The 71,139-nt window shown below is 44.0% G+C and overlaps 3 protein-coding genes across 4 annotated transcripts; all 3 read left to right on the forward strand.

The window, feature by feature from the left end:
* Positions 1-5,649: 5,649 nt before the first annotated feature.
* Positions 5,650-13,879, forward strand: LOC121624265 (serine/threonine-protein kinase H1-like). Its single transcript, XM_041961918.1, has 3 exons — positions 5,650-5,915; positions 6,785-7,511; positions 13,505-13,879. Exons 1-3 carry the CDS (start codon positions 5,650-5,652, stop codon positions 13,877-13,879), a joined length of 1,368 nt encoding a protein of 455 aa, XP_041817852.1.
* Positions 13,880-17,182: 3,303 nt separating this feature from the next.
* On the forward strand, positions 17,183-26,567 carry LOC121623707 (integrin beta-1-like). Its single transcript, XM_041961102.1, has 15 exons — positions 17,183-17,246; positions 18,564-18,655; positions 19,889-20,096; positions 20,376-20,546; positions 20,889-21,133; positions 21,555-21,710; positions 22,685-22,780; positions 23,775-23,867; positions 23,973-24,113; positions 24,256-24,461; positions 24,564-24,805; positions 24,911-25,133; positions 25,307-25,542; positions 25,932-26,098; positions 26,502-26,567. The coding sequence occupies exons 1-15, from the start codon at positions 17,183-17,185 to the stop codon at positions 26,565-26,567; spliced, it is 2,406 nt and encodes an 801-aa protein (XP_041817036.1).
* A 1,548-nt stretch (positions 26,568-28,115) lies between these two features.
* On the forward strand, positions 28,116-56,193 carry LOC121623914 (enhancer of polycomb homolog 1-like). 2 transcript variants are annotated; one of them, XM_041961444.1, is made up of 15 exons: positions 28,116-28,384; positions 29,176-29,293; positions 38,652-38,811; positions 41,302-41,447; positions 41,906-42,112; positions 42,481-42,629; positions 44,182-44,335; positions 45,647-45,805; positions 45,991-46,080; positions 46,301-46,449; positions 47,995-48,416; positions 51,917-52,035; positions 52,409-52,550; positions 53,440-53,851; positions 54,558-56,193. In XM_041961444.1, exons 3-15 carry the CDS (start codon positions 38,712-38,714, stop codon positions 54,628-54,630), a joined length of 2,322 nt encoding a protein of 773 aa, XP_041817378.1. In that variant the 5' UTR covers positions 28,116-28,384; positions 29,176-29,293; positions 38,652-38,711; the 3' UTR covers positions 54,631-56,193. The 2 variants fall into 2 exon arrangements, with proteins under 2 accessions (XP_041817378.1, XP_041817377.1); XM_041961443.1 differs by lacking the exons at positions 28,116-28,384; positions 29,176-29,293 and adding an exon at positions 31,374-31,821.
* Positions 56,194-71,139: the final 14,946 nt, after the last annotated feature.

Genomic DNA, 71,139 nt, shown 5'->3' on the forward strand with positions numbered 1-71,139 from the left:
GGCACAGCGCAGTGGCTCTTCAAATCCAGAGTTATTAGACCACTTGACCCTCCTTCAGTTGTTTTCTTTATCTCTCTGTCTGCAAAAGAGTAATTAGGAGAGCTGTTCATTAATTACACATGTGAGTCCATGGCCAGACATCAGAGCCCGGGCAGGTGACTGTATCTGTCAACGGAATCCAATTTTGCCAACTCGCGCAACGTTCGTGATTTGTTCAATCAAGACGTCACGGACAATTTGTCTGGCGTGCCTCGTCCCTCGGCCACCTCCGAGCTCTTCGCAGAAAAGAAAATTAGAGTATCCGTCAGCCGTCCCAAAGGGTCCTGCCTTTGGGAGATGTAGCATCCTCCTCCTCTGTTGACAGACCTGGCGCCTGCCTCACTTGTCACTGTAATTAGTTTTGTTTTGCTACCATTGTGCTCAGCAGTCCTGCTTTATTGCTGCGTAGCTGTGTCGGGGCTCATTCCCCAGTGTTGTATTAAAGTAGGCTGTGTTTAAAAGCCCTGACATGAAGAAAAAAAAACACTCTCCTCAAGCATTGATTTCTCCTGCTCTCAACAGCTTGTAATAAGCAAACATACTTCTTGTGTCCAGCTCTCCTCTTATTTGTGTCTTTCTGCAAAACAACAATTACAGGCCAGTGTTCCATTGATGAATCACGCATGGGTTTAAATAAGGTGGATAATGCTGCTTGTCAGCTCAGTGTGAATGAAAGAGGTCATGAGGGGCCTTGACCCATCATGGATGGGAGAGCTCAGCAGCAGTGTTGTTTTATCAGTCCACACATGGTCTCTCTGGAGGAACTTATCTGTGTGCACAGGACTTTAGGACATGGAATAGAACAAAAAACGAGGTAGTTAGAGCGCTGCACAGGTGAGCAAAGGATATCTAGGGCATCATCTGTGCACTGACATACCTCAAGGACTTATGGACTTAACTCATATTACATGGTTGATTGAGACTGATCTCTCTGAAAAGTGTGTTCAGACGTATTGCTATATTTAGAGGCATATAAAGCAAATCAAGTCAATGCAAAGATGCAAATTTGAAGACATGTGTATTGACATGAGGACGATTGTGTGCATTTTGAGATCGGTCCGAAACACTTTCAGGCAAACACATACACACAGGCAGTCTCCACACACGCACGCACGCACGCACACACACACACACACACACACACACGCACACACACACACACACACACACGCACACACACTCGATTCATAGGTTGCTAACTAGCTGCAGCTAATGTGTGGTTAACACATCACCTGTTTATGGCAAGATAACACAGACTGCACAAGCATATAACGCAAGGCAAACATTTCTGTGTTCAGTCTCAACATGTTGACAAATGATGGTGTTTTTGGGGTTATTACATTCTGGAAATCATGACATTTTACTTCTGCCAGGCCTCTTTGCTGCCTATGAGGATCATTTGATCATCATGCATATTGGCATTCAGGATGGTGTTATGCAGTGGTTTGCCATGTAGCACAAGGACTGATCATCTTTCTGTGGAGTACCACAAGGCTCAAGTTTAGGTTCTCTATCTTTCTGTTCTGTTCTGTTTGTTTTCTCTCTGTACATTAAGATTTGTCAGTTTCAATGCAAGAAAAATCCAGATTCCACATCCAAATAGTCCCAAAAATATAAAAGATGACGTGGATTTGATGTTTCCTTCATGGAACTATATTTCTCTAAAACCTCTGAGGTCCATCAAAGCATTGTAAAACCCATTACTGTTGACATCCTTGAAGGGGGAAGGTAAAAAGTATGAGACCATGTATGATTGTTGAACATCTTGTTGCAAAACCACATACAAGCGTTTCCACTTTCCACTCTTAGAAAGGCTTCCCACCAGATTTTGGAGCCACAAGACCTTTAGTGAAGTCACAGAGGTGTTTGATGGGGTTGTTGTCAGGGCTCTGTGCAGGTTAGTCAGGTAAACCGTGTTTAAACCAGAAAGGGTCTATCCCAAACAGTTGTCACGACGTTGTAAGCATACTATTACCTAAAAGTATTTAAACAAATATAACTGAATGCTGTTGCATTAAGATTTCCCTTAATCAGAACTAAGGGGCCTACCCAAAACCACATGTTTGTGTATACTGAATATCAGGGTCTTGATGAATTACACAACCTCTGGGAGCTACAGCAATCATCCCTCCTGTGATGTCAAGTCCACACCATATAGAGCCTCCATACTGTCTCGCCCACCTAAATCCTACATTTTCAAAGTTCAAGTGTTCGTTGAAACATTTTCCTTTTATTTATTTATTCATTTTTTATCATTTCAACCAGCTCACTCGCAGCCTCTTCACTCAGCCCTGCTTGTGAACCACTTCAATCCACAAGCTTTAGTTTGCTCTGCCTCCAGTCCACTCCTCTGACACGCAGGTATCACATCCTCCGACTGCAATAACAACAGGAATGAACTGACTGGCAAGTGGCAGCTGTGCTCTGGCCGCTCCTCCGGCCTAACCTGATTCACAGCAGCCCATAATGGCTTTTACTCCCAAGGCCCCAGCGTCACCAATACCACACACATGTTGCGGGTTCATTTATAACCGAGGACAGCCTTTTAGTAATCAGATAGTGGTTCGATAAACGCTGAACTGCTGACTCCCTCGAGGAAGGCTTCTGAAGGGCGATTTACCACCTCAGTGCTGATGTGATGTCTATCCTCTGTTGGCTCTTTGTGTCTGTGTTTGGGGGTGTGGGGGTTCTGTGTGTGTGTGTGTGTGTGTGTGTGTGTGTGTGTGTGTGTGTGTGTGTGTGTGTGTGTGTGTGTGTGTGTGTTTCCAGTCCTTTGAAAAGACATAGACAGTGTGTGACGGCAGAACAGACCCAGCATCCCCTTTGGCTTACCCGGAAGAAAAAAAAAGTGCCTGCCTGCTTCTCTGTTCAATGACAACACAATCTACACCTTTGAAAAGACATAGCAAAGTATAATGGCATCTATGACATGTCCATACAAATAAACATTTCCTCACCCTTAACTGCCAACGGAAGCAACACAATAGCGATTATTTCTTGAAAGCGTTTCCATTTGCCGCTTCTAAACACTGCATCTGGTGGGCCTTAGTGGGTATAATCCTCCTGGCACACAGGAGATGGTGCATTTTCCTCACGAGCAGCAGTGGCATATATATCTCAATAAATACAGAAAAATGTGGGGGAGAAAAGGAGTTAGCACGAGCAGCAGTAGCTAGCACCAACTGCAGAAAGTGAAACTTCAACAGCAGAAAATTAGCAAAACAATCAAGAGTGACATAACGGCAGCAAAACCTTGGATGAAAAGACGTCAACGAAACAAAAATGTCGTATAAACCATGACCCATTTAAAGCCTAAGCCTATATTATCACTTTTTCAATATATACCTATAACCTAAAGCTAAGTCTTCCTACGTACACAAACATGCCGTAGACTTTATTCATAAACATGAACTCATTATACAACCACATTACTTCTGTGCTACTCAAGTGAAAAAGAATAATTTAAACTATGCAGCACACTACTTGTGTTAAAAAGGTGCTTCTTCCCTCTCTTTGATCCCTCGCTTCCTCTCTGCAGTCTCGTATGAATAAATATGTGCATGTTTTCGCGGCGTCTTCGGGTTTCTGCAAGGTTTAGCTCTTTCAAACAATGTGCAGGGCAGAGGCAGGCAGGGAGAGGAGGCTGCTCGTTGTTTCTTCCCTTCCCTCCTCCGTTCTGTGAAGATTACGGACACACGATGACAGCAGCACAACATAACGCAAAAAATAGAAAAAGTAGCTTAGCGGCAGTCACGGGCTTGATGGAAATGCTGTGTGACATACTGTGCTCAACAATACAAACAATACAATGAACATGTTCTGCATTAGCTCCTGACACAATGAGACAAAATGTGCAGCGGGGACAAAAGTCAATTATAGAGAGTGGCATGTTGTATTTCAATGTTAGTAAAGTAAAGCGTTTTCTATAATAAGTACAAATGTGACTGTGGTTGTAAGGATGAGTTCTTCATGTTATACTGTCAGCGTGAGTGGATGATTGTATGTGAGTGCTTTGTCTAATGTAGCAGGTATTTATTTGACTTGAATATAAATCTTATTTTAGGGTTACATAAGATGTTGTTGTGTTGACAGTGGTGTAAGAATCGCTTACTTATCAGCAATATCACACAATTTAAAAATTCTCTTGCATGCATTCAAGGACAGACGTTATCTGCAAAACTGTAAAACTTAAAGGGGCACTCCGCCAATTTGACACATGAAGCCTCGTTGAGTACTCCTCAGCCTGTGACAACAGTTGGATAATATCTTCCGACGCTCTGGAGGGGGTTTCTTAAAGTTTTCAAAAACATAAGCTTGATGATGTCTTCAAGACACAATTGAGTTGCATTATGGGAATCCAGTATAGGATCTAGTACTTTCAGGACACTAGGGACAAAAAGTTTGAATATCTTGGCTTCATGAGCATTCAAAACACATTCGCAGTACAATCGTATTATATAACCAAAGTGTTGAAAATATACTTATATATACCTCAAATTAAGTGAAATTAAAGTACACTTGAGTTAAACATCCAAATAGTGCATTACAAAGTACTTCAAAATAAGTAAATAAATAAGTACACTATTACTATACACTTACAATAAAGTGGACACTTTATAAGTACTATGAAATACCACTTTAAATATTGCAAAATTAGTATATTAATTTTAAATACTTGTAAGTAGAACTTATTAACATCTATTTAGAAGTCCACTTTTAAAAGTATGCGTCAAACATACTTTAAATTAAGCACAAAGGGTAAAAGTGGGCTTGTAATCACTTTTTTATACTTCAATTCTATTTGTAATACACTAAAGTATACTGCCCTTTGACCTGGGACCCCTTTAATCTGCAAATGAACTCGTGACTCCAGCTGTCATATGGAGCAAAACCGGTACAATATTTCCCAAAAAAGTAGTAGTAGTAGTAATGTAGTCAAGTATAGCATCAAATAGAAATGCACTCAAATAAAAGTACCTAATACTTCAGTGAAGCAGGTGTCTGTCCACCGCTGGCAGTTTACACCGTACTATCTTGGTCTTCCTCATTGTTGCTGTCTGTGTCATGTTGTTATCAGTTTACTCCGGATGGTGGAAATTACTGGAAACACCTAAACGGAGCATTTTGTCCTGACATGTCTTTAAAGAGAACAGAGCTTCCAAAGCTGGCGGCCATTTTTAGTGCCAATGAAGTTTACCAAACAACGCTTTAAAATCATTTCAGGAATATTTCCGTGTCTACATGCTGCGTTATAGTTTTGCTGCTGTGTGACTGGAATCTTGACTTCCACAGCTGACTTCTCCAGGCTGTGATCATTGTGGCAGTCTACTGTACGAGGAGCAACAATAGCTTCAAACAGCTTCCGTTTGCCTGAAACTTCTGTCACATAAGTGAGTTCACACACCTGCCAAGCTCCAACCGGCTGAGTAGGTGGAGCCTGCTGTTGCTGTTAACACACCCCAAGCAACACCCGCCTGAATACGCGCCTGAAAGCTCCTGCAGAAACAAGCTGCTGCCGTGTAATCTTTCATTATCATTTCCAGGCTGCGTTCAGTTCAGATGTAGGGCTTTTTTGTTCCCTCTGTGGCGATGGCTTGCTGCCTCTGAGTGATGGGCTGTGGGAACAGTAAGGTGCCGCCTGGGGCATCCAAGAGGGGCTACGTGAGTGTAGTGCAGTCGCTCGTGGCCTTTACTAAGGCACATGATGATGACGAGCCGAAGAAGAGTACAGAGAAGCAAAGAGGTCCGTGGTTTTGTACCAGCGTTAAGAACCTTCAACGGGCACCAAACGTCCAGCAGCAGACGCTCAAACATGGACGAAACCAGGACAGAGGTGCCAAGTACAAGGACAAGTTTGATCCACGTGTGACAGCAAGGTAAATAGTAAGGATTAATACTTCGTAGTAAGTATTATATATCGTGTTAACACATGCTGAGATCATTAAAATGAAAATCTACTGTATTACGTGGCTTTTTTGGGGGGGGGAGTTAAACTGTGAACTGTTCCAACATCAATTATGTGAAAATGTGATTTTGCTTTCTGCCAAAAAAAAAAAAGGATTTTTGGAAAAACAACATGTTGCTCTAATCGTACTTGATGAGTGACCTGCTTTTATCTTTCCAATTTCAAGCAATTTACTGTTTTAAAAAAGAAAGAGAGAAAAAAAGAGCGGAAATGCTGAATAACTGAGGCTGCACTGTAAACAAGAGATATCATCTCAACCCTGTGAGCAACAGAACCACTGAGCCTTTCCAGGATGCTCCTTTCACCCCCAATCATGATGCTATCACCTGTTACCAATCAACCTGTTTACCTGTGGAATGATCCAAACAGGTGTTTTTGGAGTGTTCCACAACTTTCCCAGTCTTTTGTTGCTCCTCTCCCAACTTGTCTGAAACATGTTGCTGCATCAAATTCAGAATAAGCAGATATTTACAAAAACCACTGAAGCTGATGAGGTCAAACATTAGATATATCAGCGAATGATCACATTGTTTTCCTTTTTTGGAATCAGGGTTGTATATATTATATATAGTATTGTTTTGTTCGTATCTGATGTAAATCGGAATACTTGCATATATATTATTTGCCTGGATGACTTTGCTGCAGTAGGCTATACAACATGCAGATATCGTCCCATTCATCACAGCTGCAGCTGCAGTGAGAGACGTTGAGTGCTTTGCAACAGTGTATCATGGGATGCTTATGCTGTACAGACTCATCATTTCCCTTCTGCCCTGTCAGATACGACATCAAGGCTCTGATCGGTCGAGGAAGCTTCAGCCGCGTCGTGCGTGTGGAGCACAGGGCGACTCGCCAGCCTTTTGCCATAAAAATGATGGAAGTAGAGGCCCCAGAGGGCCGTGAGGTGTGCGCCTCGGAGCTGGCGGTGCTGCAGCGGGTGAGCCACACTAATGTGATTCAGCTGATTGAGGTGTTTCAGTTCCCGCAGAGGGTTTATATGGTGCTGGAACTGGCCACAGGAGGGGAGCTGTTGGATCGCGTCGTCAGCAGGGGCCATTTCACAGAGAGGGACGCTACCCTGGCCCTCCGGATGGTGCTGGCTGGGGTGGGATACCTGCACAACCTGGGTATCACCCACAGAGACCTGAAGCCTGAGAATCTTCTGTACTACCACCCCGGGGCCGACTCCAGACTGCTTGTTACCGACTTTGGATTGGCTACTTTTGGCGGCACAGGAGCAGGGTCTGAGGTTTCAGGCCGTGAGGGGAGCGATGGCGGAGATGATGCCGGAGCAGACAGAACTTGGTCCCTCAGAACCACGTGTGGAACTCCCGAGTACCTGGCCCCTGAGGTGTTGCTGAGGAGACCCTATTCCTGTGCAGTGGACATGTGGGCCGTGGGGGTGATCGCCTACATTGTGCTGAGTGGATCCATGCCGTTTGAGGACGACAGTCGCACACGGCTCTTCAGATCCATTGTGAGAGGAAAATACAGTTTCCATGGAGATGTAAGTTTACTGGGCTTTTCATTGCAGGTCGGAGTTTAGTTGCATTTCTTCTTTGCAAACGGATCTTCTAGGAGCAAAATAATCATATTACCAGCTCAGTATCCCGAGGAAATACATGCATATTGAATGATTCTGCACCCCACGATTGATATCCAATACCAGTGTTAGTGCACTCTATATGTAGCAAGTCAGAAACCAAGGGTGAGGAGGTTTTGATGGTGGATGGGCATGCATCATGTATATGGCTATGTAGCAGGTGCAGCTCGTGCTACAACTCAATGAGCAATTCCAAGGAACCATGGTATTTCAAGGTGCAAGTTTCTATGCAATAGCAATACAATACTTATAAAATAGATGCATTTTAATATCTTCACACAAGCATTTATTTATAGCTCAAAAACGGAGCAGCAGCCTATGCAGCAGATACTGTTAAAGCTGCTTCTCGGAAATATTCTCTCCTAGAAAAGGTGGAAGTTGCCTTTCTCTGAACGCTTACAGACGCCTTGCGCATAACGTAGACTTGATCTCTGCTTCTAGTGATGCAATTTTGAGAGTGTTTTGACACTCTTCCCAAATATTCCCTCCACTCATAGTCAAAGTGGCAGCTTTTTCTTTTTGTTTTGTGGATGCTAACCAGAAGCTCAGGAACACAGTTTCACTTGAAAAGCTGTAGTTTTGGCCAGTTGTAGCTCTTTGGCCCGCTAAGGTTCAACCCAGTGAATAAGACTATTTGTGCTTCCACTGCCTCAAAAGAAAAAAAAATTCAAATAAACCTGCCATCTGCTGTTTCCATTTTGACATTTGGCCTTTTCCCCAAAACACAGTCTGGTTTGTTGTGTATGATGTGCATGCTTTGTGCAATTATGCATCCCTGGCAACACATCTGTTCACGTACGTCTGTTACATCTACTGACTGCACAAGAATGATGCACACCTAAAGCACCGTTATGCTATTAGAACCACCAGAAATAGCAACATTATTCCATCCTTGCCTGGTATAAGTAGAGCATTTTCAACATGTGACAGTGCAAGTGTGGTAACTTAGGTGAGTTTTTCCTCGTTCTCATCCCTTCCTCTGCAACACCGTAAAGCCCAAAACTGGATATGCGAAAGTTTGTTGTGATGTCTCGAGTTTCCGCTCGCTACGGCTCTTTGAGAATGCTTCGAAATGGGGAAAAGGCGGCCCCGCATTTTTTTTTTTTTTCCTCTGTCACATAACTGAAGTGGGTATTTTTAACAGCCTATTCTGTCAAGCTCAGTGGTGAGTTTGGGCTTGTTCTTTCACGCTGATTACACCCAAGGCTGGATTATTCACTGGGTTTTAAGCCTGGCCCGATTCTCAGGGATGCAGTCTGACATTTTAGTCTGGCATACAAGAGGCTCCCTTACATAGGCCCTGGACTATTATCCCTGTGTTTACCGCTGCACTGACCACCAACTGAACAATAGTGCAAAATCCTTCTAGAGTTTATGCAAGGGCTTATTTCACTTATTTTTACGGTGGCTTTCGACACAGCTCGTATGTCGGCCACACTGGTGGAGAAAAATCCCTGGGAACAAAGCTGGAAACCACATTTCATAGGACGTCAAGTGGCGCATCTTACAGCCCACTGAGATGCAGTGAAGACATCAATCTGCAAATTCATACGATGACAGTATGAAGACATCATACATGGCTGATGGACAAGCCATCAATCACATTTCCGTTTTGACAAGACACTTATTCTCCGTCATGTGCAAACATCCACCCTCTCTGATAGACTGACAACACAGTTAGACACACACACACACACTCTGATAATTATGTTGTAATGTGTGATGAAGGTTCACAAGTGTCCACAAAATGTGGACCTCTGCCGCCACGAGGGTTCTTCATGTCATTCCGAAGGGTGCTCCTCTTTGCTTGAACAGCCTGAGCGAGTCCCTGCACGTATTTAACTTGACCAGAGGAGTTTCATTTGAAAGGAGCTGTCTGCCAATTGAAGTGGAACAGAGTCCTGCAAAATGCACATGATGCCGTTCATAGCAATGGGGTGTAATGATGAGAGTGACTGAAACACCAGGAATGTACTTACAGCAACATAAACACATCCAGCAAGGCTCTCTTAGCAAAGTAAAACATTTGTGAATAAATCACAGGGACTAAGATGCTGCTTTGCCTGCAGTAACAGGGAGTAATGTCTGACTCAGGATGTTACTCCTCTGTGTGATCACATGTCAGTACAATAGGCCTGTTAGCAGTAAAAACGAAGCTGTTACTAACAACATTAACGATGGCTCTCTCCTATTCAAGTGTCCCAGTCAGCCATGACAGTATGACAGGACTGGCAATACGAGGACCCTAAAACTGAAGCAGCTAAATGGAACTCAGCCATCATTAATTTTATTACCTACATGTTTGCTTTTCCTACTGCGATGTTGTCACATGAGAAACTGAAACCATAGAGCCTTTAAAAATGATCAGAGTGTTGAAATGGATCGTGGGCTGCAGGGGTATAACCTTGAATGTAGAAGGGTACAACCTGGCTAAGATAACAGCGCTAACCACTGACCCACAAAGGCTTTAACTGGCTGTCACCTGCATTTGGTGCTAATACACAATCTGCCCCCCCTGGCAGAGATGCGACAATGCACTACAATTTAGCCCAACAAGGACCAATAAATGATGAAGTGGGAGAGGAGAAACCATTTGGTAAATCAAGATGCAAATTAAAACACAACTATTGTCATTTTCTTTTGAGAAATTGCACCACTGCCTTATTAAATCCCTTTTTAATTTATTTTGGTTACCTATGAATCTGCATTTATGAATCTCCTTCAAATACTGTCTAGTTATTGGCAAGAGTGAGTTATTCATTTAAAGTCGGAGAGTCTCATTCCAAACCAGGTCAATAGGTTGCACCGTTATGTAACACACCAGTTTGTTATTCATCGATAGGAGCCGCAGAATGATGTTGTCGTGAATCAGTATTCAACAAAGACGAGTAATGAAAAAGGATTAACTTCAGGTACAATCACTTTCCCAGATGGACACAAAGATTTCGAAAGTTACTCTTCTTCTCTATTATGCAAATTAATACTCAAGGGCTGCAATTACAAACATTCTTCCCAAGTATCAGTAACCTTTTGTGTTTGTTGAAGCAGAATAGGGAGATGCAGTGAGTGAGTGTGTGTGTGTGTGTGTGAGTGTGGGTGGGCTGGGGATTTCAGCAGTAAGATGGACGTGAGACTCACTAAGAAATGCAAATGGCCTCTGGCACCTGCCCACGATTCAGTCTCCCCAGTACCCCCCCCCACCTTCCCTCAACACACAGACACGCTATGCATACATTCCCCCCCACAGGTGCAACAGCCCGTGGCCTAAAGACCTGCGCAGATTCACACTGCTGCGCTTACTCAACAGCAGAGGGGAGGGTGGGGGATGGATGGCAGGGTGGGGGAGATTGGAGGGAAAAGAGAGGAGGGGACGGAGGAAGAGCGGGTGTAGCCTCGGGGGCTTTTCGCACCTTATCACTCAATCCGTTCGCCTCGTGTAGGGCGGAGCGCTTCCCTCGCACGGAATCAGGGCATCTCATCGAACGCGTGCGAGTGTATAAGTGGATTTGTGCATGTGCGTGTGTGTGTGCATGCGTGGCAGCCTTTCGTATGTAAAGCACAAATCCATCATTTGAGGCGCGGCGGCAGCCTCGGTGGCAACCTCCTCTGCATTCTGCTGATTGTTATCACGACCCAGCCCAAACATCTGCACCTCTCAGCAGCAGGGCAGCCTGGGTAACGGCTGGCCCAGCCTGCCCCCTGGTGAGCGCCATGCGAACAAGCCCAGCCTCCGCTTTGCCACGGTGTGTTGTACATGACAGCCCAATCTCTCCTGCATCCGGGTATTGATGTTTTGATTACCGTGGCTTAGCTGCGAGTTTCACCTGAATTAGCAACAGGCCACCTTCCCCATTTGGACTCATTATGATGAGGCATATTTAAACTTGGCTTTGTTTCTCAGGAAATGCTGCCAGGTGAATCAGATATGAGTCAATTGTGAGGTGGAGACTCTCATGTGGAGCGGTTCATTAGTCAAAAGTGCATTATCCTCGTGATCACATTAGCGTAATCCAACCTTCTAGTGTTTTCTTCATTTGTTGCAATTACAGCTTTGTCAGGTAAAGATGTAGCACGCCGAAAACACAGTCAGCAGCGCTCCTCATTCACCCTAACAAGATGTTGCTCAATAAACCGAGCCCCTTAGGTTTCTCCGCTGCTGGTGCCATATCTGCACACCGTTTGTCTCCCTCCTCTTCGGCTAGCTCCCCCCTCAACAGTGATGTATAACACCGGCTCTCACCTCCTCCACCAAACACAATAAAGCCTTTGTGTATTATGACGTGAAAGATGTTCAAAATAAGGGAGAGAGATAAACTTCCTGCAGGTGGCTCCGTTCCAGGAAAACAACACTGTTATGTCTCTTCTTCTTTAAGTCTGCCGTGTTGATAGCAGGAGGGGGGCAAACTTTTGCTACCTCTTCAAAGATCTTTTTTCCTGCATCATTCCCACCTGGTGAGGGCTTCACCAGCTCTCGCACAGGACAAAAAGTGCATCTTCTGGCCACGTCTGCCATCAAACGTGCATTTCAGGGCACTGATCACCACCAGAGCTACACGAGGAGGAAAGCCAGACTTGTTAGACGCGGGAGCCCAATCAGACGCTCTCTCTCCCTCCCAGGGAAATCGGGTGTCACTCTGCCTGCCTCTCAGGTGTGAAATGACAGCACAGTGAGAAGAAAGTTTGAGCGAGAAGCGTTTTTATGACTGGTTCGGCTCTGCGCTGTGCTCGCACACACTCTTCTCTCCAGTCGGTGCTCTGAGAATAAGCGAGTCCCTGCTTCTTTGAATTCCTCTCACCGGCAACAGTCTCGCGATTGTCAATTTCATGCTTGATTAATTGTCATTACTTGGCGAGAGACAAAAAAAGGGGAGAGAAATGCATTTCAGGATTAAAATGGAGAGCGAGACCTCCCTAAAGAGCGAGATTTAGTCTGTGCGAATTTTGCACACACACATTTGACTGTATTTAGCTCTTATTCTCCGCAGCCGGACACGGTAGAGAATATTTGAGCTAATTGGTGGGTGACTGAGGAAATATTTTTGTATGTTAAAGATGAGAGAGTGAGATAGAAGTGATTGAGGAAGCAGCTGACTGCATCCAACAATCCCAGCGAAACGTGATGCGGAGAAAGAGGATGTGTTTGCTTTTTGACACTGATAAAGGTTATTGTGCTATGGCTCAATCTCCGAACCCAGTTGCCTTCTGCCATCTTTCTAATCTGATCAATCTAATTCAGCGTCTGCATCAGTAATATTGTAGTTAAAATCAGATGGAAGCACAAAGGTTATCAATTTCCTGAGGCAAGCCCCCACAATGTTGTCTTCATGACAAAGAACCGAAGTCATGATGAATAATTGAATGATTCTGAATTATGATAATGATTCTGGTGTCTTCTCTCCCACTGGAAAGATGCCATGGCGGATTTCAAAGCATTCTTGAATGTCAGCTTGGGTCATGACAAGGGGAATGATTTGCTATTTGAATTAACAAAGAGCAAAAGATCCCAGGGAGGCTCATCTTTGGTGCCTTTATTGTGAAGCTAATGCAGGCTAAGAATAAACATGCGCCAAAATCCCACACATACGGCACGACTGTCCTACCTCCCAGGCTTCCCAAGACTTCTGCTTCCTTTTGCCCAGTGACATTTAGCTTTTCTTTGAGTTTAGTTCTGCTTGTTAGGCCCGCAGAGCACACGGATCATAGTTTTATTGCTTTGTAAGAATGAAATCTTGCATCCCACTTTGAAGAGGCTTTGAATCTTGTCTGGATACCCAGACGGTGCCTTTGGAGGACTGAGAGTGTCTGTGTGTGGAGGCTGAGCTGACATCTTCTAGGGTGAGTGTTTTTATATGAACGCTGACAGTAATCACTCATGCTCTGCTTCTTCTCCTCCACAGCCTTGGCCCTCCGTGTCCAACCTGGCCAAGGACTTTATCCGGCGCCTGCTGCCATTGGACCCGACCGCCCGCCTGACGGCTGACCAAGCCATCCATCACCCGTGGGTGGTCACCATGGCAGCCAGCTCCTCCGTGAGGAACCTCCATCGATCTATTTCTCAGAACCTCAGGCAGCGGGCGTCGCGCAGCTCCTCCCGGGGCTCCAGCAGAACTGTGAGCTCCGCCGACTCCAGCGGCGTAGGGCCTGGAAAGGCTAACGTGGCTGGAGAAAAACCAAAAGCGGCAGCTAGGCAGAGCATCTGGACTGAGTCAGCCTCAGAGAGCCATGCAACAGCCAGCCAGAGGGCTCCAGGAGCATCATCGCCATCCAACTGATGCAACAGATTCATGAGAAGGCTAATGAGGGGATGGAACCAGCTGCCCCAGCTCAGTGTGTATTGCAATCACAAAGCTGCAAATAGGGAGCCAAAGTGTCTGACACAGGTGTTGTGCCACAAAAAGTTCCCTCTCTTCTCTGGACTTCAGTCAGGAACCCAGGTCCCCCTGAAGGCTGAGTTCCAGCCTCCATTAGTTTCTTATGGTTGGGTTAGCTGTTAGTGAATAGCTTCAGTTTTGAGGTCCAGGTTTGTATTGAGACAGATCTGTTCACCTCCACAAGCCCCTGGCTATTCACAGCTCAGGCTAATGGCTTCAAGATCTCATCTAGATCATCATGAGTCACCACATTACATGCCTGTGAACAGGTTCACTCCAAAAATTAGAAATTCATCATTTGAGATATGGAGGCTAATCTTAGCGAGGAGGATAAAAAAAAAAACTTGCTTCTTCTGCTATGATCCTTTTCTTTTTTTAGAACAGAATTTGAACTCCCCACCACCAAACAGCAGGAAGATTTACATTTTTTAACATTTTTAGGCAGAAAGAAGCAAATATGCTGTAGTCTTTTCTTTTGTTGTCAGTCCTCCTACGTAGCAGCACCCACAGTCCTGTGTAACCACTGAAAGCACAATCCAGATATTTGTTGACAGGCCTCTATCAAGTTAAAATGAAGCTCTGGGTTTTAAGAGCTCTCTTCTCTCCCCCAAACATTATGTAAGCTGTAAACAACACCAAATTCAAAATAACCCCTTTTTTCCAGTGAGAAGTTTTAGATTAAAATGGTAATCCAAGTATCAGGAGTGGGAAAAGTTCTGAAAGTGCATTAAAGTGCAAGTAGGATGCAGTCATAATTCCCAATGAAGTTTGTCTTGTTTAGCAATATGACACATTATATATGGTAGATTTCTTTCGATTAACGCTTTTGGTTGCAGATAAAGTATGTGTTGTATTGCACTGTGGAGACTTAGATTTACACGCAAGGATAAAAAGGACAAATTTCAACAGAAGGGCCAGAAGAAAGATTAGACAAACAAAATGTAAACACTTCATAGAAAATGACAAGAAAATGTCAAAGAACATGCACCATTTTCTTCTGCCCGTTATTGACTTTAGGAATAACTTTAATTTATTGATATTTTGTGCAATCAAGTGTCTGATAAGTGAAGGTAGCACACACACACACACACACACACACATTTTGATACAAATATCTTATCTCAAGGTCCATTTCTTTTCTGCAAAATTTGTTCAAAACCAGCAGAAGAGGTCGTGGTTTTCATGCTTGACCTTGAAAACAATGCAACTTGCAAGACTTTCTGGAGCTTTCAGCTTTCAGTCGATCTCACTGAGTTTGTTTATCTGCTAATAAAGACCATGAGATGCAGGTGAAAGCACCAGGAAAGGCCAGTCAGAAGGCACTGATTTATTATTGTTATTTATTGTCAAACTGATTAATTAGTGTTAATTTGCTGGTAAAACACAGCTGTTTGCCTAATTCAGTCTTGGTTACTACTAAGAGCAAACACTTCAGTCTCACAGAAACAACAAGCCTCTATTTAGTGCCTTACTAAATTGTGAATATGGATGATGTCATTTGGATGAGGCTCATGCATTATTTCTCCAGCAGGGAGCACTGGAGAGTTGTTAATGCCTTTCAATGGCTGCCCATACTCAGTGACCTGAGATCAATGTCCCTTTGGGAAGGAGACGAGAGCCGCTGGTGCATTTTGGAACAAGTGTGTCTGCAAGCAGAAATACAGAGAGAGCGATGTAGTGGAAGTGGGCAAAGAGGAAATCTCTGGAAATTGCTGAAGTTAACGGTGTATGGTTGTGTCCTTGTGCCTTGATTAGAGCTCCATTTGCTGATTAAAATGACTCACGGAAACTTTTTCCACCCAAAATGACATGGCCTGATGTGGCTGTGGAATAACCTTGTATTTTTTACTGAAGTGTTTGAATTGTGTTGCACAATTGAGTCCATATCTGGTGTTATCAAATGATGTTTGACTGCATGGTGGAGGAGGAGGCGATTTGTTCTGCATTTTTATTTGAAACTGTGTCTGCAAACAAAATTCCACTCACAGACTGATAAAGAAATTTGAATTGAATTAAACCAAACAGAAGTCAACAATAATGGAAAGTGGTCTTTTTTTTCCTCTCATAACTATTATCATTCCAGTCTCATTGCTATTATCTTTCTAAAGGGAATAACAAACCAACTGTCGCTTCACCGTATTGTCCGTCTCATTCTGCACACGGACTAATTCCATTGTCTTCAGCGGCTGCAGTTTGTTTAGAGTGGGCAGTGAAAGCTGCTTGATCTCAAAGAAATGCGCCACATACAGTATTTACTTCCAGTCCTTAATACATTACTGCAGATAATCCTTCTATTATTTTAGTCTGTGATGCCATGCCATCACTGTGCAGTTTATTTCCATGCGGGATAAAATTGCAATAACACTAGATAAATGCAAACAAATCAACATTAGCTGTGGATTCACCTTTATACTATTTGTTTGGCTCGTTACCTTGTGCTGCAGGTCAGTCTGAGGTTTAAGGGCTTTTGCAAGAAGGGGAAAACTCCCATGCTTCTGCATAGGTAAGGCAGATTTTGAGCAAAAAACACATCCTCAGAACTCATTTAGCTCGGGTGCAGTTGGGTCACTGTTTTTCTGTACAGGCTTTAGTCTCATACAGCGGTCAGCAAGGCCAAGCAACTAAGAAAGCACAGCATGGCAGAAAAAATGTAGGCGATAGCATTTGCTCTCTAAGGCCAACCCCGTGCTGTATGAGGACAAGTATGACAGAAAGTGTCTTTTTCTTTTCTTCGGCTTTTCTCAGCAGAAAACCGAGGACTTATTCTCTTTATCTTTGGCCTTACTTGAAGAGATCATTTGCTGCTCAGGACCCTGAAACATAAGCTGGCAGATCCACTTCTGGCCACTATAAGAAAGAGGATAACAGAAGGAGGGAGTGGCGGTGGAGTCCCCAAGCTCATGTGCCGTACAGGATGTATAGAGGAACCATCTGGTACCTCCCCCAGAGGATAGATACCCCTTCTTCCCTTCATGTGTGTCTCCACACAGTCGAATGGTTCAAGGTAAGTGCTTCTTATTTCCATCGTATAAACCAAACACCCAGTAGATCAAATATTGGGGTCTTTTGTGAGCTGCTCAGTGTAGAGATTATTTTCTTTAAACAGCAATTACAACTCCACTCCACCTTAATGATTTGAGAGGAAAGAATGCTCCACGTTTTTAGTCAGTAAATTGCTTTCCTGCTTTTTTTTTTTTCCCCCAGATGAACCCGCTATTTGCCGCTGTCCTGTTATTGTGCTGCAGATGCAACGCCACAGGAGCACAGGGTGGGTCAATACTTTTCTCATTGAGGATGCAATAAAAGTAAACTGTCTCATTATTCTCCCTACTCAGAAATTCTCATTTAGATTGTAGCCTGGATCCCACCAGTTGTTTGCCACTTAAAATTTGCACTTGTCATCTCCTCGGGGCTGTGCGGCTCCGTTTTGAATGCATCGTAGACTCAGATGCGATGGGACAGCAGGTGGGCATGGATTCACCTCTGTGAGGCATTTCAGTGAAATGGAACAGGTTGGATTCAAATGATGAATTAAAGGAGCGGCTTGACATTTTTGGAAATATGCTCATTTGCTTTCTTGCTGAGAGTTAGATGAGGAGATCAATAGCTCTCTCAGGTCTATATATGAAGCTACAGCCAGGCAGCGGTTAGCTTAGCTTAGCATGAAGACTGGAAATGAGGAAACAGCTAACCTTGGTCTGTATAAAGGTAACAAAATCTTACTGCTAGTACCCCTGAAGCTCACTGATGAACACATTATATTTGGTTTGCCTTCTCTTGTAGGTGGTCATGGTTTTGTTTCTTCTTCTTCTAGATGAAAACATGGCTAATGGCACGTAAATTACAATACCAACACACAGCATAAACTTAAAGATTTCACCTAAAGGGGTGCAATGATTCTATTTGGATGTTCCTGGAAGGCGGCTGGTCCCTGGAAGGCCACAGGTGTAACATCCAAAGCAGCCAGTTTGTGATAAGTAGCTCGTTGATGTATTGTGGCCGGATGCTGAGCCCCAACATTTCTAAAAACATAAATACAGCAGGAATTTCCATGAGATTCTGAAGTCTGAAAATCACTTTGTGGCCTGGAAATGGATTGGACGAATCTAGTGGTTGTATTTCCTAAAAATCTGTGTCTACTGCATGGGAATAAGGAGGTATAAACGTGTGTGGATATCCAATGTGGCTGGTGGGCCTCCAGACTGCCAGCAGTACAATACAGATCACAGGCTGCCTTCAAATGGAATATCTGAGGTTGTATTTCAGATATGGAAAGTCAAGTACAAAATATACACGGTTTTCAAGTGGTAAATTGTGAGTGCACTGTTGCTAGGCAACTGCCCCCAAAAAGTGGACATTAATGATTGATAGTTTTGTGGTTTTTTTGCATTTCAATTGCATGGATAAGCAACAAAAAATGAGAGGAAAACTGATCTAAACTAAAATAACCTCCCTTGGCTTCAAAAGCGAACCTTTACAAACCAGACCAGAATGCGAAAAGAGGATTTCACCTGCACCAATGTGATATTGTACATTTATGTGGTGGAAAAGTGTAACTTGTTGCTGGTTTCTGTTCCACCTGCAGACCATTCAGATCACGAATGCCACAGTCAGGGGGTCAGGAGCTGTGGAGAGTGTCTGGCAGCAGGGCCACACTGTGCTTGGTGTGCTGAGGAGGTGAGTGACCTCGGAAACACACTCTGCCTCCTTCTTTGAAGGGATCGCTGTTAATGCAGCCCTGCGCTCTGTTTGGGACCTCAGGAAAGCTTCTCAATGCGCCACTTCAGCCCCTTTATCATAGTGAGGCTTAGTGGAAAAGGTTCTTTTTGGACTTAATCCTTTGTCTAAAGGCCCAATCAGTCATTTATTTGACAATCATCATCAAGTACACTGCAGTTTTACAATTCGACCCACAGGTCAAAAATAGGTGTTTAGGAGAGTTTAAGGCATCAGTTTTGTATTATTGGCTAAATGTTGTTTCATTGGCTTTTTTTACTATGCCAAGAATAAAACTGTTGGGGTAAATTGAGATTTCATTGAAGCTTTTAAGCACACCTTGCCATACCATATATATTACGTTTGGTTATATTTAAAATTTATTACATATTATTTACGTTAATTGTTAGGCGATGACCTCTAGTGGCTGTAGTAATTATGACAGGAGCAAAGGAGGATGTCAGGTGTAAAAAGTAAATGCAGGACTGTCACCTAGGTGACCGCTGTTTGTGTGTTATTAAGTTACATCACATACAATAATGTATTATAACCCATGATCTTTTCCTAAACCTAACCAAGCAGCTGGTACCTCAACCTAAGACGGAGGTCCAGTATGACAAAGGTCCAGTATGGTGATGGTCATATATGTCATTTTGGGAGTCACTGGCTGTCAACTTATTCAGTCGTTTTGGTATGAGGATGTGTTGTAAATTGGTAGACAGTTGTGATGTTTCAAAGTTGAGAAAATGCTGCTATAAAAATAATCTAAACCCTTGAAAACTGCATGTCCCTGCTGCGCCAGTAACATATGTTGAAGGCTGTTTTTTTTTTAAATGACATGTTGTGCTAAACAAGCTTGTTAGCTTAGCTTAGCTTGTTGTACCATAAATACCACTAAAGTGAGATGAAATGTGCCATCATGTATAAGAGTCTGGAAGGTGAAGCATCTGTCATTTCAAATCATGTACACATACACGCATCCTCTCCCTCTTACACACGCAAACCTCCTTACACACACACAAACACACATACATGCATGCTACTTCTCATTATCACATTCACACCCTCTTTATAACTGACTTTAACTACATCAGAGATATTTATTTATGCAAATTATTGTTTCTCATTGTATTTAGGGTAATTTTGTCTTCAGGTGAGTGTTTATATAAGGGATTGAACTAAACCTCTGTCAAGAATTTTCTAGAAGTGGGCCAGCACGTAGGGGAGCGCTGTGACACAGCCGGGGCGCTGCTGAGGAGGGGCTGTCCTTTAGATCGCCTGGAAGACCCAAGAGGTTCCACTGTCCTTCTAAAGAACCGCAAGATCACCACAAGACGCCAACGGCAGCATAAACAGGTCACACAACTCCAGCCTCAGAGTGTCCTCCTCCACCTGAGGCCAGGTGGGTGTCTTTACATCACTGAAAAAGATACAGTATGTATAAACCACCTGTGTTTTTGACTAGATGACAGATGATAGAGGGTTTTTTTTTTTTTTGCATCTCATCAAGGAGATATCTTCCATATTCAGATCTCTGTCTCATCAGGCTCATAAACGTCTGCCTCAGGAATTCCAAAGTCTTGTTATTGCAATAACGCCTCCAAATACCCTGGATGTCTTTTATAGTGTTCTGGAAGTGGATTTTTGTTTCCAAAAGAATCACCACATCCTCAATTTGCAGGTGAACCCCAGAGCTTTGAGATAAAGTTCAAGCGTGTGGACGACTTTCCCATAGACCTGTACTACCTGATGGATCTGTCCTTCTCCATGGAGGATGACCTGCCCAATGTCAAGAAGCTGGGAGCTGACCTCATGGAAGAGATGAGGAATATTACTAGTGACTTCAGAATGGGTTTGCCTGCCTCGTTTTCCATTTCCTTTTAACCTGCAATGTAGGCTAACATCATTTTTCTTAACTTTTTATACCTCCACACTCCTTTTTATGGTATACCCTTGTGTCACATTCACACAGTTACACACCTGGGAGCTGCCCGGTGCAATCATAATCTTACTACTGGCCACTGAGCAGCACCACTGGAGCGATCGGGGCTTAAGTGCTTTGCTCAAGGACAACTGGTAGCTTTTGAGAGAAGGGAGAGCATTAGTTATTCACTTTCCACCCTTCAGTCACGAAATCACTTCTCAAAACTTCACGCTACTTCTTACTCCCCTCCATTTGTTCCCACTCCAAAAGGCTTCGGTGCATTTGTGGACAAGACGGTGATGCCATACATCAGCACAGCGAAGGACATGCTCAGCAACCCCTGTAAGAGGACCGAACCCTGGCCCTGCGCTGCTCCATTCACCTACAACCACGTCCTGAGCCTCACTGCCAACGGAAGCCGCTTCACAGAGCTAGTGGGGGGGCAGCGAATCTCGGGTAACCTGGATTCACCGGAGGGGGGCCTGGATGCCCTGATGCAGGCCGCAGTGTGTGAGGTAGTGCGAGGAAGCCCGGCTGGGAGCAGGGCTGCAGTACAGAGATTGTTGTTTTCGTTCTGGGTGGGCGTTTTGTGGAGGAAGTGGAAAGACTGCAGACAATAGATGAGACGGGTGTTTCAGAATACTAAGCTTCCTTTGGGAAACTGCACCAGTCAGTTTTGAGTATGTTTCAAACTCATTATGAGTTTTCAAATATGGAAATTTGACTTTAATGATTTCATAATGACTGGTTTGACTGATTTAAGCCCTAAAGAGCATGAAGGCATCGAGTATTGCTCAGCCGCAGTCATTTGATTACATACAAAAGCAGAGAGGTAATTCTTTTCCCAAAGCCTGTCAGAAATACTTATATCAGTCACGGTGCTCTATTCGCTGCCAATTGGCAGCTCATTGACTGTTTGATGTCCTTCACTTGCAGGAGCAGATCGGCTGGAGGAATGTGACTCGTCTTCTGGTGTTTTCTACCGACGCTGGCTTCCACTCTGCCGGAGACGGCAAACTGGGCGGCATTGTACTTCCCAATGATGGAAAGTGCCACTTGCACAAAAATGTGTACACCAGAGGAAATTTCCAGGTTTGGTATCAAGCTTGAATGCAGATATTGTTTGCTAACTTTAGCCTCACATTTGTCTGTCAGATTGTTTTCAAGTTCTTCTCCCTTGTGGAAAAAAATGATTGATACAGATTTGTGATATCACATCCTTATATTCAGAAATGAACCAAAGCTTTAGTGCTGCAGGACAAGCCATCGCAGCAGTGTGTGTGTGTGTGTGTATGTGTGTGTGTGTGTGTGTTTTCACTCTGTTCGTATAGCATGCATCGGGTAGCTGTGGTCCTGAGGAGCACACAGTGTTTATGCTATGGACCAGATATTGCAGCGCGTGCTAAATTGATTCCCGTCTCCAATCCTAGCAGTGAAATAGAGGTCCAGGCTGCAGCAGACAGAAGTCAAAGACAGTGATTTAAAGGTCAGAATCAACAACACAGTTCCCTGGGTGAAGAAGATGCTGACAGGCACACCCTGATGGGAAACAGCTGGAGTGTTTGTGGAGTTACCCAAACCGAAGCTTTCAACTCTTAATCTCACTGTGTTTGTGTATTTGTGGTGGGTGGTGCTTTGTGCCCATTTATTTGCTTGTGTGTGTGTCTTTGCCCCATCCATATAGCTCTCTCATTAGGTTCGTGAGAATGTTACGGTTCTTGACCTCATTGCAGTCCAGGCAGTTGACAGGTGGAGTGAATGTAGATACATTATTAATCTATTTCTGTCTGGATAAATGACCACCCAAGGCTGAAAATGGATGTGCGAGATGCGTGTGCTGCTCCTCTGTGAATGGTGCTTATTTATCTATTTGGAGGAAATGGAGAGTCTGTCAGGGAGAGTGAATGAAATGAGCGATAGAAGGAGTTGTTAGATGGGAGGGGAAGGGGAAGGACGGCGATAGAGGGAAGAGGCAGAGCATGCTTAACTACTGATTACACATATATATATTCTCACCAGAGTGTTATGCATTGCATTTTGCATCTGTCCTGACTCCGCTCTGTCAGGACTATCCGTCGGTGGCTCACGTCGCGGAAACGTTGAGACGGAAGAACATCCAGATCATCTTCGCGGTCACTGAAGAAGTCGCACATCTGTATGAGGTACAGCAGCGACATACTGGTCGACGCCGGTTGGTTACCATTCACCATTCAGTTCACCTTTTAACCACTTTTATGGAGCTTTTTCCCAAGAAATACTCTTTGAATAAGCTTCCAAGATGTAAATAATTATTTATTAAATCCGATGTAATGCGGGTAATCACGAATTGCATGTTTCATAAATGTGCAACTGTGGATCGAGTTTGAAAATGAATCACATTGCCTCACGTTGCATTGCATAAAAGGTTAAATCAGGTGATATTCTGCATTTTTGTTACTGTTAAATAAATGAACCAAAACCAGCAAAGTGTTAGTACTTTTTTTTTTTTTTAGATAAGAGCAGACCAGTGTCGTGTTTAGCAAACTCTCCTGGAACAGGAGTAAATGGTATATTTGTGGGGACTGTTCTCAGCTGCAGATTTGGTGCTCTCGTGAGTATTTACGGCAGCAGAACGGTGCACATGTGGATTGATTCAAAATAAACTACAATGTTGGAGTGCTTTGTAATGAAGAAACATGCCACCAGTGCAACGGTGGCTCATTGATGTGTTTTTAATAGCTTTTGGACAACAGCGGAGCTCTGCGGCACACAGGAATGAAATATATCAGGCTTTGTTAACACAGATTCAATGCACTGTTGGTTTTGGTAATTATGGGATTTGTTAACAATTAGAAAAATGCAGAATATCGACAGACTTATCGTTTGACATTCACATGTGTCCCGTGCAGGTCAATCAAAAGTGGTAACATTTAAGTTGTTGTTTTTTCAGTTTTATATTTGAATTCAACCACTTTCCCATTGACTGCCTTCATCCATCAGAGGGGGGTGCATTCCGACCGTGACCAATTCAAGCCTTCATGCCTTGACACCAACACATTTCTCTATGCCGCCGTAATGGAAAGGTTGCTTCAAAGAGTAGCATATAAATCAGCTGGCGGACTGTCAATAAGCATATATTCATTCATCTATGTTGACGATATTGTTGCTTTGCTGCAGGGCCTCAGAAGCATCTGCACATCAAAATGTGCAGTCGGAACGCTTTCCAACAACTCCCACAACATCCTGCAGATAATAGTCGAAGCGTACGATGTAAGTGAGGCAGAAGCTCCCTTCCCACAGAGGTCATTAGCCTCATGTGTGTAGCCTGCTCACACCTCCTCATCTTTAAGGGGTTAACTGCTCTATTGACTGCAGGCACTGACCTCTGAGGTTGTTATGGAGAACAGCAAGCTGCCGCCGGGCTATCACATCTCCTATACTTCACGCTGTAAGGACCACAAGCCTGGGCACAGCGAGCAGGGGAGGAAGTGCTCCAACATCTCCGTAGGTGATGAGGTGTGTAGTCATGTGGCTCTGTGTGTGGTAAGTTGTGTGAGTGCCGCTCTTAGCATGTGGCCATTGACGGTAATGCTAATTATGATTACCTCATTAGTGGAGCATTAGAATTGTGCTCAAGGAATTCTCACCTCCCCTCTAGGTGAGCTTTAATGTAAGCATTACAGCACCTCTGTGCATGACTGCATCACAAAGACCACCCCGCGTTATTATTAAGCCCCAAGGCTATAGTGAGGAGGTTGAGGTCCTGCTGAGCCCCATATGCAAGTGCTCATGTCAAAAGGACGCGGTGCCACGCAGTCCTTCATGTAGCCATGGCAACGGCACTCTGGAGTGTGGCACATGCAGGTAAGTGAAGTGGCTTAATGGCACCAATTTCGTTAACAAGCTAAATTCCAGGTTGTTCGGGAAGAAACCGAGCGACAGATATTTGTGATACCTGTGTTACAGGTGTAAAGAGGGAAGGGTTGGAGCATTGTGCGAGTGCCATCAATCTGAGTCAAGCGAGGCGGTTGACTCCTACCTTTGTCGCCGTGATAATGCATCTGAAGTGTGCAGCGGACATGGCGAGTGTGTTTGTGGGAAGTGTGTTTGCCGTAAGAGCACCAAAAAGCCCAGCCATGCTCACTACGGGAAGTTCTGCGAATGCAGTGATTTCAGCTGTGATCAGTACCGAGGCCTGCAGTGTGGAGGTAACACACAGACAGCCATGCTTAAATAATATGTGCCACATATTCCAAGAAGTGGGGACATCTCATTTTGAAATACATCCCTTTTCTCGTGTTTTACTGTCCCAGGGCACGGCAGGTGTGCCTGCGGGGTGTGTATATGTCACCCAGCATTTCGTGGCAGAGCGTGTGAGTGCCCTCTCGGCTCGGAGTCTTGTCTTTCTCAGGATGAACAGATTTGTTCGGGCAGAGGGGACTGTCGCTGTGGCACCTGTACCTGCCATGACAACCGCTTCCAAGGCCCAACTTGTGAGCTTTGCCCTTCCTGCCCCAGCATCTGCACCCTGCACAGGTACCGTGATCTTTCTAGTTCTTGAAAATTTTGAAAATTTTAAATGGAGTGTGGAAGTTTTTAAGTACTTACTGGATACTTAGTAACAAAAAGATACGAACTCCATCTTCTTTCATTGCCTTCCTTTTTAAATACTGCTTCAGATCTGATTACGCTGACGGTCTTTTCCACAGAGAATGCATCTTCTGCAGGGCCTTCTCACTGGGCCTGGATCCAAAGGAGTGCGAGACCAGGTGTGTCCACCTGAACCTCACTCTGGTGGGTCATGCTGGTGTGCTAGCAACGGTGCCCCCCTATCCAGGCCGTCACAGGTGTATGGAGGTGGATTCAGAGGCCTGCAGAGTGCACTTCTTGCTGCAGAGTAGACAAAAAGGAGGCTCTGTCCACGCTCATGTGGCTCTTGAACGAGGTAAACAAACCAAATTCTCCATTTCTTTATGGAACAATGGAACATTTCAGTACATTCTGTCTGAAAACAAAGTTGTATTTTACATTAAACACTTTAAATGTGTCCTTTTTGCTGATGGTGTCAGGCATGGTTCACTCTACAACAAAACCAACCAACCAATTACTTGAATAAAAGCACAAACTAAAATAAAAAATATAGATTTTTAATGGTTTGTTTGTTAATATTATTTTATGTCGATTTTAATCCACTTTTTTCCATAAAGTCACCTGATGCTCTTTGTACATGTACCATGAGATTTAAATGCGTATTCATTTCACATGAAATACACTTCTTAGAATGATTATAGCAATGCGTTTCCAGTAAAGAGCTATGGCTTCCTGTCTGTCAAGAATGCCCGTCAGGTCCGAACGTGATCCTGATTACCGCAGTGCTATCAGCCTCTGTTGTGGTGCTGGGCGTGTCTTTGTTGCTGCTATGGAAACTACTCACGAGCATCCATGACCGCAGGGAGTTTGCCCACTTCCAGAGAGAGCTGGAGCAGAGACGCTGGAACAGGGTGAGCCCTGCCCAAACAAACCTTTCTGTCAACGCCTGTCAGTCAGAGGCTGTACAATAAATGCAGGAATTTGTCTTGGTGACATTGCTGCAGGGACATTCTGACAAGTGACATTGTAAAACAAGAGCATTCTGGTAAACACGGTACAGAGGAAACAGGAAAATACAAAAAGAGCCGAGGAAAGACATTTTAAAAAATGACCACATACAGGACGTTTCCTCCTCAAAAAATAAACATGCTGCATTGTTTGCTTTCATGTCATAGCAACTACATTATGGCAAACTTACAATAGGACATAAAAAATCAAGTTTTGATCACCAGCATCCTCAAATTCTCAGTAGTAATGTGACACAGAATAAATGAATAATCACTTAGGATGACTTTTGTTTGGAATTTGTTGCAGAGGAACAACCCCATCTACAAGAGTGCCATCACAACAACTGTCAACCCGAAGTATAAAGAACAATGATGGCAGCCACTGAAACAGATCTACTTTTCAATCAGGATCCCTGACGTGAAGCACAATGAAACAACATCCTTCATCTGAACTGCTGTCAGCAGTTGGTCCGACTTGTTTGGCGGGAGGGGGCGACGGATGTTGATGTCTGACTTACTCCCCTTTGATCTCAATATGAAACCCCGGACTGCTGGTCTCCAACCCTCCCCTTCCCTGCATGCACTGCACGCACTCATTCGAGCAGCATCCCCTCCACACAAACTGCTCCTCGGGTTAGTTGTCTGTGGGATACATCCAAACTTAATTCCCTCGGATTATTAAAATCCACAAAAGCTAATTATAGTGTAATATTTTGTAAGGCATATGCAAGGAAAATCTCCCATATATGCTGATGGTTGGATCAGCTGTGTAACTTGGGTCTCAGAAGGCAAGATATAGTGAGGTGAGCATTCTGCATTATGCAGTGTAATCCCAATGGGGACGTGGCTTTTTTACATGTGCCTCCACTGCCCTCTAGATGAGAGGAGAAGAAACTGTCATCCTGCTGGAAATGATGAAGCGGCTTCACATTCATTTACATTTCGCCACAGTCAGAGAAGATGCTATTTCGGACAGAGACATGAAACCCAGACCCTGAACACAGACTCTGTGCTTTTGTATTCCAACAGACACCTGTGGCTTCATCAAACAGAATACTGCAGGTTTGATAAGATGCAATGTAGTGCGCAACTTTAAAAGAGCAGCCAGTGTACGAGCCAGCCTCTTTGCCAGTGCACTGGGCTGAATCGTGTAAGTGCAGAGAAACAATGGGATGTTCAAATCTAAATGGATATTAGGGTTTTTCCACTGCCTACAGATGGCTGCTGATGACCTTGCTGGGCGAGTTGAGCAAAGCGATATTAATCATAGCGATGCCTCCTCCTCTCCCAGAGTCACTGGGCAGGCGTGCATGCAGCTTTAACAGCCAGTGGGAGGTGGTGGTAGTGGTGGTGGTGGTGGAGCATCAGAGAAAATTACTCCATATGCTCCCACTATGCAGCATTCTCTTTCATCTGTGTCTGATCATAAAAAATGTGAGGTGCAAATATCACAGCTTCAGAGGAGGCAGCGGAGGCAGATGCAGCTCTGCGACAAGAATCATGTGAAGGGGCAGAGATGGGGGGGTGGGTGGAGGGAGGTGACCACGCAGCCCTGGAGACTGTTACATAACAAATACTGCAACCATGCTGGAAAAAGCTGATGCATCTCATCACTTCTTATTCTGTGAGTGGCTTAAATAAATTAGTAAGACTTTGTCAGTGGCTTCCTTTTTGATGACTGTGTATTAAAATGCAAGTATATTTTAATGTGTAGGATTTTCTCTTCTTCTTACTTGAATGAATATTTTGAATAAAGAACTGCAATGCTATTATTATTATTATTATTATTATTATTATTATTATTATTATTATTATTAGTGGGTGGGCGGGGGGACCAGTGAGCTCATCCTCCCCGAGCTCTCCACAGGTGATTGGTGGCATTCACCCTCCAATCACAATTCGCCTGCAAAGTGGCTTGGTGGTCAGTTTGGATCTTTTTTTGTCGAAGTAACCTTAGCGAACTGTCCAAGTTTACCGTGAGCGACGGGATATCACTTTCTCCACCCCAGCCTTTGTTTCCGGTGACCTCTCACAGTGAGTTAACCGCACTTTCAACAGTAAGAAATATATAATCGTTTTCCTCTGAGGCGTCCTGAGGGGAGCTAACCAGCGTTAGCATTGGGCTAGCATGACAACCACAAGAAGAACTGCCATCATCATCATCCTCCCCTGTGGCTTTGCTAGCAGCAGGTAAGTTGCAAGTCCGGCTCAAGCTAGTTTCCCCCGTGGTGTTTTGATGGGAATCGAAAGGGGCGCGTTTCGATCGCGGACAAGTTAGTTGCGAGTTAAAATTAAACTGTTGGCAGTCTGTCCGCAAACTGTTAGCTGGCTGGTAAATGGCGCAGGGTCAGGGTAACTCGGCTAAGCTAGCGTTAGCAGCCTGTCAGCTAGCCTCGGTGTCGCTGTTCTTGTGCAAACACAGCTGTGTCTGATCTTTGGGCTCGAAACGAATTATAAACCCGTGAAAAGCTGCTTTGTAATCGGCTTCGTCGCGGTGCATGCTTGTCGTCCACATTTGCTAAGACGATTTCTGCCTCTTTTTTTCTTTATTCCCCCGGTCGTGTCCTCTTCTATTTACCCCTCCACTCTTCCATATATGGGTTTGCACTAATGTGCACTCTGTGATGTTGTAGCAACAAAACTTGGGCTACATTATTAAACACAATCCTGAGGATATCGCTTCTAAAATCAATGCATACGCGTCATTTGAATTGAAAAGGAGCAATCGCGGATGTGATAATTCGAGTGCGGTTTGTGTTGTAGTATTTGTCAAATCTTGCTCCAAATGTTCTCCCAATGATTCTACGTATTGCAGTGTATGATTGCAATTAAAGCCCAGTAAAGAAGAAAACGTGACAATAAACGCTTATATGGCACATCTCAGTGGAGATCAAATCATATTAACCATGTATTTTGGGCATATTAGACTCCTAACTATGCTTTTTATGTTCGTATGTCTTTCTTGCCACTTTGTTTCACAGGTCTTCATTATGGACTACAGATGTGACTCGACTCCTCCCAAATGGATGATCATCATGTCAGCCTTCCACATCTGTATCACTCACTCATGCCCACCGGGATTGTCATCCGCCCTTGCAGGTTATTTGCATTTATCTTTCTCATCCTATTTAGTTATGACATGAAAATGTGTATTACTGACATATGGTGTACCCCTAAAAGCCAGGTAGCCATGGTCAGGGTTGTGTTGCCCAGAGCGGCCACACGCCCTTATTTCTCAGTTGTTGCAGTGCCAAATTTTACCCACATATGTATTGTACTTATGCATATATCTTCTCAGTGTATGTCTGGACACAAGTGCCTGAATTCTCTGACATCATATGTACACAACATTGCTTGTATGTAGACAGGTGTGGTGTGCAAACAGTTAAGAGGATAGTTAGTGGTAAAACCTGAGAATGTGGAGATTATTCTTTGAAACATCTGTAATGAGGTTTTCTCGAGTCCTGCAAGGAGGAAGTTTGTCTTATGTAGGATTTGGTGTTTCCATATTGATTCTTACTGAATATACTCAATATCTGGTCCTATTAATTACCATTTACATCTTTACATTCAAAGCAATGTGCCTATAACTGTAATTTTGAAGTAATATTATTGCACTTATGTGTGTGTACCTCTGTGCCTTTGGGCCAGTGTTGAGTGTGCTGAGTGACCAAGGTATCAGCCATGTGTCCCTTCTTTTTGCAAGCCTCTCTTATTGGCTACATTTAAATCAAGCACAAGTGTGATGTTTTGCAGCTGTTAGGACAAGTCATATAATTTTGTTGACTCTTGTCATTTGTGCAAACACACTGCCTTCAGTACTTCAGAATTGATCAGCTCTGGAAGGGTCTGGGTCCTGTTCTGGGTGTGAGGCAACAAAGATTGGTTTGATTTCAATAAACACTCACAGTACTGTGTTGGAAAAATGCCAGAGACATGTCTCATATAACAGGTGATCAAATGGAAATAACATTGCAGTACATCTGTAAAGTGCAGAAGGACGTGTCAAGATGCACATTTTTCCCCACCGTTGAAGCTTTTGGGCCACAGCAGCAGAAGACTGTGCTGATTTTCACATCTGACAGTCACGAACAAGAAAATGAAGCGACACCGGGATGAAGCTACACTTGATCACAAAAAGTGACAGTTGACCAATTAAACATTGTTGCCTGTTTCAGTGTATTTTCATTGTTGTTGCTTGGGAAGGCTTGAATCCATGGATCTGTCCTACCCTCATTGTGGTCATATACGTCATATAAGGACCATTAGAAGTATTATTACCATGTTGGTAATGGCCAGGTACATACTGTTGTCTAGTGATCAAAAAGATGATACACATTGTAAAAAAAAATGACAAAGGAGCTTCAGTAATTTAAAGAGTGCTTGACTGTGTTTTTGGACTTTTAGGACCGTTAATTTAAAGAATACATCAGTGTACTGTTAAAGTCAGGGAATAACTAAATTAACTCTGATGTCTCCAAAATATATAACTTCACATTTCATCCTAAACCAACATTGCATAGCTTTACGAAATTGGTATTTACTGCGCAACCATTTTATTATGAGCTGTCTCTATTATTGTGTCCACCCCTCTGCAGGTGCATGTATAATACGTGAGTGAACACAGAAAGCATTCATTTGTAACCAGAGTGTATGGTTGTAGTGTGTTAGTGCTTGTACCACACGGTGGCGATATTTGCAAAACAATGATTCTAATAGGAAGAACATGTCCTATTTTAGGTTGCGCACTAATTTTAACGCACGACGGAAGTTTGAAATAGCGTGTGTCCTTGAAAGGTTAAAAAAAATTAATCTGACATAGCCTGCCTATGTGTGGGCCGTTGTGTTCAACCCAGAGCTGTAATCTGTTTTAATGCTGGAGTGCGACAGACGGGCGCTCGGTTTTTTTTTTTTTTTATTGCCACATTTTTTATTTATTTTTTATTTTTTTCCCCCGCTCACGTAAAGAATAAATGTGTTTTCGTACGTCACCATCAGCCTGGCGTATTATAGGATGAGGACATCCAGAGCCTGGGAAGTTTACATCCCTTCATCAGCATCCAGCATCTCGCCCCCACCGTCGTTACTTCCCCCCTCCTCCTTCCCCCGTACCCCAAGGGTCTCGCGAGCGCGCACGCGTGCGAAACTGCGTGGGAATGGCTGTTTGTGTGATCGAGGGGGTTGGGCCGCTCGGAGCGAGCGGAGAGCTGCATGAGTTTGTAATGTCCGCCATGTTGGCCATGGCGTATTGAACCGGGGAGGAACAGCGGAGCCTAGGAAAAAAGAGACCGACAGAGAGCGACCGCGACCCGGGCCCGCCCGGCTCTGTTCGCGCTGTTACGGACCCAAGCTTGCCTTCAATCGACCGGCTGACTCCTAGAGACCGTCACAGATTCATCCATGAGAACTCGAGGCAGAACTGCTGTTATTCTTAGCAGATCGAATAGATTTATGCTGCATCTTTTAATATAAAAATGAGTAAATTGTCGTTTCGGGCACGGGCGCTGGATGCTAGTAAGCCTCTACCCGTCTTCCGCTGCGAGGATTTGCCTGACCTGCACGAATATGCCTCAATCAACCGGGCAGTGCCGCAGATGCCAACTGGGATGGAAAAAGAGGAGGAATCGGTATGTTTTCTTTATTGGTGGCCGGCTGGTGGTGGATCACTTTAGCTGTGTTTTCATGTCGAGGGGCGCCACTATGTTGCCTGCGCAAGCTTGTGCAAAATGGCCGCCATAACGGCTCTTTCGTGCACACGACGGATCTCGACGAATTCTGAATATTACGACCCCGCTCTACCACATGTGCCATTATAAGGTTGCAGGGGTTTGATATTTTATTCGTAAGCCGTGTTGTGTGCATTTGTTTCACTTCAAACTGCCACTGAAAGCACAAAGAAGTCACGTGACTTGTATCTGTTCCACCATTTTGTTGACTTTCTCCTCGGTAAAGGCGAGCGGGGATAGGCCTTGGACGTTGTGTGCTTTCCGTGAACGAATGCCAGGGGGAGACAGTGAGCCCTCAGCCCGGTTTGACAGCTAGGTGTTGCGTGTTGACAGCTCCGGCTCTGCCATGTGTGCTGCACACTGCCTGTACTTGGCGGAGAACGCAGAGGCTGAAAAAAAAGAATCTTGCAGATCCAGACCTCTATTTAATGACAACACAGACCTGCTGAATAGCGCAGGATCGTGGAAGCACAATGTGTTGCAACCTGCATGGTATGCCGATGATAGCGTTGTCCCAGAAGCGGCTTCGTTCATGTTTTCAGCATATAACATCTGTTTTGTTCACTGAATAGACGAGTGACACCAAACTGCAAAACTAAATACTTTCAAAGCATTGTAGCAGATCAAGACGCGCTTCTTTCTGCGTGTAGCTTGTAAACAGTTCTGAGTTCAATGAATTTACTTTGCAATGTCTACATAATTCATATAGAAAATATAATTCAGCCTTTTTTTTTTTACCCCTCTGTGTGATTGGATTGTCCCCCATCTTTTTGGAGTATATTTCTGTTGTTTAATATTACTTTTATCTTGTCAGAGTTTGATCTTGTGGGATCAGTATTGCTTCTTTTATAAAGTAGGTTGATATTACATGTTACATCATTTTTGAATGTGGAAATGATTTGCTTTGTACACAGATTATGTCAAACCTGTGATTGTAACCTGTTTGGACCACAACTTGTCAGTCTGGATGTGGCTCAGATAAAGAGTTTGAATCATAAATAAAGTAGGATAACTCCATTTAACTCACTGTTAACTGCTAACCATGCAAGCTTTCTAACTAAGCCTAATCGTATACAGTTTTTGCCCAAACTCTTCTGGGGTTTGGTAGATTATTAATGTGGTTGTCAGTTAATAGCTGGTTGTTCCTGCTGGACGTAGATAAAGCATTAATGGTTAGTGCTGGTTAGGGCGGGTGTCTGTTACCCCTCCTGACCTGCTCTGCTGAATTTCTCTCCGTCACCTCGTCAGCAGGAGGGCCCCTCTATGCTGCCGAGATGCCTCAGCAGACACAAACACAAGGAAAGCGAACGCGGGGCGTGCAAAGTCAGCAGAAATCCTGCCCCCCTGCTGGCCCTCCCCCACCTACTGTACACATACACACAGCGGCATTACATAACACAGTGACAGAAGAGATAAAGAGGACAGTTTTACTACAAGGCTGTGCATGGCTTAGCTCCCTGACCCACATCCTGTCCAGCAACAATGGACTGTTGGTGTGCCGGGTTGACTGACATGTTTCCTGAGAGTCACGTCTTTTTAAGAGTAAGCACGATTTGTGATCTGGATGCGATGCAAGCATTGATAGTGTGAGCACACATATGAAGGGACATCTTTCTGTAACCTGTTGGCAGGTTGTTCTTAGAAAGAATACATCCGGTCTCAGCAACAATACAAATCTGTTGCTAATGGACTTCTTTTTTGGCTCAACTTAATCACCAAAATAAGTGCCTCTGTGTGTCTGCCTGATCAGCATTCATGCCATCAAACCTGTCAGAAATAATCAACATCTAAAAGCACAATTTGTGCGCCATCAGTGGTCGCAATGGAACTGGAAATCTGGCACTCTAATCTCGAATAATCTGTGCATGCACAATGTCCCGGGAAGTATAAAACAGTTCACCTGCTGTTCTCCACTGAGGGTTTTTTTTCAACAGACGTTACACAGGTCTGTGTTCTGTTCTGAGGATTTGTATTTCAGTGTTCTGTTGCAGTGTGTAGAAGCAGTGCACAGGAGAACATTTTGTCCTATTGTTACAGCACGGCGTCTGTAATTGTTCCATTTGCACTCATAGTTAACCGTGCACATTCATCAAGTCCCATTCAGAGGAGCAGGTGTGGCATGTCAGGAATCACAAGTGTCACCGTGATGCCGGTGGTCTCAGTAGAGTCTGCAATTTAGGGAAGGACACAAGAAGAAATCGAGTATTTCATAATTATGTGTGCTGTTTGCATAATAAATGGCTGTCGATTATTGAGTAGTGATTAGAAAAAACAAATAGGAAAATGAAAAAAGTGAAGTTAAGGTGCCTCTAAATACTAAAATCGTTGTAGTACTTAAAATAAAGAGAGCTTGCTACGATGATGACGAGCAATTTGAAGGAGCACGCCCTCATTGCAGTTGCATAGCTCTTATGTGCAGCGTGTTTTCCTGCATTGATCACATGGTCTGTGTGAGTTTTGTTGCATGTAAAAGGACGTAGCAGTCGCTTTGTCTTTTGTTGCATGCATTGCGGTGCTTTGTGGATTTTAGGTGCAGCATATACTTCGGCTCACAGAGCAGATCGCCTTCCTCGAGACTCGCTCGCTTTCCTCTGGTCGACATGAGCTGAAAACACCTGCTGGAGGCCACACTTTTTGTTGCCATGGCAACCTTTATTGGAGTCATCTATTTTTCTTGGGAACATTTAATGGAAGGAACGCGTGGTGCCGCGAAAAATAGATTTTCATTTGTGTCTCCTCTATCTGCATCTGTGGCTGCGAGAGAAAGCAGCACTGCCGCTGTGAAGTCTCCACAGTCCCTGAACGTCTCATGCAGAAAGAACAAGAGAGTTGGAGATTCAGTGTTGGTTTGTGATTTCTGGGGTGAGAGGCAGTGCAGTTAGGGACCCGTCTGTAGCTGAGGGGTTTCAGCGTTGGTGCCCACTGTGCATCCATTAATGTTCATTTGTGTTTTCTCTTGAAATGTCCTTTAACTCCTCTCATATATAAGATAACTCAGAATTTCAGCATGGACAACTATTAAAAAAAAATAGAGTTTTGCATATGGTAAAGACATCTCAACTTTACATTTTGCTAAGAAACAAACAGTTGCGAGACTTCCTAGAATAAGCTATATTACTCGTTCCCATGTGCCATTCACAAAAGCTCTTTATCCCCACTCACCCAATTCCTCAGCAGAGGAAATCCCAGGCTGTGAACCATGGTCGTGAGGATCACAGCTGCGAAAGATCAGGATATCTTTAGGTCAGAGGCAGCTCAGGGTAGCCTGCTGAAATCTGCCTAACTGATATCCTCTGCAGAAGCGTGCAAAGGCGGGTCTGGGCCCTGCTCGGTTTTAATTGGTTCCCCACACTCACTCATTACGCAGGTCCCTTAACCCGCAGAGCTCAGGGTTCATCGGCATGTCAGACACGGAGTTCACAGAGGACGATTTTTGAGGATGTGTTTGACGAGTAGCATGACAGAACAACCCCTGCACCGTATTGGTTCAACATTGGCTCTTGACTTCACATAAGGTCGCGTCACACAGGCCGATGACTCCTTAATGAAGCAGTAGTCTGTGCATGTGTTTGCAAGCATCTGTTTGTCATCAGCAACCTCAAACTTCCAGCTACACACAATCATTCCATGGATGTTTAGAAGAAACAAATTTTACTTTTCGACTTAAAAACATGGTTGTTGGAGGAAGTAGAAGGGCCCTGTTTTTGAATCCACTGAAGGCCTGCGGCCTTTCTGTGTGAAGTTTGTATGTTCAAGGGTTGGAGATAGTGTGTTGGTGTGAATTCAGGTCTGAATAGTTGTATGTCTACTGTACATCACCTCATTATGCAGTGTGATTAAGACGAGTTACTATGACCCGGTACATACCATATGTTTAATGTAAATGTTCTCTAATTCAAGACGCGACTCCCTTCAACACAGGTGTACAGTAACTTTTTTCGTAATCGTCACACGTGGCATCCCCCACACCTGTGATTTGCACACGTGAACATGCCAGATTCAGTCGTGTTTAGAGCAACGTGCCAGCCTAAGTTGGTGACAAATTGGTAGTGATTTGTGAATAGATGGCAATTTATTTGCGGTTGTTCACATGTTCACACCCCATACTCTTTTCGAGCCACCGACTAGCAGGCAGTGGGAGTTGGGTGTTACCTGAATCCTCTCAGGTGAACACTTTGACTTTAGCCCCAAAGTCCTCAAGGTTAAATTCACAATGGTCCAATCAACACAATAAGCTGTTTGCTTTGTGTATTGGTTGTGGAGAAAGTGTACAACGCTTGGCTTGAGGATAAGCTTACCAGGGGCAGATGGTTCATCTCTGGACACATGCTGTGTCCTTTCATGCCAGCTCACAGCTCCGATGTGGTTCTCCTGCTAGTCCACGCAGGGCTCCTCATAGCTTTGGATTATACTAAAGGCCCTAACCACTTAAAACACCCACCCAAGTGTGACAGTGTCTTAAATGTAATATTTATTTGCTACTGAAGATTAGCCGTGGTTTCGCTAATGCTCACGTTTGCCAGCCACAATTGGTATGTCAGTGAACACTGACCTATATCTCAAAATCCACGACAAACTGTGGCTGTGAAAAAAATGTGTTGTGCAAAATGAGTAGGAGCCCCGTTAAAATACTTGTTAGAGCAAGATGGGCCTCAGTCAGTCGGACGGGATTGGCCATCTGTTGCATCAACTGCTGAGTGAAGGCCTGCAAATACTCTGCACTACAGAGTGAGTGTACATTTGTAATACGCTGCAGTGTCTTTGATGCAGATGTTATTCCTGGGGCTTAAAGTAGGTCTATGCTTGTTTTGATCAATAATAAAGATGTTTATATAGGAGTATCAGTCATATGTTACTCAGGCATGTTTGTTTGTGTGGGATTCTTCTTAGCATCACATTTTTAGGTGACTATCAGATTACATAATGTAAAAGCATTCAGCGCTGGCTGAGTTCAAGAGTCAAACTGCATGACTCATTTGCTAACGTCCTTGTTTGTGCAACTTAGTTAACGCACCAGATTTTCTGCTGGAGAAACTAGCAGGTATTTCACCTCTGATTCCATGACTCAAAATGTGCAAACTCGCAGGACACATTTTCTTTTCCCACTAACTTTGTGACTTGTTCTAGCAGGGAGTTGCAACAATTGCAAACAGTGAGTCAGTGTTGTGATAGTAGGGTCACCTGTACACGGCTCAAAGTGATGTCTTTGCGAGAGCACACATGCTTTGAAGTACAAGTACACTGACTGAATCTCACCTCTGTGTACTCGCAGTGGCTCGACACACTGATACTCCTTGTATCTCATCGACAGAACCTTTTCAACACCCCCAATCCTACAGCATTCTTCCACCAATGACTCATTTCTGACATACAGCATTGAGAACTGTGATGGTATGTCTAGGCGTAACATACTATGAAAAGTAGTATGTTCTGCCTGTTGAGACAAGCTTAGACAAATGATTAAAGGGAAAGTAATAATTGATAAGTGCCAGAAAAAAAAAACATTGGAAGATACTCAGTAAAAGGATTTGGAGGATATGTGACTGTGGTCGTTCTATCTGCTTTGAAATGCTTTGCTTCTGAGTAATTGCCATCATGTTTTGCACTAATTTCAATAGGGGAGGCCATGATACCTCTTACATGCTTCAGGAGTAATTCTAAGATGTAAAAAAACAACATAAAAAATGAAATTCATGTCTTTTCATTGAGTTGTTTTAGTTGTATATTTTTTACATCATATTTCTCTGTATACAACCCTGATTCCAGAAAAGTTGAAACAGTGTGTTAAACATGAATAAAACAATGTGCAGACTTGCTAAAGACAGTACAAAGACAGTATATTTAACATTTTACCTCATCAGTGTCATTGATTTTTGGTTCATTGGTGACAGGTGATAGTATCATGATTGGGTTTGAAAGGGACATCTTCAAAAGGCTCAGCTGTTCATAAGCGAGGATGTGTTGAGGTTCAGCACTTTGTGAACATGATTGTTCAAAGGATATCACATGGGCACTGGAACACTTCGCAGAACTGTTGTCGGTGAACACAGTTTGTTTGCAAATGATTGCATTCTGGATGTATTTACTTTTGACACAGCGTCCTTTTTTTTTTTTTGCAATCAGGATTGTAGCTTCTGAAAAATACTGTACTTATAAAGTATCCTGCTACTCTAATCCTGGTTTGGGATTGTAATCTCCTCATGTTAGATGTCATTTCCCGGTGATTGTGCTGAGGCTTGTGTAGAATGACCTCATGATGCTCTGCTGTTCACCACATTAATTAATACAGGAATCTGTACTCTTATGTCCTGAACATTTGTGTTGAAAGTTCTGGAATATCTGGTTGTTTTGTGGTTGTTAGTCCTCTCTGAACTTGGACTTGGTTCCTGTATGCAGTATATCTGGAAAGAAATGGCAAATTCATTAAACTCCTGGTGAAAGTGTTTTTTTCACAAACTAAATCAAGCTTTATTCCCATCCCATTACCCTCCAGTATATTTATTTGTTGATGCATATCCATGTAATGAAGTGATATTTATGAAAAACAGTTCCTGTCTGCTGGTTGATAAACTTTTCCTTGCTAGTGTGAGCTTGTCTCTTGGTGAAAAAGAAGAACATACAACCAAATAAAGACAAGGATTTCTTGAAAAAAAAAAAAAAAAAAAGGTGTGCAGAGCTCCTTAAATTGCAGACAGTCTGTCGTTAACAGCTGTTTTCTATCTCTCTTCCAGGAGCACCATCTCCAGAGGGCCATCTCGGCACAGCAGGTATACGGCGAGAAACGGGACAACATGGTTATACCCGTCCCCGAGGCAGAGCGCAACATCACACACTACGAGTCCCTCTACCCCGGGGAGTTCAAGATGCCAAAGCAGCTTATTCACATACAGCGTGAGTAGCAGGCCGCTTGCAACAGGATTATCCTCTTAGCTGTGTTAGTGGTCTGCGAGCACGTGGTGATGTTGTTGCTGTTCGGATGCACCGGGTGTGCCCGATTTCAGGGGCTTTATGCTGCCGATTGAGAGATTTGTCTATTTAAGTTCAGGTTTTGTGGAGCAGTTAGGTATTACTGTGGCCGCAATGTCAGTCCAACTGGCTCCTAAGTAAGTAGGTCTCATTTGTGTCGAGTTGTGCTATAAAAATGAATAGATTTTCATAGAGAAGCCCTGTATGTGGGCACTAAAATTCACTACCTTGTGTGGATAATCAAACACAGCAGTGTTGCAGGTTTCATGTGGGAAAAGGTCATCAGCATGTCTGTCTTGATACACATGTGTTACATTATTGCCCCAAGAGGGTCTGACAGCCGATGTGTGATGTCAGAAAATTTCTGGAAATGTTTGAACAGTCTCCATGAGTGACAAGAAGCTAAAGGTTAGTAGGTTATTGATAGAGAAAAAATGGAGGATTGCACTAACAGCACGATCCATTCTGAATTGAATCACGTGAAATAATGAAGTGCTGTAGCTGCCTTCTAACACCAGTGCCATTGCCTAAGACTTCACACATCTGCACACTGTGCAAATATTTTACACACACCCCATTACACTGCTGCCAGCATCTGGTCAACAGTGTCGTGTTATTGGTTGCAGGCTGCAAGTGTGGTTTGTTTTCTGGTTCCTAAAATGACAATAAAAGTTCCTTCATCTGGAGAGAATGGCATTAAACAACAGACAGGAAGTCACAATGAAGTATTTCTCAACAAAAATATGAGAACAAATTCCATCTGCTTGCTGTGGACTGCGACCGTTAGACGCACTGTGCTCGAATTGGTAACAAGTAAATCAGAGGGACAGCTACAGCGGAAATGTTCACCATAATTGTGCAGGACTGTTTTTCTGTTATCTAGCAGTTGTAAATGTGGGTCAGCGAGAAGGAATGCAGCATAGCTTTCCCAATGCTTCAGGTTCTGGCAGGTTAATGGGCTGATTGTAGTGGGGTGACAGTGCAGTAAGCATATGTTTCTGTAATGCAGTGGTCACGGTCGCTGATGGATTACAACAGCCACTTCCCCATTTTACCAGACTAATATGTCTGGAGAATCTTCAGGCCATGGCTGGGGATTCTGGCCAGACTGACTGGTTGGGTGAAAAACCTAAGCCCCAGGCAATATTTGGAACAGAACCAAACACAAGCACAGTGCTTTGTCATGATGAAGTGGTGTGTCTGTGTTTTGAGCAAAATTTGGCAGTAGCTGCGTGAAGATAAAGATGCCTGCATTTCATACCCCGTGGGATGTGTTTATTGACTTTGCCTGAATATGCTGCTGCTCTTGCCTGGGTCCAGACCTTTGAAACTGCCCACTCCACCGAGTTCAGTTGACTCCATCAGAGTTGGGCATTGTGACATGAAACAGCAGATTCTCGGCTGAAAAAGCAGACGATACAACGAGTGCCACCGGCGGGACTAATGAAATTGACAAGCTGCATGCTGGAACCAAGGAGGAAACTGTCAAACTGGACTTTGTCCATAAAATATAACCCCAACACATTTAAAGTTTTTTGCAAATTCTGTATTTTCTGTTAAATTGTTTCTGAATTCTATGTTTTACGGTTGAAGCACGTTATGTCATCATAAGGAGTGTCTAATCACACGGATGAATAAAAGTTCAACAATCCAGTCAGACAGCGTTCCAAATTTAATGAGTGTCCATGAATTTGATGGATCTTCTGCAGAATAGCCTCCAATAGCAGCTCAAACACACCTTTTTAGAAATAAATCGCATCCACATTTTGGCAATTTCCACAATATTCTGCACTTCACAGAATATTTCTCTCCTCAAATTGTTTTAGAAATATATTTTATTGAGCTGTAATGTGAGAAAGTTTGTGACCTGGCTGCCACATTGAACACAAACGAGCCAAAACCAAGCACTGCACAACTGGCAATACGTCACCCACCAGTCGGTGAATTCGTTGGTCCGGTGCATCCAGAATCATTGGTTAGGGGAAATTTAGTCACCCTCCCCCATGGATATTTCTTTTGAGTGGCGGTAGTGTCAGACTGAAGATGGAAACGGGGTTTAATGACTTTACAATTCTGTCTGATAACCAGCAACTGCCGTTAAGTAGAAGTGAATCTGCATTATGACATCATGACATGGCTTTATTACACTATGATGGGTCACATTTGCCTGACATATCTAATGTAAGACATGCCTCAGACTTTGTGAAAATTGTGAATTTGTCTGTGCAAAGTGTGAATATGTGTTTTAATATACTCAAATATGTCAGAATTATTTGATAACCCTTCATCAAGTTTGTGCAACCTGCAGCCTGCTCAAGTGTCTTCAGTGTTTTCAGAAGTAATTTTGTGTCCTGCTCCTGAGAACTCTCAATCAATCAATACGTCCTCAGTAACCAACTCCTCTCCATCTTGCAGCTTTCAGTTTGGATACGGAGCAGCCAGACTACGACCTAGATTCAGAGGATGAGACGTTTGTGAATAAGCTGAAGAAGAAAATGGAAATCACAGCCCTGCAGTTTGAAGAAATGATAGATCGTCTGGAGAAAGGCAGCGGACAGCAGGTATTTGTCAGTCTGTGAAGGCCAAAATACTGGTTTGCATGGCATTTGCACAGAGGCATCTCTGACTCTGCTTTACACAGAATAAATAAGCCCAGTAAGTCAGATTGTGCTTCACTGTGACCTTATTATTGTTGCCTCAGTCCTTGTTTTCTTCAGTGGTTTTGGATGGCTCCTGCATGGAGTCGTCGTCATCTCTAACTAATACATGGGCTATTAAAACTCATACAACTGTCAAACTTAAAACTATAAGTCCACGAGGTGTGCATGAAGGCACTCCACCATGCTGCGGAATGCTACAAAGCTTGGTTTTGTAGTGTTTTTGACTGCAGCTTATTTAAAAAACTGCTTTTTTTCCGTGTTGTTTATATCCTTATCATACATTTGAGACATAGTATCGGTAGAATTAGCTGTGGCTCCAACCATTGCACTGACCGGGTCTTTACCATCTTGCTCCACAGCTTGTCAGTCTCCAGGAGGCCAAGCTGCTGCTGAAAGAGGATGATGAGCTGATCAAGGAGGTGTTCGACTACTGGAGCCGCAAGAGGAAAACCTGCAAAGGTGGCTCCCTCATCCCCAACGTCAAGCAGGAGAAGAGGGATGGCTCAAGCACCAGCGACCCCTATGTGGCCTTCCGCCGACGGACAGAGAAGATGCAGACCAGGAAGGTAGGAATCGAAGGCCAATGGAAGAAGTTGTGTTGTTGTACCTGCTACATGCAAATTGTGGCTCCTTGGTGGTCTAGCAGTTGGAGTCCTTAATCTTAAAGAGCAAAGGTGTCGTTTTAACCCAGTGTGTGTGCCTGGGGATGTTGTTCTTTATGTACTATGCCTGTATGAATGTAGCCATAAATCCATCTTAGATGTGAAGCTTGTGTTGGTTGCACCAGTACATTAGCTAGTAGTAGTATTTATTACCCACAAATCAAAGCTTTAAAAACAATTGAAAGCCTCAGCAACTTGATGTGTGAAAAGGTTTCACTATAAATGGGAACACTCTTAACTTTATGTCTGAACGATCACCGCCCCATTCTCAGAACCGAAAGAACGACGAGGCGTCGTATGAGAAGATGCTGAAGCTGCGCAGGGACCTGAGCCGAGCCGTCACCATCCTGGAGATGATCAAGAGGAGGGAGAAGAGCAAGAGGGAACTGCTGCATCTCACGCTGGAGATTGTGGAGAAGAGGTGAGAAAGACCAGCCTGTGAAATTGGCCCGGAGTGAGCGTTACAGTGTTTGTGAGGGTTGTCTGCACTGTATCAGCTGCCTTGATAGGAAAGTAGCTGCTATTAGGAGGCTCATTCGCAGGGATTTATGATGGAGGAATATGATGAATGCATGTTTCGCTTGTCTGATTAAATGTCAGATGTTCGTGAGCAGATACATTTTTTGGATAGTGTTGTGTTTGGCAGCTGTGCTCTTGTCGTATCTCTTACGAATGTATCCTTGATCAGGTTTTAAAACACCGATTGTTCAGCTCCCTGCAGCTGAGAGGGTGACTGTGTCAGTGGTGGTGGTGTGGTGTTTTGGATGGCTTATGCGGTTAACCCACATGTTTGATTGGGCTTTTGTTTACTTGTCATGTTGAAATCCCAAGTAGAGGCCATTAGGATGCTGGATTGATGGTATAAGAGTCAACCACATATTTTCTGTAAAGTCAGGCTTCGCTGCTCGTGTTAATTGGGGGCACAGTTATGTACACTGTTTTGCATGCATTATCAATTTACAGTTCATCCTGTTTATTCAGTAATATCAGGAGCAAATTAGCTCATTGACTTCTCTGGCTGCTGAATCTTTTTTCCAGTCTACACTGGGCAGTATGTTTATATTATTTTGTGTTTTTAATTTCATCTTTTTCTTTTCCAGCCTCCAGTTTGAATTGTTCTTTTTTTTTGTGATCCATCTAAACATGACATCCGATTGGAATGAATTTGCTCTGAAAGTAGCTGTCAGTGTGAGCTTAAATTGGACCCTTCTCCTTGAAGTGCTTTTGATTTGTAGTGACATTTCAATTTCCTCTTGTTATCCCGGCCTGGTTTCTGCCTGTGCATCAAAGCCAGTGTTCACTCCCAGATTGGACCGCTCTATTCTCAGTAGATGGCTTCTGCGGCCCACTTCATGATATTATGCTGGTGTAGAGTGACCCAGGTGTTCTCAGTGGTGTGTGTAGTCTGACAGGGGTGTATTTTGGGCTGTTCCTATGTGCTGAAGTTGAGCTTCTTTTGTGTGTTGGCCATTACTGTATGGTGTCGACAATTAAGCATTAACCAGCAGTCATGTTGCTGAATGTTGCGGTTTGAATTGCAGTACAGTTACTCCATGTTTCATACTTGGCAGTAAATGCTGTTAATGTAAAACTTAGACAGATGAGATTAAGTTAAAGCTGCAACTACAGATTTTCTTATCACTGACTAGTCTCTGGGTTGTTTTTTAATTACAGTTACATGAAAGGAAGAAACACACAAACCTTCCTTTAGTACCTTGTGGGCCAGAAGTAGGAATTAAGCACTAACAAATCAGTGGCACCTCTTGTTATAGAGACACTCCCACTTCAGTTTGATTGTGTAGGACTGTCTAGGTGTTTTCTTTGTGTCCGTTATTCTGATTGAAATGGGATCTCTTTCTGAGAATTCTGTGAATGCGTTGCAATACAGTGATTTAATTTAACCGTAAAAAAAATCCCTAAATTGGTTTTGCAGCTGATTTATGCTCATCAACCCTTTTCTCTCTTTCCATCAGGAATGCGATGCCAGACTTTGGCAGTGAGGTGATGGCTGAGGCACTTGCGCAGCGAGCTCTGGTCAAACCTGTCTACACCATCCCCATCATTCCCTTGTCCAACAGTAACCAGTACAGACACCAGGACCACCTGGATATGAAGGACTACAAGAAAGTAAGGCCATCTACATTCACGACACACCGGCTTCCTCCTAATAATGTCAGCTACAGACTGGAAAATGGTTTTCATCCTTTCTGGCTCTTGATGAGTGTGGGCGTTGGAACAGAATGTCTGCAGAAGTATCAGAAAATGTTATTGACTTCACATTTGTCCTTCACTTGAGTCAAATCACACAGTGACAATGCTTGAAATAAGGAGCAATAAAATGCAGTATACAGTACTTTGCATTGAACACGGGCTCCAGTGAGATCTTGAGATTGAGTTTGTGGAAAGTGTAGATAATTTGGCAACTAGTCGGGAATCATTGAAAATTGTTGTCACACATAACTGATTTTTGATAAGAAGACTATTTCCACTGTAATTCTCACCCTTTACAGCCCAGGTGTTCTTGTGACTGGGTGATTTCCCTCAGAAATTCTGCAAAGAAGCGCTGACTTTTTTTTCCCCTCCAGAAAACAGAATTTAAAAAAAGATATTAAAATGATATGAAAAAATGATGTGGTAATGAACATTTGTTTTCTAAAGAACAACAAGCACTAGAGGAATTAGTTTTACCAGGTGTGTCAGTCTATTCATGGCAGGTAATCAGTTATGTCACTGAGATGGTGCGGTACATGTGCTGATTCCTTAAAGCCGGGGTGCCATATGCTGCGATAATGTAGCACTTCATTACACAGCATTGTTGTGAACTCCGTGTCACCTCTTCTCATTATAGCTTCATTAGCTCCAGTGTCCAGTAACCCTCCCCCCTGCCCTGCAGGGAGACAACTATTTCCCCCGTTTTTTCAGCTCCCTTTTCCTCTACCAGCTGGTTGACTTTTCCCTTTTGTTCCCAGACGCTCATTTTTGGTTTAACTCTGCCCCCTCATCACTCTAACCCTCACTTCTTCCATTGATTTGACACGAGTTCTTCACCGTAGAGCCCCCGCCTCTCTGTTTGCTTTGTCCCCCACGTCTAAGGACTGAATAGGATCTGACTAATCCTTGTAGAGTTGGAGTCTGTTCAGACAGGGAGGGGTCGTCCCACTGGGGAAGTTGGGGCGAGCGGTGGCACGGGCTGGATTGAGGAGGGGGGGATGGGAGATGCAGCCATCTGGCTGGGCAGCGGCATCTGGCACATGCTTCCATCTGCATATCAATGCCTCTTTTACTCACTGTTGTTTCTACACCCACTCGTCGCCTGCGCATAGACCACCAACACAAGCCTACCGCCACCAGCAGCACTGCTCTGCGTCTTGGAATGGCTTTTTGATTATGCAGACTGTAGTATAAACACTGAGCGCTGTTTCCCTCCCCTCTTCACAGCCGGAGAAGACAGAGGCAGTGCGAACCAAAAGGAAATATGAAAAGAAGCCCAAGATCCCTCCTCTGTCAGCGCCTCAACATTCAGGACCCTCCGTGTTCAATCCCAAGGACCTCAACCAGTACGATTTCCCCAGCTCAGATGAAGAGCCCTTCTCACAGGTAGCATGATTTGTGTTCAGATAAGTGTGAGCTGATTGTAACCTCTGTTGTAATGTGATTTCATATATTAAGTGTTCTTCAGCAACTCTAAAAACCATGTAATATGCCAATTGTGTCGGGTCAGTAAAAGGTAATGTTTTCAAGTCCAAAGCTCTTCATTTGCTGATATAGCTTTTATTATATAGATCCATTCAGGTTCCTCAGAGGCAGAAGAGGAGAATGACCCAGATGGCTGCTATGCGTTCAGGAGGAAGGCCGGCTGTCAGTACTACGCTGTGAGTGCCCTCCTGTGACTCCCATGCTTCTATTTATAGTGCCAACAGCAGGCTGGTCAGTCTGGCTGCCCTGGCTGTTAGTCTTCCACACCCTGCTGGACAGAACAATGCAATAATGAAGACTCACCTTTCTCTTCCAGTTTATTTCCTTGCTCTCAGTTTTAATATGTGACTTTCCTCTTGTTTTCTCTTTCTGCGTGTCCCCTTCATCTTCTCTCAGTCTCGTCCAGACCAGAGTGGCAACTGGCCCTGGGTCAGCCCGTCAGAAGGCGGGCTGGGCGACCCACGCTTCCGCTACTGTCTGACCTCGCTGAACGTGCCACGGCGCTGCATAGGTTTGGCGCGACGCCGCGTGGGCAGAGGGGGCAGGTGAGTTCAGTCTGGCTCTTTGGTTTCCTCACCCTTGCTGTGCTGCTTGGATTCTTCTGCAGGAACTCAGGCAGAATGGAAGTGGATTGTTCCCAAGCCTGGAAAATTTAGGGAAATCAAAAATGCATGACTTCATATCTTTTAAAGCACCTTTTCATCCTCTGATATTTGTGATGTAAACAATAAATGCGATGTGATCAGCTTGTTGTTCAGGTACTGTGTGCATTCATCATATTCATGATATCCCAAAATCAACATATTCAGTGACAAAAATGAAGTCTGAAAATGGTGAAATGAAATGTGTGTAGGAATGCTGCCAGCACCAATGCTGAACAGGGGGAATTCAGCCAAGTGTTGGCTGTAGCTGCTGAGGTTGTTTACCATACCAGCTCTTTGGCAGGTTACCAGCCATCATTTGGCAGGTACATTGTATTATAAATATCAGGCTGGCTGCTAAAATGATGAACATGACAGTCCCATTTTGGGATTCACCTGCCACTGTGGCCTGTAGACCAATCAGAAAACTTGGTGTCTGCCGAGTCTAAACAGCAACATGTCCTGCAGCTCAGGCTGATATCTCCTCCATAATTACACAGGCGATTGAATAAAGCACACTTGCTGGAGGAGTTAGCCAGCGGCTTCCACAGTGCCGGGTGTCGTCGAGGAGACCAACTGCGTTAGGCAGTATCTGTTTCACAGACGCACACGAGATTGGCAATGTTCTGTTTCTGTTCGCAATCAACCTTATCACCTGCCCTGAGGGAGCCTGAAGGACCAGTCGATCTGTCTTCTACAATATGATATCTGCTTATGATAGCAGGACTTGATCGTGTTAGAAAGCATGGAGCTTAGCATGTTTGTTTAGCCAGACTAGCAGTGTGCCTGCAGGGACTGCGCTGTTGGTCTGTCCATTTGTTGTTCTTTCAACGTGGCTCCAGAGTTAAATATCTCAGCAAAGATTCCTATGAAATTCAGTAGAGGCAGGCATTAGTACATCCATATGACTTTGGGTATTCACCAACATTTAAGCCAGTGCTGCACAATGTTAACATGTATCTAAAAATGCCACTCTACAGTTCTGATTTAGTTAACGACACAACCTTTCCTCTGGCCAGGCTAAAAAAGATTTGCCCCATGAGTGACAGGGATCTAAAATAGCCAGAATAGCAATGTTGCCTCTCTTTCTGTATTTTAACAAGCATTACAGCCACACGGAGCTGCAGCGTGGCTGTAAACTTTGGTAATGTTCCGTTACATAAGTGCTCTGCTCTCTACTCATGGCAGAACTGCATGTTTTCCCCTTTTTTGTGTGCAGTACCCAGCTCTATATTTGTTACTGGCCACTGGACATTGTAATTAAATGAGTGGTATGCAAGGAATAGCCATACTTGTACAACACTGGAGTCAGAACCAAAGGATGTTGATGTTGTAATGTTCTGATAATGACTCCAGCATGTTTTTCATTTCATCTGACCTCAGATGACTTGTAGTTTTTAACAGCCCACTGATGATGATTTATTATAATGATTTTTGCTTTTGCTTCAGGATCTTGTTGGACAGAGCGCACACGGATCTAGACAGCATCTGTCAGAGCCTGGACTCCGACCCGGAGCCTGAACCTCTCGCCTCACCACTTCCAAGTTCTCCGCTCCGCAACTCCAACGCCAGTACCTCAGAAACCAATACCTCGGACCCAACCAGCTCCTCCCACCTTCCCTCCTCTTCATCAGCCCTGTCGCCATCTTCGCAAACACCTATGGACCTCAGCCAGATTCTTTTGAACATTAAATCTTGCCGCTGGAGGCACTTCAGACCACGGACGCTATCCCATCACCCCTTGGGTGGAGGAGACTTGTCTCGCAGAGGATTTAGGGATTTTAGCCGGACAGTGTCAGGACTAACCCGGACCCTGTCTGGAGGAGCCAGCTCCCAGAACCGCACTGGCCCACCCCCCACGCCTGTCAATGGTGAGTCAGTTGTTTCTTTGCTATCTTTGGCATTGTACGTCTTAAAACTGCAGAGCAAAATATTTTAATTGGCCTGAAGTCAGAGTGGAAAAGTTCAGTTTGTTGCCTTATTGCGTTGTAAGCAAAGGTTTCTCAGCATCACAAGGAGCAAATTTAATGTGGTCTTGATAAGCTGTCATTCTACCACATTAGTGATTATGGCAGTCATTTCTGTGAGTAAATTTAGCAAAGCCTGATCGCCCTTTGTGTTCTCTTTGCTGTAATTAAAGAAGTCAGTCAGAGCTTTAGTCAGTTGTACAGTTTGCCTCAGTTCATTTTGCCACTGTTATCAGATGTCTTTGTTTTCGTGTGTGGTCCAACACTGGGATTTAGATTGGTCTCTTTTTTTTTTTTTAGGGTTGAACAATTAATTGAAATGTTATCGAAGTTGCAAAATGGCGAGTGCTGTGTCCAAATCACCGTAGCCTACAAACCGTGTTCTCCAGATGTGAGGGGACATGCTTGTTTGGTACAAATCACGATCGACTGAATTTTGCAGTGACATAATGACTTGATATTGTGACAGTGTTTTTGTGTCATGTTAGTGTTAGTAGTCTGTAACTCATTGTTACTCAACGCTAACATGCGCTAGAAAAAGTGAAGTAATGGTGAAGTTTTCATGGTTAAAGTAGAGGTTAGGGTCGTCGAAAGCTCCACATGCTACCTTTTTAAAAGATATATTACCTTGGTATAAACTGTACAGCAAAATCTCTTTAAGCATGACAAATTTCTGTCACCAAAGTGTAGGTAGATTGTTGAGCTCAGGCAGATGGCGAGGCAGGAAAGGCTGCCTGCTTTGACCATTAGAGGATCCTCTCTGTCAGACTTCAGCTCTTCATCTCTCAGTACAGAAAAGAAAAAAGAGAGAGAATTGCCTTTGTGGTGTGCATGGGGTGGGTTGTAATTGAAAATGTCCCCATGCATAAAATTATATGAGGTGCATTTGTTTAATTGATTTTGTGCATGTGAATATTCGATGGTGAGAAGAATAAAGTTAGACTTGAAAGCCAGCACAGCGTCGTTCAGCCGAGGCTTGCTGCTGCTCTTGTGTAACATGTTTTGATGAGGCACCTCGAAGGTAGATTGCTCTGCTCCAGCCTGGACTCCCATGATGCTGGTAAATCACACGAACTCTTTGCTTTCAAGCCTCTCTCCGTATTATAATACATTAATTCCTGCTCCCATGGCTATGTGGAGTCAATCAGGAAAAAGTCTTGTATAAATAGATTCATGAGATGTGCTGGAGTGAGTCTGGGCTGGTGGCTGCAGAGAGGGGAACTCGGTGAATGTTTGAGCCACACTGTGCTGCCTCGGGATCTTTGTAAAATGTCAAGCAAATGACAAGGGATACAAATTCATCAGAAACCTGGACTCACCTACCTCAACGTCCCAATCTGTCTGTACGCAGGCAAGTTTGAATGGAAACAGCGTCTGGCTTTGTTCAGGTTTCATTTGATGCCTTGATGTCACCGTAGTCAGCAGTTCTGGATTTTCTACACAAATCGGGGAAGTCAGAATGTATTAAAACTTAATTTGGGCAATGTCACATCTTGTGAGAAAGAAATGTATATAATTGTGGAATATTTTAAGAAACTGTTCCTTGTAAACCTACTCTCTTACTTTGTGGTAACTGTCGTGTTAATAATTCCCTGCCAATGTGAGTGTCTAGACAAACTGCTAAGAGAACACTGACAGAAATCGTCAGGACGAGGTATAAAATAGTGGCTCGCTGAAGGAATCCAGTTTTGTAATACTTGTGTAAGGAACAGAAGAGAGCCTTCGTGTGTATGTCTGTGTTTTCTCCCTCTTTGTGATCGATGCCTGTATTTGGTGAAATAACAAATAGTTGCCACCTCAAGGCTTACTTCAGTAATTAATGTGAAATGAGGTTGAAAAAAGTTATCATTTGTTCCGGAGTATGCCCACAGCATGGAGTCATGAGTGGGCGTTGCTTTGGTTTGGCGGTTTGCGAGACAGGAGCATTTATCTTGTGCTCGAGCTCAGCACGTTCTGATTCAAGAATTCAGTGTTTTTCTTATTTCGGGCCATCAGTTGGAGCAGTCGAATTCTAGCTTTTGTCTGTCCTTGTTCATGTTGTTAACGAGAGTGGATTTTAGCCTATTTTTTGTCAAATAATTTGAAAAAATACTCCCATCAGAGTATGGCTGCCCTGATTATGGCTGGATGTTGTGTGACATTTTTTGATACTGCTGGCTTTTTTTGTGAAAGACATGTTGACATGTCACAGTAGGAATAATACGTGCAAACACTAGGATTAGAGCTGAGCTGCGCTTTCAGGACCCTGGTGTTATGCACATTGGATCACTAACACACTCATAACTTACTTGGACACAGGGTCATCAATAATGTTATTAGCAACATGTTTTTTTTCCTACTAGGCTTGCAAGATGCTGGAGTTTCAGTTGCAATACCAAAATGGTACTATTGTTTTTTAAAGATAGCTTATTTTCAACTTTTTTTTTTTTACGGCAAGCAGCCATAAAAGAACTTTGCTTTTTGTCCAAATTTGGCAGAGTTATGATCAGAAACTGGCTCATCAAAGCATGAGTAACCAAGAACCAAAAAATGAATTCCAGCTATCTGTATGTGACAGTTAAAATAATGAGGTTTAATACCCAGCCCTGGTTGGTCTGGTAAATGAAATTAAAGTAAGAGTTCTTCCTGTTTCTGTTATAGTGAAATACTGTCTTCATGTGAAATACATATCATGTGAAATACATGCTACTGTGACACAATGCAGCGTCACTGCTTTGACCCCTCCGGTATGTGTGAGCTCACACCACAGGTAGAATACCTTGTGGTGTGAGATTTGAGTGAGAGCTGTACAAGCAGGCCTCAGGAGTAAAAACTGTTGTGTGTTTGCATTTAATGAGCCTTCAACCTGGACGTCGTAGCTTTCATTTTCTTTACCCTGAGCCTTAAAGCAACGCGCCCACGCCAGCTCGACACTCGTGTTGTTGTGTCATGAAGCTCTGGCTGCCTGAAAGACCACCGAAGCATCGCTTTTGTATATACACACAGAATTTATGCCCAGTGACTGTTATTTGAATTGACAAGCATCCTGACGGCATTTAGGGATGCTATTTGCATGATTTGTTGTTTTAATCGGGCTAAATTGCACCTAAGTTCAATTTCAGTTATGAATAGAGGGGTTGGCTGTCCTGTCTTGAAAAGCTGTCAGTTTCACAATTACTGCAGTTTGATGGTAATGATTTTAATATTTCAGACCAAAAGAGATTGTTTAATAAAAAACTAAATCTTGTCAAATCTGTCATTTCCATTTAAAAACAAAATGATAACTACTGGTAGCTTCAATACCAGAAGGCCTCTGATGTCATCGTGCATTGACTCTGGATAAGAGTCTCAGCTAGCTGCCAGGTAAACCACCTGAGCAGCAAATTCTGGTTTTGACCGGTGCATCTTATCCTTCCTGTCCACAGTGTTCACGGCGGAGCAGTACCAGCAGCACCAGGAGCAGCTGGCCCTCATGCAGAAACAGCAGCTGGAGCAGAGCCAACAGCAGCAACAAGCCAACAACACTGCAACAACCAACACACAGGTCAGTAAGGACGGGTGCACGACGTAGAGCCTTAAACTTTTGTTTTTTTACTGTTAGTGTCACTTTGCATTGCTGTCTGTCCACTTCTCACATGTGCTGTTATTACTGAGTAGAGGTGAAGTTGAGCTCAGTTAAACTAAATCATCCAGAGTTCTCCCAATATGGAAATCATTTACAGTTGAAGGTCAGTTCACCCATCCTTAGGAAATGGGACACATCCTCATTCCCACGAGCGGTGTTAATGCCACTGGCTCAGTTCCTGTTTGGCAGCAGAAGCGCTGAGCTCAGCAGTTTCAGCACTTTCGTACATTTTAGCAGAGCGGTCAAGTCTTTGGCACGGACCCACATGTTTTCTCCCCGGTTTCCATCCCAGGCACTTGTGGCCAAGACGTTGGACCAGGCCAGCGCACAATTTGCTGCTTCGGCTCTAGTCACCACGGACCAGCTGCTGGCCTTGAAGTCCAAAGAGGAGCTGGTGCTGGCGAGTGGCGTGAACGGGGTCCTGGCGGGTGCAGGTGAGGGTCACTTGTGTTATTATTTTACTAATTAAACCAAACAATTAAGGGCAAATTGTTTTTTATATCTGTGTCAAAGAGTGAGGATCGACTTCTTGTCTGCTAAGGTTTGGTCTAAGCAGACAAGGGGAGGGGGGTTCTTCCTGAGGGGCCACCAGAAGATTAATTGAATAAGAAAGGAAAATATTTCTGTTACACAAACTTTTTTTTCTCTCTCTCATTTTTGCTTTTCTTGTGAAACACTGGATATTTGTGCCTCTCGAGGCCTCTAAAAATCCTTCTACGAATCGATCCAAGGAGGGGGGAGAAGATCAGTCTCTGCTCTCACTGCTCATAACTCACGTTCACAGTTAGGCCTTAGCTCGTGTTGACGGGTCACCAGTAGGCATAGCCAAAAAAGCCTGGGAACCACAAATTAAAACAACCTTGAAGCCACTTGTGGGGATACTATTGGGGGGAAACTGAAGTTGAGTTTGAAATACTAATACTTGAAACACATAACTGCATATTTGTAGTTGCACACCGACTGTCAGCAGTCATCCCAATTCCCTCATGTATGTAAATGGAGGTGGGAAGAAAATTAAAAACATTTTTCAATATAATGGAGTTATTACAGCAACCCCATTACCAAGAGCCTTAAAATTACTTTAGTGTTGCATCAACACCTCACTGAGCTGAACATTATGTGCTTTTACAAAGATAGGACTTACTGCACAGCTGTCGTATGGGATTGCATTGGATTGTGCAGGGGCACCTTATAAACTGATGTTTTATCATTAAATCTAGCAAAATGTTGAGATCTTACCGGAGAAGAACGTGATCAGATAAAGTGTAGATTTTTTTGTGGTGTCCTTGGTGTTTCTCATGAGAGCTCTTCTCCATTCACCAGGTGTTCTCAAAGGTTTGCACATCTCCAGCACCACCGCAGCCCTTCACCAGACCAACCAGTCGACATACACTACCACCTCCGTGGCCCCTACTTTCCTCCAGCCCTCCTCCAACTCGGCCACCCCTTCGCCCGCCAATGCCATCCCCACCTCCCTCGCCTCCACCCCCAGCGCCCACGCAGCAGCAGCGCTGGGGATCCTGGGATGCAGCGCCGCCAACGCCACCCCCGCCACCACTCAGGTCCTCATCGGGAACAACATCTGTCTGAGCGTGCCGTCGGCCGCCGGCCTGGCCGGACGCCACATTCCCCGGACCCTCGGCAACGTGCCACCCTCTGCCTTAAAGCTGTCCGCCACCACCAACCTGCAGATGCCCAAAGTCTCTGGAGCATCGTCCATGGACCTGGGCTCAAGGTGAGGCTTCGTAATGTTACAGCCCTTTTTACAGTCTTTATGCTAAACTAAGCTAAGCTAATCGTGTCTGTGGCTTTGTGTAGCGTACAGACATGCAAGGCAAGGCAACTGGCCTCATTTCTATATCATCGCTATAAGATCTCACATAAAAAATGACAAGTGAGCAGATATTTGTTTTGATTGACTTCATACTGATGCAAAATAAGCAGACATTTAGCCGGAGGCTTTAATTAGTCAACAACACACACTTGAAGCCTCCACACAGATGTGGGCGATCAGACGGGTTTGATTCCTTATGGCACTGTCTCAAACTACGCCTCCGTGTTCCAGACACGACACAAAGCAGGAATGTATGCATTTAAATATGCATCCCCAGAAGAAGAGAGCTTTACTGCAAGTTTATCACTCTTATTGTAGCAGCACACGATTACGTTCTGTTTAATGTGTGTTTCTGGGTAAGCGTTAACAGGCAGTCCCTGGTTTAAGTATCCGGTTGGACCCGGCAGGTACAGAACAGTGTCTGCAGGAGATAATTTAGCTGAGAGTCCACAGAAATCTGCCTGAAATGACGTGACGTGGGAGCTCTTCAGTATTCACACACAGAAGAGAGCTGCCGACGGAGCTCGAGGACAGTTCAAGATACAGTTCTGACAAAGTAACGCAGGAGATTAGGAGCATCGGCGTGAACCTTTCCTCTCTTCCACAGGGATAATCACGACGAAGACAAGCCAGCACTGAACAGTATAGCAGACAACACAGTGGCCATGGAGGTGACGTAGTAGCGGTGCGGCGAGGAGTCCACTCTTTAGGTGCTGTGCATCGTAGCATCGGGAATGCAAAAGGGACAGCAGGACTCTGACGCAGACTTACAGAACGACGAGAGGCCGCGGCCGCTCGCTTGCAATTCTCATCTCTCATACTTTTTAAAACCTTTTTTGTTTTGTTCTTTTGTTACTGTTAAAAGTACAAGATTGACATCTGTAAATTATGAATATGGCAAAATTAGTATCTGTACAGTAACTACATATTTGTAACATCCCCCTTGTATATATTACTTGAATACAGAACTGTCCATTTGTGATGTTTTGCACTTGGGAGTCAAACTTAAAGGAAAAAAAAGAAAGCCAAGTACCTTGTGGCGAGTGTGAGAGATGTGGGAGTTGTATAGACCAGAGTTTTATCACATCATGTGCATGGTGCGGAGCCTGCTGTTTTTATCTATTTATTGTGCTGTGTTTACAGTTTTTTTTGTTCTGTTTTTGGTTTGGTTTGTTTATTTTTATTTGTACACTGTACCTTCGTTGGTTCCTGTGCTGTAGTAAATGTTAGGTAGCTACGGACTCCTGGGTATTTTTGTATATTGTGAACACAAAGCAGGTCCCCCCCCCCCACACACACACACACGTTTATTTTGGGTCCCTGTGCTTCTCTCTGTGGATCATGTGAAAATCAATGGTGACATACATACAGACCAGGAGAGCCAGGAGGAGGAGGATGAAGAGGAGGCGGTGTGTTGGCAGGTGACTGTGGTTCACTTGAAGAGAGGTGCTCCTCTCTTCCAGGGAGCTTCCATTAACGTTGTCCCAAACACAAGTAACAAAACAGGGATGAAGTCTCTTCCCAGAAGCCTCTGCTGCTTCTGATTAAAGCACTATTTTTTTGTGACGTTTTTGTTTCTGTTCATGGTTTTGATAAATATCAATGCTGCTTTTGTATTTTGTTTTTTTAAAGGGGTTGTTCTTCGTTTTCATGCAAGCAGAGTCCCCTTTTTGTATTTGTTTTATCCCACCCACATTTTTGTAAAACAAAAATTCAGTTATTTTTGTATTTTCTTTTCTTGTGGTAAAATTTGATTGTAAGCTTTTCGTTTATTGAAAGACTTCATTCTTTTGTTCATTTGTTACTTGTTCATGCATAGGTGATAAGGGAGGTGAATGGGCAGTAATCGCTGTACGTGTTTCATCATTCCAGTTTGTAATAACAAAAAAAAATGCTAATGAGGGGGGACAGAGGGCTTGTGGGAAAACAGCAGTTTTCTCCCCTCGTTTCCCCTTTTTCTTTATTTTCGTTTTTTCTTTGAAAAAAGAATCTCCAGACGGCTGCAAGGCCAAAAACCACAAGTATTGGGTGCCTTCCTTTGGGGAATTTTATGTACTCTCTTCTGTGAAGAGTTAGGCACAAAGGCAGCATTACTTAGTAGTGCTTCTCGTCTTTGTCAGAATCTGAATGCCCAGTCCAATGGCAGGATATATCCTTGAGGTTTACTTGTCCCACCTGGAGGCTGAAAAGACTAAAAAAAATGTGACAGAACTCTCACTAAAATAAGACAATAAAGCCCAGGGCATTAAATGTGAATTGTTCGGACTCTGGTGTCTTTTATATGCGTGTGTGTGTCCTCCACAGGGACCTGAAGAGTGAGGAAGTCAAGGATACAGTGTGGTTTTAACTTTCAGTGTGAGGCTCCACTGACAGAGTCCACGAGAAAACTGGCAACTTCTACTCATTAACAGCTGTTTTTAGTCTTTTGCTCCAAGTCTCATGTCTGAACAGGGCTCACATCAGCCTGCAGGGACGTTTTTTTTTCTTTCTTCTCAAATGTCAAAGCAGTCAAGTCCTCATTCTGTGAGTGAGTCATTAAGAGCGAGTTTCTAAATTTCCCTCTGGTGCAGAAATACAGCATTAAGAAACCTTGCTTAAAGGAATACACTTCAATACATGCAAATACACTTATTCCCTTTCTTGCTAAGTGTTGGATGAGAAGGCATCACTCTTAAATACGAAGCTTGAGCTTAGCTTAGCATAGAGACTGGAAGCGGGTGGCAACAGCTAGCCAGCACATAACCCCTCATAAAAACAGGACTTCTTTGAGCACTGAAAAAAACTGGAAAAACTGGGAAAAACTGAACATAATGTTTGAATTTGTGACCTTTGCAGGTGCATGTAGGCTGGTTTTCTCACCTTAGGACAGAGCCGGACTAGCTGTTCCCCCATTTTTCCCGTCTTTACGCAAACTGGCCGCTAGTTCCAGCTTCATACTTTTTTTTTTTTATCCTCTCATGTAACTCTTGGAAGGAAAGTGAAGCAAAAATCTGCCTGCCAGCACCTGTGAGGCTCACTAATTAAAACATTGTATCTCATTTGTTTAATTCACATCAACACAATTGTGAAAACAACAATTTGTGATACTACAGGGGGTTATGTGCGGGAGGAATTCTTGGCCGGGCCTGGTTACTTCCTGGAGTCTTATTGCCATTGTGAGGTTGCCAGGCAAACTCTGAAGACTCCGGGAAATCACTTCACCCAGCCAAGACAGGAACAGTCACTGAGAGAGCTGTTCACAGCATGTAAAATTCAATGCTGAGCACGCCACAAAAAAAACTTCCATTCACCTCTAGGGGTGTAAATCTCAGAGGCCAATAAAAAACTATCAAGTTGTTATTACAGGTAAGTTTTAACTAGACCTGAGTCCAGTCCACAGCTCTCCTCGCTGGACTCCGGAGCCCTGCACACTCCAGTTTGTTCTACATCAGCGTTTCAGGGGAAATAAAGCACACAGACACAAACTCTCTGCAGCAGCTCGGCCGTGCAGACATCACTTTCTCATCAGAGGCCAAATTACTCGCAAGTTTTTCAATTTAGCGCAGCTGCCAGCATTGTTCAGCCACAGATTATTCATGCCGCAGAAGAGGAATCACTCAGCGGCGAGACAACTGGCCCACCTCGCGCTCCGCACGGTGGGCGTTAACCCTGCCGCGCGCTTCCTCGTTAATCCAGCCGGCGATTCTGCTGCAGACCTGGAATAAAGTTGTTTTTTTCTCATCAGCTCTTCTGGGTGTTAGCAGGAGCTTTGTGGCTGAGATAAATCACCGGCGTCGTCTGGCGAAGATAGCTGCTCATATCTAAGAATTTTTCCATTAAATTTAGTACATGCTTTTCCCTCCCTCCATGACTTATGTGCGTGCAAGCAGAGTGTGTTGCTTCTTTCGCTTCCTCTCAGCTATAATTCACTCTGTAATGGGAACTAAGCGTGTGTGAGGGTTAATGTCCACTCTTGCAGACCGGAGGGGGAGCGGGTTTTGTTTTTTTTCGGCTCCTGAGTAATTCGTCTTCTCGGGCCACATTCTCACCAGGAAAAGCTTGATCAAACTTTTTTTTGTGAACTGATTCCTCTGCATCCAAGATGCACTGGAGGCAGGCAGGGGGGGTGTAGAGGCGCGACAGGTGTGGCAGCGCCACAAGCACGGTGCAGCTGTTGGTCACCACTGGATCGGATGTCGTGGCGAGGGGAGCGATTGGTCGGGTGGGGGGTGGGGGGGGCAGGCCTGTTAACGCCGCTCACACTTTGTGTCTCCCTGCGGCCTCTGACAGCAGGTGCGAGGCCGGGGGCTGCGGTTCAGGCGCCGGTGACTGACGGCCTGCTTCTCTGAAAGGTGACTCCCCTTTCCAAGTAATGAAGAACAGGCAACGGCACGCACGCTTAATTACACATCGGAGCCAACAGAACTTGAGCTGTCAGTTCAACAGGGGGGATTTGAGTGTGTTTTCTCGCGTGTGGCGGGCAGGGCAGCGGTGATGGTTGTGGCCTTGCTTCTGTGTGCAGTGTTGGAAGTGTGGCTGAAGCCTCTGCAAAGGAAATGAGTCACCCGGGCTGTGGACACCCCACACGGTTGCTCTGACGCAAGTTCAGAGAAACTGGAGGGTGGAGAGCTGCTGATGGGGGCTGTTAACCACAGGTGAGATGGTTTCACCCTGAGTGCTGTGGTGCACAGAGAGCCAGCGCACCACTGCGGCTGAGGCCAGAGTCTTAACACGATGACCGTCTTCACTTCCTTCACCCGTGTCATCCGCGGCTGTATTCAAGAAAAAGTCTGACATTTTGGGAATCATTTGCCCTCTTGCTAAGGTGACACCGCTCTCTTATTGTCTGGTACAATTAGCTTAGCTTAGCATAAAGGCCGGGAGCAGGGGGAAACAGCTAGCCGCTCGGTCCAAAGGTAACAAAATCTGCCTAGTAACACCTCTAAAGCTCGCTAATTAACACGTTATATCTTGTTGGTTTAAAAACATACAAAAATCTCAATGAATCATGCTATTGAAAGCTACTTACTGAGCTCATATACCTAAAAAGTTGTCGTTTTCCCTCTTGGGTGACCTGAACTGGCATCATCACGAGTTTTCATTTTCAAACACACAGCAAAGCAGACAACTTCCCGTAGCCCCAACTGTCACGTAGTTGCAAATAACTTGCATATTTTTTATAGGAATATGCAACAATAAAGGTTCAGCATCATCTAATATCGGCCGACCATTGTTATCGTTCTTTTGGCCCTGTTGTGTTGAAGACCGCTGTTGTAAAATATAGTTGCAAGACTTCATTAAACCTTCATTAATGGATTCGTTTCGGCATTTTGTAGTTGATGTGTAGAGTAAAAAGGCTCACTGGACATTTGGGAAGCATTCAAGTGAAAGACAGTTAAATTCCTTTTCATTGCCCTGAATCTCGTAGAGGTTTTGTTCGGCCAGAATGCTTCCTGCATCCCAGGGTGTCACGTGACTTGCAGTTCCAACCCTGGCCACTAAGCCAGAAACTGGTGCACGGCCGAAAGCTGTCAGAGCTGTTAGGATATCGTCCTTCTTCTGTGGGATTTGTTTGAGGGAAAAGCTCCAGGTCTTGTGACAGATGCTTGTTCACCGTGTGGCTCAGAGTCAGATGTGACGTCTGACTGCTGATCGGCTGCGAACAGTTTGCAGTCAGTTTGCAGCTTCCTTCTTGTTCCCTGGATGCTCTGAGGAACACAGGCCTGGTACGCCCGGGTGTGTTTAAGCAGAAGCAGGTTTTAAGAGACCTGTCACAGGGCTCTGTTTGAATCAGAGACGGGAACCCGTCCCCCACATGCACCCACAGCCTGTGCTGCAGTCTTCATTTAATGCCAGTGGCACAAAGGTCCACAATCACTGCGGCATTCAGCTCGCCTCAGAGTCAATCGAGTCTTGTCTGAGTTGGTTTTCGCATATGCTAATATTATCCCTCAGACGGACTTCGTGTTCCAGCGTTTGGCTCGGGCTCGGCGTTTCGCTGCGCCAGAACTGAAGCTGCCACTTTGATGACACGTTAAAATATTCTGACACGAGAACAGTGAAATCCATCTCCCCGCTGAGCGCTGCCACTCGCAGCAAAGCAAATGTATTGTCGAAGGTGACTGTGGGGAATGTTAATGAGAGACGGGCCCTTTTGTTCTCCTCCATTATGCATCCGGGGGGCTCAGCCTCGAGGGCTTCCGGCCTATCGCTGCTCGCGCCTGATAATTATGTGAGACTTTATTGATCAGGTCACAAAGGTGGCTCGTGAGATGGAGGGAAAACCTTTTCGGAACGCCGATGCTTTCTTTGTGACAGAATAACTTTGACATTAAAAAATGCTCCGGTTGAACGGCGATGCAGCAACAGCACGAAACCAGCAAAGCCTCCAAGAGCCCACTCCTGTTTTTTAATCGCGTCTTTTTACTGACGGTCAGAACTAATCTCGTACCGAAACACCTTTTGCGTGTGAGCAAGAGGCCCAAATCTGAAGGAAAGTGTTATTATTTGTTTCAATCTGAAGCGATGATAACAAGTCAGGTGTGTACGATCAAGTGTGGATCATCTGGAATGAACAGGCTTTAGTGTAACAGAGGCCACAGCATCATTTCTAAGCTGACACCTGGACGTTTATTCCACACACAGTGGTTGGATCATACGGAGATGTAACAGTGACAGTGGTGTTGTATTATTAGAACTGCTGTGAATGTATTTCCCTTTAAAAATCTGTTTTACATCACATCCTCAATCCCGTATCTTTCAGCAGGACTCATTTGCCGTGAAAGTGATGTGGTGGAAATTAAACATTAAACAACATTAGTCTGCGGCGCGCCGCTTTAATGTGACCCACGCCATTAACGCTGCAATGTGTTTCCTCTGCACCGCGGCGAGGTGAGCGTAGCAGTGAGGGTCACGTTGGAAGGGGAATAGGAATGAGTCTGTGCAGGGGGGGGGCGCGTGGAAGACAGCTACATGTTTATTCAGCCGAAGGAGCTGCGCGATTGAACGATAGCAGATGCGATGTGACTAAATTTCCAACCGAGCAGACGTCACTGCGTCGGGCCGTGTGATGAAGGCTTTGAGGTGCGTCGGATTGGGCGATGAATGTCAGGTGTGGCGTCTAGCGAGCTCACCTGTGCATCCTGGGTCATTTTAGGTCACATTCTGAGTGTTTCTCCCAAATTTAAGACACTGTAAACATTCTGAAGAAAGCGATCTTTGGTCCGAAGCTTTTGTGTGGAAACGTGTCAAAGGGGCCTTTAAGTAGCAAGTTAATAAATGACTCAAAGTACAAGTTGCTTTCCTTTCTTATATATTTCTAAGGTGTGCAGGCCAGTGCAAAATAATGAAGAAACAGCACTTGTTGCTAAAACTTGCGAAGCTTTTGAAAGTTAATGTCATTTTCACAACATCAAAGATTAACGTTACGCATGGAAAATTAACCCAGATGACATTAGCTAGCTAACTTCACTCTCACCTACAGCACGGCAGTCCAAACCAGCGGCATCCGTGATATGTGATGACAATTATTTTGAGAGGGTAACACAGTGGGCAGATTCTATATTTGCCCTCGAACCTGCCTGATCTCCCATGTGGGCTGTCCTGTGGGCTCCACTGGAGAGCTGCTTCAAGAGCAGTCGGCGTGTTCCCACATCTCAGCGTGAAGTGGGTGAGTAAAACCTTCCCAACACCTGATCTGAAAGATGGGCAAAAAAATACAACACAATGGCCCGGTTTGTAACACACACGTTCCCTTTAATGCCACTCCACAGGGCCTCTGACCTCTTGAAGAACAACAATGGAGCAGTCCGATGGGGGTCACATTCAGCCTGTGATGAGGAAAGTGTGGCATCATCGATCTGGCTGCAACCCCCCCCCCTCGCTGCTTCGATCCCCGGGTCTGCGGAGAGCAAACTACCGCCGCTCTGCCCACTCATCACTGAGTGTTTTGTACCCGCAGTGAAGTACCCCTCCCCACCACCACCCCCAACACACACACACACTCCTCAGAGTTTTCAGCAAGACAATCTGTGTGCTGTCAAACAAGGCGAGGAGTGAAGTGACCTTTCAATCATTCCTCCAGGGACGGAGAGGGGCGGAGCTTCCCCCCCGACAGAAGATTGGAAAAACGTCTGCCTGGATTTTGTTGCTAGGCAGCGAGGCCCCCGCAATGACAGTGTGTCAACAATGAGAAGAGAGTGAGAAATAGATTGCGTCTGGTCGGCGGAGATGAGAGGGCATTTGATTCACAGCCGCGCCGCCGGCGAGAGCTTCCCGCCGGGCTCGAGGTTCAGGCTGCGTTCACAGACGTCGTCTTTCTGTGTGTCACGCCGCTTTCTGTCAATTCTATTGGCTGCAGGACAGGAGGCCTTAACTGCAAACCCAGCATGGCTGATGAAACATTAATTAGTGGTGTGCCTTGCATCTTGGATTTTTTAGTTTTGCACAGTAATGTGCAAAACTAAAAAATCCTGTGGAAAACAGCCCTAAAAAGACCCTGAAAACCTGTTTTCCTCTTATTTTATACACTCTAACGTAAACTATGTGTCAGAATTAGTGGAGTTTTACTTCTTTAATGCAAGAGATTTCTGCATTTGTGTTTTTTTTTTGTTTTTTTTTTGAGCTCCTCAAGATGGTTTGAAGTGAGCAGGCTTGAAAAAGGTGATGTCCTATACTTTGGTGAACCAATCAGCTTTTAGAGATATTTGGTATTAATGTGATGGTAGTTGTTCATTTTTGAGAGTTAAATGGATGTTTTTGTCCAACTTTAATTGAATGTTTCATGTTATCACGAAAAAACTTAAAGGAAACTTCAGTGTTTTTCAAGCTGGACCTTATTTTCCATGTTTTTGGGTCTGAATGACTAATCGGTGCTGAGCAAGCGCGCTGCAGACGGCAGCCATTAAACAGGCTGCGATCTAATCTGTCAATGTGATAAGTGTCTGACAACGGTATGAAAGGATCCTACAGAGAAATAAAACATTTATCGTCGCCTCGATCCGGTCTGTGGTCAAACCAAGTCTCGCCTGAAGTCCAGTCATACACATGACAACGTTAAGCCCTAACTGTGGGCTTTCAGTCATTTGGCCAGTTTTACCGCATTACAGTTTTTAAGGTGACCCCTGATTAAAACCAAATTCACTGTTTTTAGCTGTGATGCACAGCAGAGGCTAAAATATGCACAATAAGATAATGTACCTGCATTGTTTAAAGGAAGAGTTCCCAAAATGTAAAACTACAACGTGAAGTTCATTGTTATTGGGCCTTTTGTGTTAGCAATCACTGTGTGAGGGTCGATAATTAAATATTAATTATGTTCTAATTAATGCAGCACCTTTGAGAGAAAAAGACGAGTTGAATCGGAGGCTTACATGGGTTTTGTTTTGGCAGAGCCCCCCCCCCTCTGTGGTGAGACAAAGCACAGGAAAACGAGCTGCACTGATGGCCGAAATGGGAGTTTGATCACTTCTTAATAGTTCATCACCTCTTCCGGGGCCCATTACCCTTGAGAGAATCGTCATGGTAATAAGAGACTCGTCTGCAGAGCAGACTTCGTTCCCGTCGACGGAGACAGAAAACGACGGTAAAAAAGATAAAGAATGAAAGACTGTTTGGGGTCTGTGTTGTGCTGAATGATTTCTACTTTGCACAGTGTGTCCTTCGAAGGATAAAAACTATGACATGTAATCAATTTTTAACGTTTTTCTTTTTTTTTTAACATTTCGTTGTTTTGTTATGTCTCATCTTTCAAGCAAACAGCCAAACTGCAGCACACCCGAAAATGTGGCTGGCCTGATAAATCATGTAACTGGCGTTCAAACGCAGGCTGAGTCACACATAGGTTGCCCACCTCGGGATCTGACATATCCACACGGCCCATGCTTTGAGATTACGCTCTGATTGGACCTTCTGATGCTTCATATGTAAATGAACAAATGAGAAGTCCGACGTGCTCAGCCATGGACTCAGTAGGCCGAGGTTAAAAAAGGAAAAATGATGAAGAGGAGTGGGAGAATTGACAGGCAGGAGGCAAGGAATCACACTCACACCTGTTTGCGATGATGGCGGGGTGAAACGGCGTGAGATGAAGTGAACGTGGAGGGGGGGACCAGAGAGATGGACGAGTGTGGAGAGACACTCAAATGAGCTACAAGTGGCCCACTGTTCCCCCTGCAGCAGCACCTGCCTCGCCGCCTCCCTCCTCTTACCCAGCAACAGAACTCCTCTTAAGGCCAGAGCAATTCAGAGGCGGGGGGGATGGTTGCACGAGTGTGTGTGCATACGTACATAGGAGTGTGCGTGTGTTACACCACAACGAGGGTCTTTTACTGTCCGCATGCAGAGAATCTGACGGGTACTTCCTCCATCTCTTCATCCTCTTTTGGATCTAATCTGGGAGGTGCAAAATCTCATTCACAAAACACCAGCGTTTAATGTTAGACACAAACAGCTTTTTCGTTCTCGTGTACAATCGTTGATTTTTTCCTTTGAAATCAACTGTCAGCAGCAGATTTTACCAGCTCTCGCTAGCTAGCTAATGAAGCTTACGTTAGCATCATAAGTTGGTTGAAAACGGTGTGTCCGGCTGACTTTTTAACGTTTTAAAACAAGAAGCTTTTAAATCGTTTTTAAATATTTTCTGACGGCTACATGTATGATATTATGCTAAAAGTCTGAGGCTAAAGCTAACAGCACCCAGGCAAAAATTAGCATCCTCACCAGTTGGTGACACATGTAAAAGACATGGAAATAAAGACTTAGACAGCATTGTTGTTGTAGCCTGTCGCAGTTCGGATCTGATTAGTCTTAAGTTAGCATTATACGAATATAAAAGTATGCTTAGCTTAGCTTTTGTTTTGTTTTTAATGAGGACTAACCAATGAGTTTTGGCAAATGCAAAGCTATCTTGGCTAACTTTAGCTGGGGTTGCTGGAGTGTAAAATACAATAAAGGGTGGGACGGAGCCGCTAACATTAGCCAAACTTTTTATCACTTGCAACCTCATAAACAAATGTAGTACAATACATTAGCCAAATTGTATTTACTATAGGAGAACATAGTTTACAGACATGCTAACGATTGTGGCTCACATTAGAGCAGATTAGCACACTGTTTAATTGATTCCTTAACTACATTTTTGCTCTTATGTTTTTGTTTTTTAGTTCTTTGAATGCATGCTATCTCTCAATACAGCCCCATGTAGAAATATGTAGAGAATATCTAAAGCTTCCTGTGCAGGTGCCAAGGCTATGATTGGACAATCGCTCCTCAGGGGAGGGGTTTCGTGATCATTTACGTCCAGCATTCCGTTCTCAAATGTTTGACAGGTGCTAAATTGGGGGGGGGGAGGCTACTGTCACTCTCTAAGTCAGTCCACACACATTTTTTAAAAGAAATAAGTTTTGATAAAACTCTACAGCAGCGTTTATCCCAATCTCTCCAAGCTCAGCAGTTGTCTTAAATACACAGCACTGCTTGTTGTTGCAGCCACACAAACCAGCATAATTTGCTGATCGGTCTGGCATTCAGCTGCCAGCCTCAATCGATTCTCGACAGATGTTCTCCACTCTAATATTCTGCAACAAAAACTGACCTTGTGAGATTTAAGCTCGAAACACCGCAATGAAACACTCTGTGCCTCTTTCTCAGTTTAAATCAGCGGTGGTAAAACCTCAGATTTGTTATTGACTTCCTCATTGTCCCTTGAAAATCGATGCAAGGAGGCAAATGCGAATTTCTGAAAAGCAATTTGCCACAAGGGCGAATCCTGCCAATCAATGGTCAATCAATGACAGGCTGAGTTTTTACGTGCCGCCTGTTGAGGATAATTACACCAGAGGTAATTGGCTTGTTGATTCCGATGCGTTCTTGAAAGCAACCGCCGTCCAAGAATACATGACCAGCAGCATTCTCTGTGTTTTCATCGTAGCTGCGCTAAAAAAGCACCTTTTGATCTGTGATTCTGGGAAATATGTGCGTGTGTGTGTGTGTGTGTGTGTGTGTGTGTTCTTGTATATTCAGGCCAGACCGCATTGGCTGTAGCATCTCGGCATGAACAGAGGTGCGTTAAAGCACAACAGGGAAACGAGGCAACATTTTTAAAAAGCTAAATAATAAATAGACATACACACCCATTCACCGTTACTGTACATTGTTGTTGATAATTACACCTGTGCTTCTCCTGCTGTGACGAATCGTGCCTTCGTGCTGGCTGCCTGCTGACATTGCCCTCATTCACATATCACAAGGCAAATTCTAAAAACGCCACATGATTTATGGAGTGTAAATCTATTTGTGGAGACAGAAAGTTCTCCTTGCTCACTTGCGCCCACATCGCTTGGCACCGGAGCCTAAACAACATGCATGTTCCATAGCCTGCAACCATGACACCACCCACTCTTTGCTTTTTTTAGGCTGCTGCTGGGGACCAATAGCTGCTGTCCATACACTGGTGAAGAAAATGAGCAGTCTTAGTGTTAAATCAGGAATTATTATGTGTTATTTGAGGGCGACCTGGCAAAATTTTGTGTTTCTAAGCTAATCAAGCTATATTTTGCTGGTTATAGCGCAGTGAGGTCAGGTGGCCGATGATGGTAGAATATATACAACACTAAATACAAATTTGATTGTATATAAAATGTAAAATATATTAAGAATCACTTTACTTGTTAGTAGGCATGGACTGTTACTGCGCTGGTGTTTACCAGGCTGCAGCGTCAGTAGCTGTCAGCTAACTTGTGAAATGTACACATTTTCTGGCATCACGAAAAGTGGGTTCATACGTGGTCTCAACACACACACACACACACACACACACACATTCACATTCACACACACGCCTCCTCGGTTAATGGGAAGGAGGACTCAGCCAGCTGGTGTAGCTCACACACACACACACGCGCGCACACACACCTAATCCCCCGTTCGATTTGTCACCCCTCCAAATCCTATTCATCCAACTTCCTATTCACTGCTGTAGAGCCTCTCCAGTGGAGTCTCCATCAGCCCCTCATCTTTGTTCTACGTCTCAATAGTTTGAGCCTGGCAGTCAGTGTGTGACATGCAATACAGCTGAACGCATTTCCTGCGCTGCAAAAAATGTGCGGCTCAGTCCCTGAAACTGATGCTCAGTTTAAAAGACATTGTCTTCCTCAATTTTTTTTTTTTTTTAATGAAGCTACAAATCATTTTTTAATCACCTCACCCTGTCACATCCACTAGCTTGAGTTCTTTTGCTCATATTTAAAGGCTCACTTTCCGACCAATGCTCTCATACAGATCCATTAAAAATAAGGCTGGAGACAGTAGCTGGTCAGCTTAGCTTAGCATTAAGCCTGGAAACAAGAGGAAACTGCTAGCCCGGCTCTGTCGAAGGCAACAAAATCAGCTACCAGAAGTTTTCTAATCAGCTCGTTTAATCTGTGCAATAAATGAAGCGTAAAAACGTCATGTTATGGTTTTAGTCTGCAAAGAGAGGCATGGACATCGGTCGAATCCTGATGCAGCGTTAAATGTGTGTAGGCATTGACTTGCATACAACACAGATGTTAGGTCCACATACCTTTGGCTCTGTGGTATAAGCACACTGCTCCCTGTACAAATGTGCTTATTGGAGCTTTTCAGCTGAGAAACTAAGAGTTATTGAAATTGCATTAATTCAAAGCGATTGCAATTGGGTTTTTGTATGCTAATTAGCTAGTTTACCCAAACTGCTATAGGCTAGGCTTCAGCACCTCCTGCCTTACAGGCACCCTGTGGAGATTTTGATCACTCACAGCCAGGCTGGTTTGTTTGTACTGGCCGTGCTCGTGAGGATGCGATGAACATTACTGCCGTGGTTTCGTGCCATTTTGCTGATTGACAGTCGGTGGCTGTTGCGGAAGAAATGTAGCGAAGCGCCAACAAAGACAATGAAGATGAAGGCTGCAAGCTCGCAAACATTGATTCAAACAGTGCATAATGTGGAACACTGACTGGAATTGTCTTTGCAGGAACGTCTAAATGACCTCAAGGATACACACAGCTCCGGCGGGCATCTTTAACCCTCAACTTTTTCACTGGACCTCAGGCTAACTCAGCTCCACCTCCTCACGCTTAGGTCAAACAATGAGATTAATTTTGAGACAGCAGCACTAACTCTTAGGAATGTTAAACTCAAATCTGTTCCTATCCCAACGCTGTCCTCACAAACTGCTTACCACTAATCTCGGGCCATCTTATGCCCACTGCACTAAGACAGTCTCGGCCTAAAGGCTAATCGTATGCTGGCACAAACTGCAGGCCCGGCCGACCAATGGCAGGGCTGCAAAGAGATTGAGAATGAACTCTGGTGACCTGTTAATATCACACCAGGTTACCCAATAAATGCCTCACTGGGCGTCATTACAGGCCTGGGCTTGAAACAACATGATGAGAGCACTGACACACACACACACACACACACACTGAGCAGTCATAAAACCCAATCACATCCTTCACTTCTTTTAACAAATACAGCCCAAATGTGACGTCCTTTGTGAACTAATATATAAAAATCAAAAGCAATTACACCTGAAACTTGAATTTAGTGCAGTCAGAAAAAGTATGTAATTATCCTTAAATCAATTTTAAGCTTACAATGGAGCAGATTTGAATCTGTTGTGGTTTTGGAGACAAATCCAAAGTTATTAACAACTCCATGATTGTGACATTTTTCATTCTTACATCCCTCAGTGTTCATTTTCATCCACCATGTTTCAGCCTGCGATGTCACAGATTTGTATCGCCACCAAGTGGAGAAAGTTGGCGTTACACACTAAATGTTAAGTGGCACTCGAAGTGCTCGACACTTTCATATTACACAATATTCACACTGTGAATTTGTTTTTTTTTTTAAATTAACTCTTTTAGCATGATTTTACAAGCATTTACACAAAAACCAGCAGCCAAAATCTGTTCAACTATAGACGAAATTTAGCACTTCAACATCAAAACATCCCACATCCATTTGAAATAGAATAACACTTTATGATGTACTAATAAAATAATTTTACATCAATGAAAAGTCTAAATCTGATAATCAGATGTCCCTAGGCTTGCAGTAGCATTTTGCAAAGGCACACGCATAGCTACGTAGCTTAGCATGTAACATGTGCGGTACAGTGTAACCGCTCAACGCAGGATGTCAAAGAAGCTTAACAGAAGCACAAGCAAGAGTCGTGAAGTCATGAATCTGACTCTGTAGAGTAAGCTACACAGCAAAATCTATCTAAAGTTAGCTAATGTTAGCTAGCATCAGCGTCAAAGCCTCTCATTAAATGAGCTGTGGGGCATTTTATTGCTTCATTTTTATAAGTAAAAGGACGCTTGTGCTTATAGGTTAAATACTCTTGCTTTAATTGCTTTTACTTATATGCATTGTATGTATGCATGTGTGTGTGTGTGTGTGTGTGTGTCACCAGCAGTTGGTTTCAGCTGTTTGTCCTGTTGCTAGTAGCAACACGACCTGGCTCTGGTCCACAGAATTTCCTGTTAAACTCACGTTATTGTTGCAGCCAGCGTTTTTTTTGTCACATCTGTGCCCAAGCAAACATTGACCGACATGTTTAATGCACCTGCAGGAACATGATGTTGACGAGCGAGCTGTCGCGTTCGTTCCCGAATGAAATCTGGTTGATGCGTGCAGAGGCCGCAAAAGTCAAAGCAGTATGACGGCAAACACCTCTTACACTGAGCTGACCTGAGGTAGGTGAGAAAAACACTATTTTAAGAATATATAAACACGTGCTAGAAACTACTGTTTCATTTATTCTTATCTAGTACACTAGTTTCTATGCACATGTGTATGTATTCTTAAAATATAGATCTACTCTTCTAATCATAGCTGTTTTGTTGTTGTTGATTTGTTATTTGTTAATTTGGTTTTTATGTCATCACTTTATTGCTTAATAAACTAGCTGTTACCCTGCTGCCTTCAGCTTTTATGGACGTTCACTGCAGCTGTTTCACATTTACAAACTTCTTTTACATCCCATCACTCGTTCACAAAGTGCACATACAGACCTCTACATTAAGAGCTGCACGCTGGTATAAACGTCCTTCCTTCCTCCTTATTTTGTCCATCTGGCTTCCTGTTAACGTTCAGCCTTCTCCGTCAGACGTTTTGGTTTTCGATGAGGTTCTCACATTGCTGCCTACACCTCGACGGAGCAGGTGTGAATGCAGCTACTACTTTGCTGTGCATTTTAATCATGCCATGATACCAAAGTGGGAACATGTTTCTCTAATTTAAAGGCCTTCATCTCTCCATCGCCTCTCTGTCTCATCCTTTCGTTCGACCCATTCCCTACTCTGGTGTCTTCTTTCCTTTCTTCTTCATTAACTTTCCATCCATTCCAGGTTTCTTCATCTCCATGCTCTGCCTTATCGTCTTTCTCATCTTGCTTTTTTCACAGTTTGCTCATGAATTTCTGTCTCTCTCCCTCATTTTCTCCTTTAATGAATGTGTTCTTGTCTTATTCCTTTTTTTAACATCCACTCTTGGCCTCTTCCAGACTTTCTTTCCCTCCAGTACTCTGAGTCATCACCCTCATTTCTTCTCCCCCGACTCTTGGACTCATCTTCTTCGCTCATCCCTCCCTCCCTTCCTCCCCTTTTTTTCATCAGATAATGAATCTGACTCATCGATAGAAGAGCTCTCCATCAACCTCTGTTTCTCCAGATCTCCCCCTTCCTTCCTTTTATCCCTTTCTGTGTTTGCTCTGCCTCCTCTTGCTACTGATGCTTTTCTTTTCTCCTCATCTTTCCTTCATTCTCTCCAGGATGTGACTCATCCTCACATCTCCCATATTGTTTTCTCTCACCGTGCATCTGTGTTAACGTCGGGCGGGGGGTTTATTAGCACATGTGCAGGACGTGGGAACAGTTGATATTGTGCAGAAGACCCAGATGATTCATCTTGCAGCCATGTGAACAGAAGTCATCCAGTGGCCAAAAAAATCACAACATTTACAGAAGGTTAAAGATTAATGTTTGACCAGAGCCAGCACACTGTAAATCAGTTAATGTATAATGCATTAACAATTTAAAACATAATCCATTGCACATCGCTGCAAGCTGGTGCAAAATGTTTCCATCTGAACCCTCGTGGCCTGCAAGAGTAATTTTAAACACCGATTCTGGCATCAACAGTAAATCTCCTTTGAAAATACTCACTGAGGAGCCTTTATCTT

Source organism: Chelmon rostratus, chromosome 20, assembly GCF_017976325.1.
Source record: "Chelmon rostratus isolate fCheRos1 chromosome 20, fCheRos1.pri, whole genome shotgun sequence".
NCBI classification, from domain to species: Eukaryota; Metazoa; Chordata; class Actinopteri; order Chaetodontiformes; family Chaetodontidae; genus Chelmon; species Chelmon rostratus.

Bases quoted from the DNA above. Each gene is read 5' to 3' on its own strand.
- LOC121624265 (XM_041961918.1), top strand. From the start codon at position 5,650: ATGGGCTGTGGGAACAGTAAGGTGCCGCCTGGGGCATCCAAGAGGGGC. The intron at 5,916-6,784 runs GTAAATAGTAAG...CTGCCCTGTCAG, and splicing joins GATCCACGTGTGACAGCAAG to ATACGACATCAAGGCTCTGA. The intron at 7,512-13,504 runs GTAAGTTTACTG...TCTCCTCCACAG, and splicing joins AATACAGTTTCCATGGAGAT to CCTTGGCCCTCCGTGTCCAA.
- LOC121623707 (XM_041961102.1), top strand. From the start codon at position 17,183: ATGAACCCGCTATTTGCCGCTGTCCTGTTATTGTGCTGCAGATGCAAC. The intron at 21,711-22,684 runs GTTTGGTATCAA...CCGCTCTGTCAG, and splicing joins ACACCAGAGGAAATTTCCAG to GACTATCCGTCGGTGGCTCA. The intron at 23,868-23,972 runs GTAAGTGAGGCA...TATTGACTGCAG, and splicing joins TAATAGTCGAAGCGTACGAT to GCACTGACCTCTGAGGTTGT.
- LOC121623914 (XM_041961443.1), top strand. From the start codon at position 31,669: ATGAGTAAATTGTCGTTTCGGGCACGGGCGCTGGATGCTAGTAAGCCT. The intron at 46,081-46,300 runs GTGAGTGCCCTC...ATCTTCTCTCAG, and splicing joins CCGGCTGTCAGTACTACGCT to TCTCGTCCAGACCAGAGTGG. The intron at 48,417-51,916 runs GTGAGTCAGTTG...TCCTGTCCACAG, and splicing joins ACCCCCCACGCCTGTCAATG to TGTTCACGGCGGAGCAGTAC.